Source organism: Lathyrus oleraceus, chromosome 5, assembly GCF_024323335.1.
Source record: "Lathyrus oleraceus cultivar Zhongwan6 chromosome 5, CAAS_Psat_ZW6_1.0, whole genome shotgun sequence".
Lineage (NCBI taxonomy): Eukaryota > Viridiplantae > Streptophyta > Magnoliopsida > Fabales > Fabaceae > Lathyrus > Lathyrus oleraceus.
Window position 1 is genome coordinate 580,586,001 of NC_066583.1, and position 72,089 is coordinate 580,658,089.

Genomic DNA, 72,089 nt, shown 5'->3' on the forward strand with positions numbered 1-72,089 from the left:
TAAATTGCATAAAAGTAAATTGCATAAAGTAAATGTTAATTGTGAATAGTTAGTGTTAGTGGTTAGTGTGCCATAAGGCAAATTTAGCGCTATGTTAAGCAATCGTAATTGGACTTATGTAGAAGTCACAACTATCTGAGGCCGGTCAATAATAATATAGGCAACAAACACAAGTTAGGAGTCTTGATTAGTGAACCAAGTTCCAACAACTTGCCATGCCAAAAAGAAAATGAGAATTGATCTTGTATTGGTTTAAGCCTTTGCAGGATTTAGAAGACAACCTATCCTTAATGCAAAGCCATTCACTTGATCAATTGATCAAGATAAATTAGATTTGAATCAAGGAAGATTAAATCTCCCTAACCAATGCTAACTTATCAACCTTCAACTCATTGATCAAGAAGAAAAGAAGTAGAAGAAGAAGAAGGAGAAGATGGATAAGAGAAATGGAAATGGCAAAATTAAAGTGCATTAAATAAAATGCAATGTACCAATCCTCATATGTTGACCAATAACATTGAAAGTCAAGGTCAAACAATCAAAAACAGAAGTGAGATGAAGATTGGGAGTCAAGAAATGAATAAACTATTTTTGGCATTTTTTAATACTTAAAATTAAACTTGAATTAAAAATAAAGGAAAGGTCAAACTTCAAAATCACTTCAAATCAACCTTGAAAGGTCCAAGTGATTTATCCCAAGTTCAACAAGGTCAAACAAAGTTTGACAAAAAATTTCAGCATTTTTAAAAGTCAGAAACTATTTTTAATCAATTAAAAATAAATAAAAATAACCTAATTGAACTAAAATCTCAAATAAATGTCAAATCAATTTAAAAATTGATGAGAATATTTTTCATAGATCCATCATCATTCAAATAGGTTAGGAAAATATTTTTGTATTTTTTGAATATCAAAAACTATTTAAAATGAATTAAAAAAAACCAGAAAGGAGAAAATTCATGAAAAATATCAAATGACAAAATAAAAAATATTAAAAATCAAAAATAGAAACTAGAAATTATTTGGGAAATAATACAATTCGTCCCATACTTTTTGGATTAAAAATGAAAGAGATATTGATTTTTGAAATAAAATGGAATTTAAGAAAATAAAAACAGAAATTAGAAATTGGAAAAAACGAGAGCCCTTGGATCTGAGCTCATTAATTGAGTTGGCAGATCCAAAGATCCAGAGGCGCGTGCTCATGGTAATCCACGGTCAATGCAATCACATGGAAATCAAAGAAAAGTCATAATAAGCAATGGTCAGGATTCGATCTGGGAAACACATCCAATGGCCAGAATTCAAACTGGCAACAGGCGGCACCGGAGCCACCTTCTTCTCCGGTGAGCCTCCAGATTCCGGTCAGTTTTGCAGGTTTTCAAACCTTAATGAAAATGCACGATCCTTATACCAAAATGAAGCTGGGGTGATGTACATCACCCTGTAACCTTGAATCACACTCAAGATTCCTATAAATTGAGAAATCTGAGGTGGAAGATTCAGGTATGCAAAATGCAGATCAAGGAAAAGCAAAATTGAAGCTACCACTAGCTTGTCTCTCAAGTGAGGACTTCAGAAAACATTTTGGCCAAGCAAATAGATCACATAAATGAGAGATTCGAAGAAAATACCAGTTGAAGAGTAAGCTTGATTTTTGGAGAATTGGACTTGATTCTTCGCTTGCTTTACCAAAACAGAAGTTCAATGAGATGAATGATGAAGGTTTATAAGCATTAAATCTAAGAATTCAACCAGATGAAGTTGAATTTTAGATCTGAAAATTTGAGAAAAATGAAATTTCTTCTTTAATGATGGCTATGGAGAGAATTCTGCAGCATTTCAGGTTGAATCAGGTGTGTGAAATGAATGGAATGAGGTCTCTATTTATAGAGGAAGTGGCAAGGAGAATGTGATAAATCTGTGTGCATGGCATGTGGAGCTTCATTGCATGGGCTTGCATGATCATGCACAAGGCCCAAAAACAATGCCAAATGAATTCTGAGCATCAGCCAAATGAAATTGGACGTGTGACTTGCAAGGAAATTGCTTATGTACCAAGATTTCAAGTGAATTCCTCATTTGTACCTAAACATTCATCTCTTCGAAAGTCCCAATGAAAAAATCCAAACATGATCATGTGAGTAATGGTTGGAAAGGTCTTGATGTAAGGAACAATTATTATGTTGGGCAAAAATCCATTTGAAGTGTGGAAATTTATGAAATTTGAGTTTAAAGTGCAAGGTGCATGACATGTCAAGGCAAGGTTTCTAAAATTGGTCAATTTTCAAGCCCCTCTGTTTTGATGATGCAAGCCTCAAATGGAAAAACCTCCAACATCAAAGTTGTAGATCTTTTCAAGACAATCAAAATGGACTTATATTTTGCATCATTTGGATTTTTGATGAAAGAGTTATGGGCACTTGAAGTTGGACTTTTTTGCCTTTTAATGCCTTTGGTCAAAAAGGACCTATAATGTTTTGCATTATTACATGTATTTCCTTTGCGATTTTGAAAATTTGTTCAACATAACATTTGAAGTAGACATCTTAAGATTTCCAATGAATTTGATCCCACCTCAAAATCATAAAAAATGAATGAGTTGTTTCCTTGGGAAGTTGACCCAAAATTAGGGTTTCAGTCAAAATGACCTATAATGTTTTGGAATGGATGATGACCTTCCAAGCTTCAAATAAAGTTTTGATGAACATGAAAGTTGTTCATATTGTCCTTAAGAACACTTTTTCTTTTGGAATCATCTCCATTTGACCAACACATCAAAAGTTAGGTCTCAGTGTATTTCAAAATAGTCATATGAATTAACTGATCAACTTCTCAAGTCCGCAACCCATATCTTGATGAATTGATGATTGAGGACACTCAAATAAGTTCACATATGCATGAAATAATGAGTTAAATAACTTACCTTGATTATATTTGACCATGGGCTGAGGTTGCTTCATGAGCAAGGCATTATGGTGCACAGATGAATTAGGATTTTCTTGAAGAACAAGACCTCAAGCCCTTTGACTTGCTTTGATCAAAATGATAAATTGAGGTACTAGGGAGGCATATTTGATGGATGAGAGATTTGGGAACCATTACCATGCTTTCTATCATCTCCTCTTGACCATGTCTTTGTACCAATGATCTCCTAGAAGCTTTGGACCTTGTGATTGCTCAAGCTACAAACAAAAGGTGTTAGTGACATATTTTTGTGCTTTTGGTTAGTAAATAAAATGAGAAAATCAATGATATACAATTCAAGCATGCTTGGTGATCTCAAACCACCTCACAGAAGGTTCCACCCAAAGGCAAAGGGAACCAAGATGCTAATGATCCTTGAGGCAATGCCAAATGCAATGTTATGATGTCATGAGGGATCTTAGGGAAAAAATTGGGGTATTACAGATGCCCCTATTTAAGGTCATTCTAGCCGGAGAGGTGAAGGTTAAAGTCTTCGTCTCAACGGGGTAGAATGGGCTTAAATAATAACAAAGAGACGAATTTTGGTCCTTAAGAGACCTCATGATGCAGATGTATGCATGCAAATAGTACAAACTCTGTGGGGATATGTGTCCACAAAGAAGAAAAGAAAACCCGGAGAGGCTAAAAATCCAAAGGAGTAATACACTCACTAGGGAGACAGAGACTCTAGGGGAGTAAAGGGTGAAAACGCGTGAGCAGGTCATGACTCAAAACTTGGGGAACATAATTCCAAAGGGAAGTAAATCCAATGGAAAGACTCGAGCTGACTCGAAGGTGTATGTGTTAGGGAATATGCCAACACATCAACATTATCCACAATGGATACTTCGGATAAAAATCCGGACTCAGGTGAGGATAATCCACTAAGGGACCTCACTGGGGATATCCAAAAAGGACTCTCCTGGGGAAGCAACGGGATGAGGTATTACCGGTTACTGGATAATAAGCTCAAAGAGACGTGTGATCTGAACACCGGTATAAGGGTGAGAGAACAACATGCTCGGGAAGAATGAATATCTAAGACCGATATAAGGGTGAGAGATATCAATCAACCAAATCATCTGAGGAAGACCTAAAAGGTATATTTCAACTCAGGAAAATCTGACTCCACAGGGGACAAAAGTCATAATAGGGAGCAGAAGGAAGGAACACCAGGGATGCCGGTTACTGGGCATATAATAGGTGACCAACCAAAGCGTGAATTGGGGAATATTCCCAAAACACTCATCATCCAAAAAGAGGGCAAAAAGCAAACTCGATTAACGGATGGACATTCGATTCCGAAACAGGGATACGAATCTTACTCAACTAGGGAAGAACATAAGCTTCGACCAAAGAGTGCATGAGATATATTATCTATTACCGTCAAAACGTAGATAATACACTCGCATGGAAGATTATCCACAACTGGTTACTGGGTTAATAAAGGATAAATCGACCGACAAAGAGAAAGACATCAGGATACCAAAACTAGGTATATAATGATGGCCAATCAAGGGGAGCAACAAACATTACCGACAACCGGTATGAAAGAGGGCCTGCCGGGGATAAAATTGCTTAATCAGAGCAATTATCCAAAAGAAGGAGGGAATATCAATACCGAATATTGGATAATGATAACCGTCAAGGAGGGGATTACATCTACCGGATACTAGGTAGAAAACCACGAAAAAGTAACCGTCATCAACTTAGGATGAACAAAAAGGTTAACTCTATAAAGGGGAGAAAATAGGTTTTACAACTACCAGTATAAGGGTAGTAAACCACGGACTCCGCCGGGGATAAGATGAATGATTACCGATTACTGAGCAATTATTCATTTATACCACGGGGAAACACAGGAAACAGTCACAAGAGGCCAATTTAGGATCAAACCAAAGAGGCAAACTGAATCAAGACTCGTCCTAGTGAGGATATAACTCAATAGGGGAACCCATCCCAATATATGTGTTGGGAGGAAGCAAAAACAACCATTGTCCACGAGGATATAACTCAGTGGGGAATGCGGAAGGAAAGATAAACACTTTCTGCTTAAGGGGCTGACTCTACATTGAGGGATCAGACACCGACATCTGCCTGGAAATATATTACCAACTAGCAGAGGATAACAAACAAAAGATATATGGCAAGAAATGCAATATGAATATCCAAATGTTCGAAAATTATATGCACATATGCGTATGGTTAATGTATGATGAATACTGACAAACAGACATTTCTAACACAAACAGGCTTCACAGGAATAAGCATCCGGTACTACATCTCAAGAGAGAAAGCCAGATCACCAGAGAGTATCCAATCTGCCGGGAATCAGAGATACCAGGGAGAAAAGACCTCCGCAGGGGATGAATCATCACTCACAGCTGGGGAAAAGAGTTTATTGCATAGGTAGGATTTGCCACATAAGCAACTCTACTGGGGAATCTATCCGAGGGATAAAGGGATTCTGGGGATCAGCCACCAAGTACCGTACCTACCAAAGAGATCACATCTGCTGAGGAGGAAAGGTTGCTACCCCGCTGAAGGGAAGAATGGTGAACATCTCAACAAGCATACCACTCAGGGCTCCGGAGGAAGAAAATACAGTCATGCCAGGAATATGAACAAATGTGTTACCCTATTGGAGATCATACCTTCCTTGGGAGAGCACTGAGGATCTCCTAAGTATCCTTTTCATCATGGTGAATGTTCACCTTGTTTAAAAACAAGTTATGAAAAATTCATTTTTTCGAAACAATAATATTTTCTCAATTAAAAGCATGCAAAACGTTTGTTGAATAGAAACAAATAAGAGTGCAAATAATTGGATAAAAGGCTCAAATTTATTTGATGGAATGGTAGTCTGCAAATGGCAGGACTCCATAGATCTTTACAAATTTGAAATTGGTGATATATATTGGAAAAGGGATACATTGAACATAATGACCATTTCTCCACCAATTTTGAATTCGATGCATTTGAAGCTTCAGTTGATGACGAATGAGCAAGAATCTCTGACGGATGACAGTTGTAGAACAAAGTCTTGTCATGATGCAGTTACTTGCCAAATCCCTAATTTTTGCCTAGATTTCCCCAGGGTGAGGTACTCAATCTAGCGGGATACAAATATTCATTTTTTTCATGTCTCTAACTTTTGCCTGGACCGCCCTTTCGGGTTTTCAATCCACCAAGACGCTCATTTTTGCCTAAGCCGCCCTTTCGGGTTTTCAACTTAGCTAGCTATTCTGTTTTTAGTTTTAGGCGAAGTATTTCTTGACTGCATCTGAATTCACAGGACGAGTGAAATCCTCCCCATCCATAGTTGTAAGTATCAAAGCACCGCCTGAAAAGGCTCTCTTAACAACATATGGACCTTCATAGTTTGGAGTCCACTTGCCCCTGGAATCGGGCGTGAAAGACAAGACTTTCTTGAGCACAAGGTCACCTTCTCGGAACACACGAGGCTTGACCTTCTTATCAAAAACTTTCTTCATCCTTTGCTGATATAATTGTCCATGGCACATGGCAGTCAATCTCTTCTCTTCTATCTAATTCAGTTGGTCATAACGACTCTGAGCCCATTCAGCATCAGTCAACTTGGCCTCCATCAAGACTCTCATTGATGGGATCTCCACCTCTACTGGGAGTACAACCTTCATGCCATAAACAAGGGAGAAAGGGTTGCCCCTGTTGAAGTGCGGACAGATGTACGATATCCATGCAAAGCAAATGGCAACATCTCATGCCAATCCTTATACGTGACAACCATCTTCTGGATAATCCTCTTGATATTCTTATTAGCAGCTTCAACAGCCCCGTTCATCTTGGGTCTGTAAGGAGAAGAATTATGGTGTGCGAGCTTGAACTCATTACACAACACTTTCATCATTTTGTTATTCAAGTTAGATTTATCTGGCACACCATAACGGCATATAAGCTGATTCTTGATAAACTTCACTACCACCTGTCTGGTCACATTTGCATATGACGCCGCTTCAACCCATTTGGTGAAGTAATCAATTGCTACGAGAATAAATCTGTGTCCGTTGGATGCTTTTGGTTCTATCATGCCAATCATGTCAATTCCCCACATGTAGAAAGGCCATGGTGATGAAATCACATTCAGAAGTGTCGGAGGAATATGAATCTTATCCGCGTAAATCTGACACTTGTGGCATTTCTTCACATATTTGCAGCAGTCAGACTCCATTGTCAGCCAATAGTAGCCTGCTCTCAACATCTTTCTAGCCATGGCAGGTCCATTGGAATGAGTACCAAACGAACCTTCATGGACCTCAGTCATTAGCAGGTCTGCTTCGTGTCTATCCACGCATCTGAGCAGAACCATGTCAAAATTTCTCTTATAAAGCACTTCGCCATTGAGGTAGAAACTGCCTGACAATCTCCTCAAAGTCTTCCTATCTTTCACAGATGCCCCAGGCGGGTAAACCTGGTTCTGAAGGAAACACTTGATGTCATAATACCATGGCTTATCATCTTTCGCTTCTTCTACTGCAAATACATGAGCTGGTCTGTCCAAGCGCATCACAGTGATATTGGGGACTTCATTCCAAAGTTTTACCATAATCATTGAAGCAAGTGTAGCAAGAGCATCTGCCATCCGATTCTCGTCTCGAGGAATATGATGGAAGTCAACCTCAGTAAAGAACGTTGAAATCCTCCTCGCATAATCTCTATATGGAATGAGACCAGGCTGATTCGTTTCCCATTCACCCTTAATCTGATTAACAACGAGGGCCGAATCTCCATATACATCAAGATGCTTGATCCTTAGATCAATACACTCTTCTAAACCCATAATACAGGCCTCATACTCATCCATATTATTCGTGCATTTGAAAGTTAGCCTTACTGTAAAAGGAATATGTGTGCCCTGAGGAGTAATAATCACTGCCCCAATACCATTTCCATACTGATTTACAGCGCCATCAAATACCATACTCCATTTAGAACCAGGCTCTGGCCCTTCATCAAGTGTAGGCTCATCGCAATCTTTCATTTTCAAATACAGAATCTCCTCATCTGGGAAGTCATACTGAACTAACTGGTAATCTTCAATAGGCTGATGTGCCAAGTGGTCAGCCAAGATACTACCTTTAATAGCCTTCTGAGCTCGATACTCAATGTCATACTCAGATAACAACATCTGCCAACGGGCAATCCTCCCAGTTAAAGAAGGCTTCTCGAAGATGTAGTTGATTGGATCCATTCTGGATATCAACCAAGTCGTATGATTCAACATATACTGGCGTAAGCGCTTAGTAGCCCAAGCCAACGCACAGCATGTCTTCTCAAGCATTGAGTATCGAGACTCATAATCAGTGAACTTCTTACTCAGGTAGTAAATAGCATACTCCTTCTTCGCTGATTCGTCTTGCTGACCAAGGACACAACCCATTGAGTCCTCAAGAATAGTTAGATACATGATCAAAGGTCTTCCTTCCACGGGAGGAGACAGGATCGGCGGTTCAGACAGATACTCTTTAATACTATCGAAAGCTTTTTGGCAATCCTCGGCCCAATCATGGGACTAATCTTCCCGGAGGAGCTTGAATATCGGCGCACATGTGGCAGTCATGTGGGATATGAATCTAGAAATATAATTCAAGTGGCCAAGAAAACCTCGGACTTGCTTCTCAGTTTTGGGCGCAGGCATCTCTTGTATTGCTTTGACCTTTGCAGGATCAACCTCAATACCTCTTTCACTAACAATGAAGCCCAATAACTTGCCAGAACGGACTCCAAATGTACACTTGTTGGGATTCAGACGAAGCTTGTACTTCCTGAAACGCTGAAAAAGCTTCAACAAGTGCTCTACATGTTCAACTTCCGTCTTTGACTTAGCAATCATATCGTCAACATATACCTCAATCTCCTTGTGCATCATATCATGAAACAAGGTGGTCATAGCTCGTTGATACGTGGCTCCGGCGTTCTTCAAACCGAAGGGCATCACTCGATAACAGAATGTTCCCCAAGGTGTGATGAATGTTGTCTTCTCCATATCCTCGGGTGCCATCTTGATTTGGTTATATCCGGAAAATCCATCCATAAATGAGAAGACATTGAATTTAGCTGTATTGTCTACCAACATATCAATATATGGTAGAGGGAAATCATCTTTCGGACTAGCTTTATTCAAGTCTCTATAGTCCACACACATCCGGACTTTTCCATCTTTCTTGGGCACGGGTACAATATTGGCCACCCATTGAGGATATGTAGAAGTCACCAGAAACCCTGCATCAATTTGCTTCTGAACTTCTTCTTTGATCTTCACTGCCATATCAGGATGAGTTCTTCTGAGCTTCTGCTTTACAGGCACGCACTCAGGCTTTAAAGGTAAGAAATGTTGCACAATATTTGTATCTAGACCTGACATGTCTTCATATGACCATGCAAAGATATCAACATATTCTCGTAGCAATTCAATCAACCCCTTCTTGACAGATTCTTCCAGGAGTGCCCCAATCTTCACTTCTCGCACACAACCTTCAGACCCCAAGTTAATTGTTTCCAGATTCTCGAGATGCGGCTGAATGATCTTCTCTTCATGCTCAAGTAGATGGGTAATCTCGTCAAGAATCTCTTCAACATTATCTTCTTCTGCCTCAAATACAGGGAACTCAAAATTGGGAGATGGTGTTGGATCATTATGTTCAATGGGTTTGATCAACCTGCATAATGATTTTGGATATGAAAAGCTTTTTAGAAATCAAACAAGGCAAATCATTATGCAGTTGAAAAGATTGATTTTATTTTGTTTTTTAGGGTTTTATGTGATCACCAATTTCATGCAAAAAACGAAAAGGGAAAATAATTGGAAAAATAAACATTTAACATGAATTTATTGAATGAAAATATCATTGTATTTATGCGCCAACAATGTCATTACTCCTCCTTTTGGCATGGGAGAAGGGTTTTTAAACAAAGTGGTCATTACGTTGACTTATGGATAACTATTGGAATATCCACAGCGACCCAATTGTTACAGACCCCTCCAGGCATGATGAAATTGCCAGAATCCTCTGTATCTTCTTCCAAGACAGCAACAGCTTCTTCATCCTGACCGGTGTGGATGAAACCTCCACTCTTGAACAACCCTTCCTCGTTGAACACCCCAGAGGAATAACCTATGCCAGCCCGAGACCTGTTGTCTTCTAGCTCAATCATTTTCCCTAAACCAACAGTTGCACCACACTCAATGGCCAATTTTGCATCTTTATAGGAAACAAATGAAGGAGTTCTCTTCTCAATAGGCTCAGCAATAGACAAAGCTTGGAAAGGAGTTCCAACTTCATCCTCAACATCTATATATGAGAAGGAAGGCAAGTGGCTAACCTAGAGAGCCTTTTCTCCCCCTACCACTACTAGCTTCTTATTCTTCACGAATTTCAGTTTCTGGTGTAGGGTGGATGTCACGGCGCCTGCCTCGTGAATCCATGGTCTGCCTAAGAGACAACTTTACGAAGGGTGGATATCCATAACCTGGAAGGTAATTTGGAAATCACTCGGTCCGATTTTGACTGGGAGATCAACTTCCCCAATCACCGCTTTACGCGACCCATCGAAAGCTTTCACAACAATTCCACTCTGCCTCATGGGAGGCCCTTGATATGACAGCTTCGAGAGAGTGGTTTTTGGCAATCATTCAGTGATGACCCAGTGTCTACCAGCACATTGGACATGGCGTCGTCTATGCAGTTCATAGATATATGTAGAGCCAAGTTGTGGTCTCTTCCCTCCTCAGGGAGATCAGAGTCACAGAAACTCAAATTGTTACAAGCGGTAATGTTTGCAACAATGCTATCGAATTGTTCTATTGTGACATCATGATCTACATATGCCACATCCAATACCTTCTGCGGTGCCTCTCTATGTGGTTCTGAATTCAAGAGCAAAGATAACACCGATATCTTGGATGGTGTTTGTAGAAGCTGGTCTATAACACTGTACTCACTTTTCTTGATGAGCCTCAGCATCTCATCACAGTCTTCTTTCACATTGTCGCTCGGGCCAACAGAAGTAGGAGTTATCAATGTAGAGGAGGGCTTAACAACAGGTGCCGGATTCGGGGTGCTCACAGCATTCCTAATCGGGCGTTCAACAAAATCAGCATTAGTCTGGGGCTTGGGAGGTGCTGAAAACACACGACCGTTGCGGGTCAAACCACTAACATCCGCGATATTAACAACAGAGGAAGATGGTAGGGACACTTCTTTCCCATCTTCTACAGCAACAACGTTGTAACGAAAAGGAATTGCTTTTTCGGAAGAGTATGGTACTGGACCGGCATGCTTAATGATAAGAATAGGAGAAGCCTTCTGCTTGCTACCATCATACTTGATGATAACAGGCTCGGGCATCCGGAATACTGGGGAAATTACGTTGACCTCAGGCTCATCTTCGTCAACATTCCTATTCTGAAGAATCTCAATGACTCCTTCATCCAGCATTTCCTGAATATCCTTGCGCACCTGGCGACAACCCAGTCGGTTAACAGAGCATACTCGACATCTATCATGGTCGTGCTCATAATGACTGTAATCACATAGCAAACGATGCATTTCGACAAGAGACTGTCGAATATGACTGACATATTTGACTTTGTACTTGCCAGGGCAGCCCTGGACCATATTGACAGATTTCCCATTCTCGGGCAATGGGTTCTTCTTCACATTAGGACCTACGTCCTCGAAACACATAATGCCACACCTCACAAGGTCTTGAACCTTGGTCTTCAAAGGGTAACAATTCTCCACGTCGTGGCCGGGAGCACCAGAATGATAAACACAATGTAATTCAGGCTTATACCACCACTGGGGGTTAGCAGGTATAGCCGGTGGGTCTCTCGGAGTAATCAACTTCCTCTCTATCAAAGAGGGATATAATTCTGCATACGTCATCGGAATAGGATCGAAAGTGACCCTTTTCTTCTCGTAACTTGTGTTGGTTTGATTACTGTTTCGAGGCTGGTAGGCCTGCTGCTGCGGACGGTGCTGTTGTTGCTGATATTGCGGATGTGATTGTTGATTGTTGTTATGTTACTGGTACTGCTGATTGTCTATGAAAATAGGTGCTATATGAGCCACTTGGTGTTGGTTACCGGCGGGACGCACGATCTTCCTCCTCACCGAGGGTCTTCTAGGTTTCACATGGGAAGTCACGGCAAGTGCCTCTCCATCTTTATTCTTCGCAAACGCCCCATAACGTTTGGTAGAAGAGCCTTCTTCTCTGGTTAGACGTCCTTCTCTAACCCCTTCTTCTAGACGCATCCCCATATTCACCATCTTGGTGAAGTCAGAAAGAGCGCTAGCAATCATCCGCTCATAATAGAATGAACTCAAGGTCTTCAGAAAGATCTTGGTTATTTCCTTCTCTTCTAGCGGAGGCACGATCTGTGCTGCCAACTCTCGCCACCTCTGGGCGTATTCTTTAAATATTTCCTTATCCTTCTGGGACATGGCCCTCAATTGATCCCTATCGGGAGCCATATCCACATTATACTTGTACTGCTTGACGAAGGCCTCTCCAATATCGTTGAAGGATCGGATGTTCGCACCGTCTAAACCCATATACCAACGCAGGGCGGCACCGGACAGACTGTCCTGAAAGTAGTGGATGAGTAACTGATCGTTGTCGGTCTAAGTTGACATCTTCCTGGCATACATGACCAGGTGGCTGAGAGGACAAGTATTTCCCTTGTACTTTTCAAAGTCAGGGACCTTGAATTTCACAAGGATCTTCACATTGGGAACCAAGCACAGTTCGGCAGCAGACTTGCCAAAAAGATCCTTCCCTCTAAGAGTTTTCAATTCCTTGCGGAGCTCAAGAAATTGATCGTTCATAGCGTCCATCTTCTCATAGACATCTGGGCCCTCAAACGGCTCAGAATGATAGATGGTGTCGTCTACTCTGGGTATAGTATACACGACAGGAGGAGGGACAGCAAGGACCGGGCTAGATGTCGGCATAGAAGAAAAGGTTGGAGCAGGACCCTCAGGCATAAAATTGGGAGGCATCCCCCACGGGAACCCGACTGGCATGGATGTTGGAACAAAGTGTGCATTGGCTGCAGGCGCAGTCGAGGAGGCAATCTCAGAGATGACTTTCCTCTGGGGAGGAGTTAAGGGCGTCGGAGAAAACTGGCTCTGGGCAGCCAAGAATGATTCCATCAAAGCACTTAATCTGGCCACTTCCTCTTTCAGCTCACGGTTCTCTTGTTCTAGGTGATCCATCAGTCTCGAAATGTTGGCTCTGGTGTAGTACCGGTGAGTCAGCTTGTCTTCAAAATAAATGAAGAACACAGAGTTAGACCACAGAAGAAGAAGCCGGGAACAAAACCTGCTTATGCACATGATGCATGCAATGTTTGTGCATATGATTTGTTTTTATTTCAAAGGAACTCTAGGGTTTTATTTGCAAATTTTGGAAATATTAAATAATATCAGCGGAAAGAAGTACAGCATTGTCAAGCATATACAAGAGAAAAGGAAAATAATCATCCTATGGATCCCTAGAAACAATCATCTAAAGCTCGGGACACAGGAAGATAGGATGCACGAAGTCTCTTTACCTCCCTCTCATAGGCTGCCTCCATATCCGCCTTCTCCTTGGCGAGACGATCATACTTCCTCTTCCAAAACTTGGAAGACTGAGGAAGTAGCGAAGTCCATGCATCATCAGGATCATCAATAACCTGATGTTCGAGGAACTCTATCAAAGCATCCTTCTCTCTGATTTGCTGAAGCAACTCTTCCCTTTCACGGATCCAAGCACGTGATCGGTCTTCGTCTCTCAACTCCTCTACTCCTCGGTTAGGAAGGGTTGAAGGCCCAACCATAACCAAAGGTGTAGGTCTCGGATACTCGTAAGGCATGAGATACTCAGAAGCTCTCTTCCTAACCCAAGCAGTGTAAGGCTCCATAGTGACACAATTCTTAGGACCCAACTCTTTCCTTCCTTTCCTATGAATCTTGCGCCAAGCGCGGACCATTCTGCCCTTCAAGTTTTGGGGATCTTTACCCTCTTGAAAGAACACACCCTCTAACAGAATGTTATTAGGTTTATCCTTTATGGGGAACCCAAGCTGACGACCCGCCAAAACAGGGTTGTAGTTAATCCCACCACATGTACCAAGAAGAGGTACATTGGAAAATTCACCACAAGAATCGATAATCTACACACTATCATACACACGGTTATACCAAGAGATATCATCATTAGTGAGAGACATAAGTCTCGTAGACCACCATAGACATCCTTTGTTCTCCTTGAAGGCGACCGTCTGCGGTAAGTGAGAAATAAACCACTTATACAACAGAGGCAAACAGCACACAATGGCACCACCACCCTTTGCATTCCTCATATGCAAAGAGAAATAGGCATCACCCAACAGAGTCGGAACGAGATTAAGAGTAGAGAAAATCCTAATAGCGTTCACATCCACAAACTTGTCGATGTTGGGGAACAACACTAACCCATAGATGAGAAGTACGAATATGGATTCAAAGGCATCCTCACTCATGGCCTTCCCATAGATAGTAGCTTGAGCAATGAGAAACTCAGAAGGGAGACCTTGAATTCCACCTTTGGTAGTCATATTAGCACCAACCAGAGATTCATCTATGTGCAACATGTCAGCTATCTCTTGAGAAGTAGGAATACTCCAAGCCACTGAACGGAAACTGGTCTAGAATAGGTATACCCACAAGATAGGCATACTCCTCAAGCGTAGGCAAAAGCTGGAAATCCGGAAACGTGAAGCAACGGTACAAGGGATCATAAAACTGCACCAATACACTCATCAACCCTTCATCCACCTGAGTAGTCAGAAAAGGAAGAAGCTTCCCAAAACTAGCTTTGAAACCCAAAGGATCTAATACATAGGATGTCAGATTCCTTAACTCTTTCAAATCTGGCTGTCTGAAGCTGTACTTCTTTGTATTCCTTCTTTGTCTTTCCATGTCTGAAAATTTTGCAAATAAACCCCTCAAGTTCCTTGAAAATTTTCTTTGTTATTGATGATATGGATGCAAATGAGTGCATGGATGCATGAATGCAACAATCACACTCAAGGATCAAGCAAAGCACACCAAACAAAGGTCATGGGATGGATCATGTTATCCTTAATATCAATCATCCATTTTGGTGGATTATGGCTTACACCTTATCAACACCCAAGTTCCATTGATATTAAGAACACATGAACGGATCAACCATGAATCAAAGGGTTTGTTGTAAGTCACGAGCATGAAGTTTAGGTTAAGAACCACCCAAAGGGAGTGTACTAGGGTTTAAACCTGCCAAACATGTTCTACAAGAGGTTCCCATAGTCATCATCCCATCTTTTGGATATTATCGGAGGAACGAATACTCGTATTCCAAAAATATTCTCAAGAGAGACTCTTATGAGTGTAGTATCGCGTAACAATCGTATCAAATCCTACATTTGAACGACTTTCGCACTACATCCTAAGAATAGGCCAAGATGGGCTTGGTAAACTAAGGTCCTTGGCTTTTAAGGTCTATATTGGAAAGAGTAATGTCTAACCACAACTTACTTGTGTGACATTATTGATCCCAACATGACCTCCACCAAGTGAATGGACTTGCAAGTCAACTTGCTAAGGAATAACTCCACACAAGTCAACAAGACTACGCCATTCTCCTATCCTAAATGCACTCGAGTCCGAGTATAGAACTCATCTCACAAAGATCACCAAGCATACAAGGAATTAATATCAAGCAAATAAATAATTACATACCATACAATAATCCCAAATTGCACAAAAATATGTCACAAGACAACACAATACAACAAGCATGAAAAGTTGGCAAAACCCACTAGGCACACCTTTTCTCCCCAGCAAAGTCGCCACTTTTCTGTAGCGGGGTATTCGTTACCATTAGTGATATTGACTAAATCCAAGGTAAATCATACAAGTCGAGTCGCCACCGCACTTCTATTTATCCAAAGGAATGGTTAGAAAGCGAACAAAAACCTAATTTTTTTAACAAAAACTAGTAAAAGGAACAGAGATCTGGGTAAGGGGGTTGGTTATGCAATGGGAAGGTGTTAGGAACCCAAAACATCCTAGGTACTCCTAGGGAGCCCTTTTCATACTTGTTGTGAAGGTTGTTATTTTTTTTTTTGTGAAAATTTATTTGTGCAAACATGATTGAAGAGATGAGAGGAGAATATACAAGTTATTTACATTTTGTGTTTGGATGGATAAACCCATTGCCTACGTACCATCTTATAAAAAGATTAGGATCAAAACCTCGTAGTTCGGGGTAAAAATTTCAAAAAAAGGTTGGTGAATTGATTGGTCCAAAAGCCTTAAGGTCTTTTGTTATCAAAGGGAGAAAACTCAACCAAACCACAAATCCACCATGTGAGGATAGCTTCAACATGCTAGTGAGGGGTTAACCCTATAATAAGCATGGAAGACTTATTGTCCATGACTAAGGATATAGGTGAGTATTACATCTATCACAAGGATAACTCAAACCTAATAGCTAAAGGTTATGAAAGATTTTTGATTAAGAAAGTGGTCATTGGAACCACAAAAGGCATTTGAATGGGTTATATTTACCAATTAGGAGTAAAACAAAAAAGAGAAGGGATGAAGAAGCAAAACCACAATGGAGTCCCTCTCTTGAGATCATATTGATGATCCAAGTAGCTCCCATCCTTTGGAATAAGCAACCACAAAGCATAAGCAATCAAATAAGTCTCTTAAGATCCTCAATGTATCTTGTATCTTCCACTTGGATGAACATGGCAATGGTCCTCCAATTAAGCTCAAATGGAAACTCCTAGCACAAAAGCACACACATCAAAAGTTCCATGACGTAAAACAAGAATGGACAAGAGTGAGTTTAGAGATTTGGTCCTTCTAATCCATCTTCATCATTAAGATCCTTTTACTCCAACTTGCATAAGGAAAGTCCTAGAATATAAGTCCAATTCTCCATTTCTTTACATAGGGAAAGTCCTGGAAACTAAGTCCATTTCTTTACATTTGGTCCACAACAATCAAAACAAAACACAAGCATAATAATATATACAAAATTATGTGCTCAAGTGAGCAAAAGGCAAATGACATTAACATAAACATGTGCTCAAGTGAGCAAAGAGAAAAGCAAATGGATAATATGTGCAAGAATATTAAATTGCATAAAGTAAATGTTAATTGTGAATAGTTAGTGTTAGTGGTTAGTGTGCCATAAGGCAAATTTAGCGCTATGTTAAGCAATCGTAATTGGACTTATGTAGAAGTCACAACTATCTGAGGCCGGTCAATAATAATATAGGCAACAAACATAAGTTAGGAGTCTTGATTAGTGAACCAAGTTCCAACAACTTGCCATGCCAAAAAGAAAATGAGAATTGATCTTGTATTGGTTTAAGCCTTTGCAGGATTTAGAAGACAACCTATCCTTAATGCAAAGCCATTCACTTGATCAATTGATCAAGATAAATTAGATTTGAATCAAGGAAGATTAAATCTCCCTAACCAATGCTAACTTATCAACCTTCAACTCATTGATCAAGAAGAAAAGAAGTAGAAGAAGAAGAAGGAGAAGATGGATAAGAGAAATGGAAATGGCAAAATTAAAGTGCATTAAATAAAATGCAATGTACCAATCCTCATATGTTGACCAATAACATTGAAAGTCAAGGTCAAACAATCAAAAACAGAAGTGAGATGAAGATTGGGAGTCAAGAAATGAATAAACTATTTTTGGCATTTTTTAATATTTAAAATTAAACTTGAATTAAAAATAAAGGAAAGGTCAAACTTCAAAATCACTTCAAATCAACCTTGAAAGGTCCAAGTGATTTATCCCAAGTTCAACAAGGTCAAACAAAGTTTGACAAAAAATTTCAGCATTTTTAAAAGTCAGAAACTATTTTTAATCAATTAAAAATGAATAAAAATAACCTAATTGAACTAAAATCTCAAATAAATCTCAAATCAATTTAAAAATTGATGAGAATATTTTTCATAGATCCATCATCATTCAAATAGGTTAGGAAAATATTTTTGTATTTTTTGAATATCAAAAACTATTTAAAATGAATTAAAAAAACCATAAAGGAGAAAATTCATGAAAAATATCAAATGACAAAATAAAAAATATTAAAAATCAGAAATAGAAACTAGAAATTATTTGGGAAATAATGCAATTGGTCCCATAATTTTTGGATTAAAAATGAAAGAGAAATTGATTTTTGAAATAAAATGGAATTTAAGAAAATAAAAATAGAAATTAGAAGTTGGAAAAAACGAGAGCCCTTGGATTTGAGCTCATTAATTGAGCTGGCAGATCCAAAGATCCAGAGGCACGCGCTCATGGTAATCCACGGCCAATGCAATCACATGGAAACCAAAGAAAAGTCATAATAAGCAATGGTCAGGATTCGATCTGGGAAACACATCCAATGGCCAGAATTCAAACTGGCAACAGGCGGCCACCGGAGCCACCTTCTTCTCCGGTGAGCCTCCAGATTCCGGTCAATTTTGCAGGTTTTCAAACCTTAATGAAAATGCACGATTCTTATACCAAAATGAAGATGGGGTGATGTACATCACCCCTGTAACCTTGAATCACACTCAAGATTCCTATAAATGGAGAAATCTGAGGTGGAAGATTCAGGTATGCAAAATGCAGATCAAGGAAAAGCAAAATTGAAGCTACCACTAGCTTGCCTCTCAAGTGAGGACTTCAGAAAACATTTTGGCCAAGAAAATAGATCACAGAAATGAGAGATTCGAAGAAAATACCAGTTGAAGAGTAAGCTTGATTTCTGGAGAATTGGACTTGATTCTTCGCTTGCTTTACCAAAACAGAAGTTCAATGAGATGAATGATGAAGGTTTAGAAGCATTAGATCTAAGAATTCAACCAGATGAAGTTGAATTTTAGATCTGAAAAATTTGAGAAAAATGAAATTGCTTCTTTAGTGATGGCTATGGAGAGAATTCTGCAGCATTTCAGGTTGAATCAGGTGTGTGAAAGGAATGGAATGAGGTCTCTATTTATAGAGGAAGTGGCAAGGAGAATGTGATTAATCCGTGTGCATGGCATGTGGAGCTTCACTGCATGGGCTTGCATGATCATGCACAAGGCCCAAAAACAATGCCAAATGAATTCTGAGCATCAGCCAAATGAAATTGGACGTGTGACTTGCAAGGCAATTGCTTATGTACCAAGATTTCAAGTGAATTCCTCATTTGTACCTAAACATTCATCTCTTCGAAAGTCCCAATGAAAAAATCCAAACATGATCATGTGAGTAATGGTTGGAAAGGTCTTGATGTAAGGAACAATTGTTATGTTGGGCAAAAATCCATTTGAAGTGTGAAAATTTATGAAATTTGAGTTTAAAGTGCAAGGTGCATGACATGTCAAGGCAAGGTTTCTAAAATTGGCCAATTTTCAAGCCCCTCTATTTTGATGATGCAAGCCTCAAACGGAAAAACCTCCAACATCAAAGTTGTAGATATTTTCAAGACAATCAAAATATACTTAAATTTTGCATCATTTGGAGTTTTGATGAAAGCGTTATGGGCACTTGAAGTTGGACTTTTTTGCCTTTTAATGCCTTTGGTCAAAAAGGACCTATAATGTTTTTCATTATCACATGTATTTCCTTTGAGATTTAGAAAATTTGTTCAACATAACATTTGAAGTAGACATCTTAAGCTTTCCAATTCATTTGATCCCACCTCAAAATCATAAAAAATTAATGAGTTGTGTCCTTGGGAAGTTGACCCAAAATTAGGGTTTCAGTCAAAATGACCTATAATGTTTTGGAATGGATGATGACCTTCCAAGCTTCAAATCAAATTTTGATGAACATTAAAGTTGTTCATATTGTCCTTAAGAACACATTTTCATTTAGAATCATCTCCATTTGACCAACACATCAAAAGTTAGGTCTTAGTGTATTTCAAAATAGTTAGATGAATTGACTGATCAACTTCTCAAGTCCACAACCCATATCTTGATGAATTGATGATTGAGGATACTCAAATAAGTTCACATATGCATGAAATAATGAGTTAAAGAACTTCCCTTGATTATATTTGACCATGGGCTAAGGTTGCTTCATGAGCAAGGCATTGTGGTGCGCAGATGAATTAGGATTTTCTTGAAGAACAAGACCTCAAGCCCTTTGACTTGCTTTGATCAAAAGGATGAATTGAGGTACTAGGGAGGCATATTTGATGGATGAGAGCTTTGGGAACCATTACCATGCTTGCTATCATCTCCTCTTGACCATGTCTTTGTACCAATGATCTCCTAGAAGCTTTGGACCTTGTGATTGCTCTAGCTACAAACAAAAGATGTTAGTGACATATTTTTGTGCTTTTGGTTAGTAAATAAAATGAGAAAAGCAATGATATACAATTCAAGCATGCTTGGTGATCTCAAACCACCTCACAGAAGGTCCCACCCAAAGGCAAAGGGAACCAAGATGCTAATGATCCTTGAGGCAATGCCAAATGCAATGTTATGATGCCATGAGGGATCTTAGGGACAAAATTGGGGTCTTACACTCCCTCGGACTTCACCGAAATGGTGAATATGGGAATGAGGCTAGAGGAAGGAGTCCGTGAAGGACGTCTATCTAAGGATGAAGGCTCTTCTACAAAGAGATATGGGGGCTTTGCAAAGAAGAAAGAGGGAGAGGCACACGATGTGTCTTCCCATGTCAAAAGAATACCCTCTGTGAAGAGGAAGATTGTTCTCCCTACCAGTAACCAACATCAGGTGGCTCATATAGCACCTGCCTTCAGGGAAACTCAACAACAATATCAACAACAACATCGTCCACAACAACATGCCTACCAGCCTCGAAACAACAATAACATCAGCACCAGCTACGATAGGAAGAGGGTCACTTTTGATCCAATTCCAATGACTTATGCTGAGCTCTATCCTTCGTTGATAGACAAAAAATTGATTACTCCATGTGATTCTCCTACTGTACCGACCAACCCTCAGTGGTGGTACAAGCCTGAATTACATAGTGTATATCATTCCGGTGCTCCCGGACATGATGTGGAGAATTTCTATCCCCTGAAGACCAAGGTGCAAGACCTTGTTAGAAGTGGGATTTTGTTTTTCGAGGACGTATATCCTAATGTCAAGAAGAACCCATTGCCCGAGCATGGGAAAGCTGCTGTGAACATGGTCCAGGGTTGTCTTGGAAAATATAAAGTCATGTATGTCAATGATATCAGGCAATCTTTGGTCGAGATGCACAGACTGTTGTGTGGATACAGTCACTATGAGCATGACCATGAAAAGTGCCAGGTGTGCACTGTCAATGAAAGAGGATGCCGATAAGTCAGGAAGGACATCCAAGAGATGCTGGATCAGGGTATGATCGAAGTACTTCAGAATCGCAATGAGGATGAAGTGGATGTTATTTCCCCTGTTTTCAGAATACCAGAGCCTGTTGTTGTCAAATATGATGGCAGCAAGAAGAAGGTTTCTCCCACTCTTGTGATCAAGCCAGCGGGCCCTGTCCCGTATTCATCAGATAAGGTTGTTCCCTACAGATATAATGCAGTTGCGTTAGAAGATGGGAAGGAGGTGTCATTGCCCTCCACCTCTATTGTGAGTATCTCGGATGTTAGTGGTGTGACCCGTAGTGGTCATGTTTTCTCGGCGCCACCGAAACCCCACGAAGATGTCGTGAGAAGAACTGTTGTTAATCCTACCGGTCCTGTGGAGACTTCTTCTTCGAATCCGGCACTTGTTGTGAAGGGCGTTGACCCTGCTGTTGTTGATAAACACATAAAAACTCTTGTCCTGGTTGGCCAACATGGCATTTTGAAAGAGGACTGTGATGAGATGCTAAGGCTCATCAAGAGGAGCGAGTATAATGTTGTTGATCAGCTGCTACAAACTCCATCAAAGATATCTGTGTTATCTTTGTTGATGAATTCTGAGCCATACCGTGAAGCTTTGCAGAGGGTGTTGGACGTGGCATACGTGGATCACGATGTCACTATAGAACAGTTTGATAACATTGTTGCAAACATAACCGCTTGTAATAATTTGAGTTTTTGTGATGCTGATCTTCCCGAGGAGGAAAAAGACCACAATTTGGCTCTACACATTTCTATGAACTGCAAGGATGATGCCTTGTCTAATGTGTTGGTAGACACAGGGTCATTTCTTAATGTGTTTCCAAAGTCCACTCTGGCCAAACTTTCTTACCAGGGGCCTCCCATGAGGCAGAGTGGAGTGGTAGTGAAAGCTTTTAATGGATCGCGAAAAACTATGATCGATGAAGTTGAACTCCCGATCAAGATTGGACCTAGTGATTTCCAGATCACTTTCCAGGTCATGGATATCCATCCATCATATATTTGTTTGCTTGGCAGACCATGGATTCACGAGGCAGGCGCCGTGACATCCACCCTACACCAGAAGTTGAAGTTTGTCAAGAACAAGAAGTTAGTGGTGATAGGGGGAGAGAAGGCTCTCTTGGTTAGCCATTTATCTTCCTTTTCCTATATTGATTCCGAGGATGAGGTTGGGACTCCGTTCTAAGCCCTACCTATTGATGAGCCTTCAAGGAAAGGACCTTCTTAATTTGCTTCCTACAATGATGCTAAGTTGGCCATTGAGCATGGTGCAACTACTGGTTTAGGGCAAATGATCAGATTGGAAGATAATAAATCCCGGGCTGGCATAGGGCACTCTTCAGGCATTTCCAATGAGCGTGGGTTGTTCCAGAGTGGTGGTTTCATCCACACTGTTGAAGATCAAGAGACTGCTGCCATAGTGGAAGATGATGAAGAGGAAGATCTGGGCAACTTTGTCATCCCTGGTGGAATCTGCAGTAATTGGGTCGCTGTTGATGTTCCAACAGTTATCCACAAGTCCGCGTAATATGTTCATTTTGTTTAAAAACCCTTCTCCCATGCCAAAAGGAGAAGTGATGACATTGTTGGACATTTTGATTAATATAATGATATTCATTCAATAATCACATGTTAAATGTTTGTTTTTCCAAATTATTTTCCCTTTTTGCTTTTTGCATGAAATTGGTGATCACCATAAAACCCTAAAAAAGAGAATAAAATCAATCTTTTCATCTGCATAATGATTTGCTTTGTTTGAATTCTGAAATCTCTTTTATACTCAAAATCATTATGCAGGTTGATCAAACCCATTAAACATAATGATCCAACACCATCTCCCAACTTTGAGTTCCCTGTATTTGAGGCAGAAGAAGATGATGTTGAAGAGATTCCTGATGAGATTACCCGTCTGCTTGAGCACGAGAAGAATATCATTCAACCGCATCTTGAGAATCTGGAAACAGTCAACTTGGGATCTGAAGACTGTGTTCATGAGGTGAAGATTGGGGCACTCCTTGAAGAGTCTGTCAAGAAGGGGTTGATTGGGTTGCTACGAGAATATGTCGACGTCTTTGACTGGTTGTATGAAGACATGCCTGGTCTAGATACTGATATCGTGCAACATTTCCTGCCTTTGAAGCCTGGGTGTGTTCCTGTGAAGCAGAAGCTCAGAAGAACTCATCCTGATATGGCAGTGAAGATTAAAGAAGAAGTTCAGAAGCAAATTGATGCGGGGTTTCTGGTGACTTCTACATATCCTCAATGGGTGGCCAATATTGTGCCTGTTCCTAAGAAAGATGGAAAAGTCCGAATGTGTGTGGACTATAGAGACTTGAATAAAGCTAGTCCGAAAGATGATTTTCCTCTACCACACATTGATATGTTGGTAGATAATACAACTAAATTCAATGTCTTCTCATTTATGGATGGATTTTTCGGTTATAATCAGATTAAAATGGCACCCGAGGATATGGAGAAGACAACATTCATCACACCTTGGGGAATATTCTGTTATCGAGTGATGCCCTTCGATTTGAAGAACGCCGGATCCACGTATCAACACGCTATGACTACCTTGTTTCATGATATGATGCACAAGGAGATCGAGGTATATGTTGATGATATGATCGCAAAGTCAAGAACGGAAGTTGAACATGTAGAACACTTGTTGAAGCTTTTTCAGCGTTTGAGGAAGTACAAACTCCGCCTGAATCCAAATAAGTGTACATTTGGAGTCCGTTCCGGCAAGTTATTGGGCTTTATCGTTAGTGAAAGAGGTATTAAAGTTGACCTTGCCAAGGTCAAAGCAATACAAGAGATGCCTGCGCCCAAAACTGAGAAGCAAGTCCGAGGTTTTTTTGGCCGCTTGAATTACATTTCCAGATTTATATCCCACATGACTGCCACATTTGCGCCGATATTCAAGCTCCTTCAGAAAGATCAGTGTCATGATTGGACCGAGGATTTCCAGAAGGCCTTTGACAGTATTAAAGAGTATCTGTCTGAGCCTCCGATTCTGTCCCCGCCTGTTGAAGGGAGACCATTGATTATGTATTTGACTGTGGTTGATGACTCTATGGGTTGTGTATTGGGTCAGCAAGATGAATCAGGGAAGAAAGAATATGCTTTATACTACTTAAGTAATAAGTTCACTGATTGTGAGTCTCGGTACTCGATGCTTCAGAAGACATGATGTGATTTGGCTTGGGCTGCCAAGCGTTTACGCCAGTATATGTTGAATCATACGACTTGGTTGATATCTAAAATGGTTCCAATCATGTATATCTTTGAGAAGCCTGCTTTAACTGGGAAGATTGCCCGTTGGCAGATGTTGTTGTCTAAGTATGATATTGAGTATCGAGCTAAAAAAGCTATTAAAGGTAGTATCTTGGCTGACCACTTGGCACATCAACCAATTGAGGATTATCAGTCTGTTCAGTACGACTTCCCCGATGAGGAGATTCTGTATTTGAAGATGAAAGATTGTGATGAGCCTACGCTCGATGAAGGGCCAGAGCCTGGTTCCCGATGGGGTATGGTGTTCGATGCCGCTGTTAATCAGTATGGAAATGGTATTGGGGCAGTGATTATTACTCCCCAGGGAACACATTTTCCTTTTACAACAAGGCTAACTTTCAAATGCACGAATAATATGGCGGAGTATGAGGCCTATATTATGGGTTTGGAAGAGTGTATTGATCTTAAGATCAAGCATCTTGATGTTTATGGTGATTCGACCCTTGTTGTTAATCAGATTAAGTGTGAATGGGAGACAAATCAGCCTGGCCTCATCCCATACAGAGATTATGCGAGGAGGATTTCAACTTTCTTTACTGAGGTTGACTTCCATCATATTCCTCCAGATGAGAATCGAATGGCAGATGCTCTTGCTACACTTGCTTCAATGATTATGGTGAAATATTGGAATGAAGTCCCCAATATTACTGTGATGCGCTTGGATAGACCAGCTCATGTATTTGCAGTTGAAGAAGTGAAAGATGATAAGCCTTGGTATTATGATATCAAGTGTTTCCTTCAAAGTCATATTTACCCGCCTGGGGCATCTGTTAAAGATAAAGAGACTTTGAGGAGATTATCTGGCAGTTTCTACCTCAATGGTGATGTGCTTTATAAGAGAAATTTTGACATGGTTCTGCTCAGATGTGTGGATAGACACGAAGCAGACCTGTTGATGACTGAAGTCCATGAGGGTTCATTTGGTACTCATTCCAATGGACATGCCATGGCAAAGAAGATGTTGAGAGCAGGCTACTATTGGCTGACAATGGAGTCTGACTGCTGCAAGTACGTGAAGAAATGCCATAAATGTCAGATTTATACGGATAAGATTCATATTCCCCCGACACTTCTGAATGTTATTTCATCACCATGGCCTTTCTCCATGTGGGGAATTGACATGATTGGCATGATAGAGCCAAAGGCGTCTAACGGTCACCGTTTTATTCTCGTAGCTATTGATTACTTCACCAAGTGGGTTGAAGCCGTATCGTATGCGAATGTGACCAGGCAGGTGGTTGTGAAGTTTATCAAGAATCAACTCATATGTCGATATGGTGTGCCAGACAAGATCATTACTGATAATGGATCTAACTTGAATAACAAGATGATGAAAGAGTTGTGTAGCGAGTTCAAGATTGCACATCATAATTCTTCTCCTTATAGACCCAAGATGAATAGGGATGTTGAAGCTGCTAATAAGAATATCAAGAAGATTATCCAGAAGATGGTTGTCACGTAGAAAGATTGGCATGAGATGCTGCCATTTGCTTTGCATGGCTATCGTACATCCATCCGCACTTCAACAGGGGCAACCCCTTTCTCTCTTGTATATGGCATGGAGGCTATGCTCCCTGTGGAGGTTGAGATCCTATCAATGAGACTCTTGATGGAAGCCGAGTTGACTGAGGTTGAATGGGTTCAGAGTTGTTATGACCAACTGAACTTAATTGAGGAGAAGAGATTAACTACCATGTGCCATGGTCAGTTGTATAAGCAAAGGATGAAGAAAGCCTTTGATAAGAAGGTCAAGCCTCGTGTGTTCCGAAAAGGTGACCTCGTGCTCAAGAAAGTTTTGTCTTTCGCGCCCGATTCCAAGGGCAAGTGGACTCCAAACTATGAAAGTCCATATGTTGTTAAGAGAGCCTTTTCAGGCGGTGCTTTGATACTTACAACTATGGATGGGGAGGATTTCACTCGTCCTGTGAATTCAAATGCAGTCAAGAAATACTTTGCCTAAAAACAGAATAGCTTGCTAAGTTGAAAACCCAAAAGGGCTGCTTAGACAAAAATGAGCATCTCGGTGGATTGAAAACCCGAAAGGGCAGTCCAGGCAAAAATTATATATATATATATATATATATATATATATATATATATATATATATATATATATATATATATATATATATATATATATATATATATATATATATATATATATATATATATATATATATATATATATATAGATAGATAGATATCCCGCTAGATTGAGTACCTCACCCTGGGGCAATCTAGGTAAAAATTAGGGATTTTGCAAGTAACTACATCCTGACAAGACTTTGTTCTACAACGTCTTCTGTCAAAGATTCTCGCTCAGTCATCGTCAACTAAAGCTTCAAATACATTGGATTCAGAGTTGGTGGAGAAATGGTCATTATGTTCAATGTAGCCATTTTTCCAATATATATCACCAATTTCAAATTTGTAAAGATCCATGGAGTCTCGCCATTTGCAGACTACCATTCTATCAAATAAATTTGAGCCTTTATCCAATTCTTTGCACTCTTATTTGTTTCTTCCTAACAAATGTTTGCATGTTTTAATTGATAAATATCATTGTTTTAAACAAATAAAGTTTTTAAACTGTTTTTTAACAAAGTGAACATTCACAATGACTGAAAGGATAAATGGAATATCTTCAGTGCTCTCCCAAGGATAGTATGATCTCCAAAAGGGTAAGACATTTCTTCACATTCTGGCATATTTGTATCCTCTTCATCATCTTTCAGGTTGTCTCCCCAGCGAGCGCAAAAATAATTGAACATCCTCAGACCCCCAGAGAATCTGAGTCTAGCATTTGTGTTTTATCAATTATATGGTTGTCATCCCTTGTGTGGACTGACCTAAAATCCCTTATAAAATGATAAAAATTGATGTGCTATCTATTCATGAGGAAGTTTGTTTTTCCCCAGTGAGCTGAAATTCCCAACATGAGTAGAAGTCCTCAGCAGGAGTGAGCATGTGTTCCTTGTAAAGCTATCTTTCAGATATCTCCTTAGCAGTAGTTGCTTAGAGCAGTAGGTGAAGGGTTTGTTCCCCTTTTCATCCCTAGCATGGCACGTGCTGACGAAGGATTCATTTTTTGATTCCCTCAGCCAGGACATTTGCTCCAGAGGCACTTGTAGTTATCCCTAGCAGGTTGGCTTATAGCCCATCCCCAACAGGGTTGCTCACAGCAGACTATCCTCAGTATGGATCGCCTACAGTCTATCCCTAGTGGAGTTGCCTGATCGTAACCTGTTAATTTGTTTTCCCTCCTTATTTGAAGGTTTCCTCTAAGTTGAGTTGGTGGTGAAGATGTTATGACCTTCCCCAGCGGAGCAATTGGTTCTCTCTCCTCCTAGCAGAGATGTCTCTCCAGCAGATAGAGGAAATGTTTTGATTATTGAAACTTCGGTTTGGCGGTTGTTCCCCACAGAATTTCATATCATTCCTTGATAAGTTCCCCAGTAGAGTTTTCTTCTATGACAGATCTTATCCGTGTTGAGCTTCCCGGTAGAGTTTCCTCTACGTTGGATCTTTTGTATGTTCAATAGCAAATCCCTGGCAGTGACTCTGTATGTTCCCCAGCTGACTTTGCCTGATCTTGATTTGACATTGGCATCCCCTCCTAGTGGAATACATTTTCCAGTATTGAGGGATTTTGAGGAAGATGTGTTGTTTCCTTCCTCAGCGGAGTAATTTGTTCCTGCTCCCGATAGCAGAGATGTCTCTTCAGCAGTTAGAAGAGAATGCTTGACTGATGTGTGTCTGTTTGGTGGTTGTTCCCCATAGAATTTCATTATCCCCTGATAAGATCCCCAGTAGAGTTCTTCCATGTCAGATCTTATTGATATCTCTGCGTGTTCCCGAGAATTATTGGAAGATCCCCAGCAGTCGGTAGCTGAGACTTTGCCTATCCTCACCAGTGGTCTTTGTCCCCCAGCGGTGATTGGTGTCTCCTGGTATTTGATGCTCCCCACCAGATTTGATTTCCCCTGTGGGCCTGGCTTTTCTCTTTTAGATGTTATACCGGATGTCCGTCCATTGAGTCTTGGACATGTTTGTGTTAGATATGTCTGTCTGTCAGCATTAATCATACATAAACCATGTATATACATGCATAATCATAGCATTCAGATATTCATGTTGCATTCTTTGCCATATATCTTTGCTTGTTATCTCCTGCTATTGGTGAAATGTTCTTCCCCAAGCAGATGTTTGTGTCTGATCTCTCCATATAGAATCAACCCCATAAGCAGAAAGTGTTTATCTTTCCTTCATTATTCCCCACTGAGTTATATCCTCGTGGATGATTATTGTTTCAGTTTCCTCCCTAATTATATATTGGGATGGAATTACTCCCCTGAGTTATATCCTCATTGGGTTGAGTCTTGTTTCATTGTGTCTCTCTAGTTTGTTCCTAGATTGACTCCTTTCTTGTTATTCCCCTGCAGTTTCCTGTGGATTAGTTATTCAATTGCGCAGTAACCAGTAATTGTTCATCTTTCCCCAGTGAATCCTTGTGGCCTTCTACCCAGTAACCGGTAGTTCTAAGTCCTATTTTTGTGGTTTTCTACCCAGTAACCGGTAGATGTAATCCCCTTTTTGTTGGTTATCTTTATTCAATATTCGATATTGGTATTCCTTCATTTTGAGTATACCACCCAGTAATCGGTGATATATCTCTTGGATAATTGCTCTTGTCAAGCAATTTATCCCCCGTGAGTCATCTTTCATTTACCCTTTTGCTTGGTAATGATTGTTTCTCCCTTTTGATTGGTCATCATTTTATACCCAGTAACCGGTATCCCGATGTCTTTTCTTTTCGGTCGATTTATCCTTTATTAACCCAGTAACCGATTGTGGATAATCTTCCATGCGAGTATATTATCTACATTCTGACGGTAAGAGATAATATATCTCATGCACTCTTTAGTCGAAGTCTTTTTCTTCCCCAGTCGAGTAAGATTCGTTTTTCCTTGTGGAATCGAATGCCCATCCTGTAAGTTGAGTTTGCTTTTTCAGCCCTCCTTTTCAGATGATGAGTGTCTTGGATTTGCTCCCAATTCACGCCTGGTTGGTCACCTATTATATGCCCAGTAACCGGTATCCCTGGTGTTCCTTCCTTCTGCTCCCTATTATGACTTTTTGTCCCCTGTGGAGTCAGATTTTCCTGAGTTGAAATATGCCTTCTAGGTTTTCCTCAGATTTTTCGGATGATTGATATCTCTCACCCTTATATCGGTCTTAGATATTCTTTCTCCCTGAGCGTGTTGTTCTCCCACCCTTATACTGGTGTTTTGACAACATGTCTCTTTTTGAGTTTATTACCCAGTAACCGGTAATATCTCGTTGTTTCTTCCTCAGCTGAGTCCTTTGTGGATTTCCCCATCTGAGTCTGGATTCTTTATCCGAAGTATCCTTTATGGATAGTTTGCTGTATTGGCATATTCCCCAATACATGCATCTTTACGTCAGCTCGAGTCTTTCCCTCAATTTATTTTCATGGAATCCCTTCGTGTCTCCCGGCAAGTATTCAAGTTGTGACCTGCTCACGCATTGTACCCTATTTTCCCTAGAGTCTTTGTCTCCTTAGTAAGTGTGCTACTCCTATGGACTTTCAGTCTTTCTCTGATTTCTTTTTTCCTTTGTGGCCATATTTCCCCACATAGTATTAACTTTTGCATGCATACATCTGCATCATGAGGTCTCTTAGGGACCAAAATTCGTCTCTTTGTTATTATTTAAGCCCATTCTACCTCGTCGAGACGAAGATTTTAACCTTCATATCTCCGGCTAGAATGACCTTAAATAGGGGCATCTGTAAGACCCTAGCATGTGTGGCTCCTTAACCCTTGGGTTGGGACTTGTGTGAGTTGGTTTGAGACCACCAAGCATGCTTGAAGTGTACATTCACTACAACAAACAAGACCTTAGACAGCGCTTTTTTTAGCCTTAGACAGCGCTTTAAAGCGCTGTCTAAACCTCCGCTGCTAAAGGTTTAGACAACGCTTTTTTAAATCTTAAAAGCGCTGTCTAAGCCCCCCCTTAGACAGCGCTTTTGAAAAGCGCTGTCTAAGCCCCACCCCCTTAGACAGCGCTTTGGCCAAAAGCGCTTTCTAAGACCCTCCTATTTTAATTTTTTTAGGTATACCTTAGACAGCGCTTTTCAAAAAGCGCTGTCTAAGCCCCCCCCCCCTTAGACAGCGCTTTTTACAAAAGCGCTGTCTAAGGTATACGAAAATTTTTGAAGCTTTTGTTTTAAACCACATTTTTTCCAGGTTTATAAACCAGAATTTCTGTTTTCAACCAGATTTTGACAGACAATTATCACATTTTATATATGCCATTTTGGCCTTTTTTCTACCAATTTTTGGCTAACAAATATATATATATACCAATTCAAAGCAATTGAAAACAAAAATATAACGAAATCATGCATTATCAGATATAACTTATAATCAAAGCAATTGAAAACAATTAATCCAGACAAAAATACATAACTAAGGTAGTATCTTTGAATATCCTAACAATTATAAAGTTCAATTCATTTTAAACTTCAAAAACCTATACATAACCAATGTTAATATAAACTTCAATAACGTATCCAATAGATCAAAAAATGAATTCCATTGACTAAAAACAATACTTTTTTCATCAGAATATTTCTGAATATGTTCTAAGAAATCAAACAGCCTTGAAACTTTTGAAGACTCCGTCAAATTGTTCTCAGTATCAACCTTGAATGGGCTTTCTGATGGAAGTACAATAAGATCATTTTTCTTGAGTGATTGACGACAGATTGGACACTTGCCACCCATTGAGGTACCCCAGCAATTGAATAGGCATTCTCTACAAAACTGATGTGCACATGGTGTAAAAACAGGATCTTCAGGTGATTCCAAACATATAGAGCATTCTACAGTTTCACCCTTTTGAATATGACCCAAAACCTCATCAATGTATCCATGAGATTGGATAGAATGGGAAGAAGAAATAGAATTCTGTAGGAATCTACTAGCAAGTTTGTTCAACGCGCAGGAAAGACAGGAGACTGAATAGATCCTCCAAACTATTCTGAAACAGAGAACATCACAATTTCAGAAAGAGATTCTTGACAATACACTCTTTTGCTTAATAACTATGAGCTCATTATATGGGAGGAGTACTTTTCTACTAGCAATTCTATAAATTACACAAAATGTTTCTCAATAATTAACCTGAAGCGGTGTTCCAGTTAGACACCAGCGGCAGTGTGAGGACAGGGCAATAGTAGCCTGGGCAACCTGACTTTTATGGGCTTTAATATGGTGAGCTTCGTCTAGTACCACTCTGAACCATTGGACCCTGTGGTAGATGCTATTCTCTCCATCCTGGTTTCAAAGAATCAGGGAATCCAAAATGAGGAGGTTCACTATTTAAATTTATGAAAATAAAATACAAATAAACATTTCCTTACACTTTTATATGAAGCTGATAGGACACCATATGTTGTCAAGACAACGTCGTACTCTAACAACAAATCAACATTATCAGTTCTACCCCCACCATAATGAACAAATATGGATATGCTGCCTGATTTTGAATGTGTTTCAAGCTCGTCCTGGATATTATAAACCATTGTAAATTGCCTTTCACATAAATATTGAGATATATATAAAAGAACAACCATGCTTTTTTAATTGGCTTAAATATAAAAGAACAACCATGCTTTTTTAATTGGCTTAATTAGAGAGGAATCTCACCTTCCACTGACCCAATAATGCCATGGGACAAACAATCAGAGTGCCACCCTCTACATTGTTAATATTCCTCCTCTTAGTTGAGAAAATGTTGTCATATAGGCTCTCTGCGTTACTGTCTTCTGACTTCACCCTGCCTGGATTACTTAGAATCAAAGCAATTGTCATAACAGTCTTTCCAAGTCCCATTGCATCCGCCAGAATCTACAATAAACAAACACAACTGCAATAAGACAAACAGTTCAAAGTGCAGATCCACCGCTGCCCATGTAACTGCTACCGCCGCCGGCACCTCTGCCAGAATACATTGACGAATATGAGCTGCCGCCAACCTACATTGCATGGACAATACATAAGAATGTAACAAAACATACACAGAACACTAATTCCTATTGACATTGGGAAAGGACGGGAAAATTACATCACTTCCACGAGAAACGTAATCACCACCATAACTTGACGAGTACATGCCTCCAACATCACTGCCACCATAAGATCCTGATAGACAAAAAATAATAGAATTGTAAGTAAAGAAAACTTCAATGTTGAAAAGAAGAGACCAGACTATTTGCAACGAAATTCACCTCCACCATAACCTGTTCCCTGCCGACTGCTATACATCCCGTGTGATTCTTGACCAGAAATAGAACTTCGGCTGCCACTGCCATATCCAAGATTTGATCTTCCAACTCTACTAGGCATAACAATTGACTCCAATCTTAGAGAACCAAATCAGAAACCATATAATGAAATGCACAGAAGAAGAACAAACAGAAAAAGTCTAACTAACAAATAAACCAAAAAACCAAACATAGCAATCTCTCAAGCTGCAAATTCCATCTACCAATAACTAAGCATAAACCATGAAGGGAGCAGTAAACATAGCACAAATGAAAATCAACGTAAAAGTTGCAATGAGGGAGTTGAAGAATCCAGTAGATGGACTCTTGATACACAAGTAGCATAACATACATGTTAGTATTTAAAAGCAAGGTGATATCAAACTCTCATGGTAGACTTCTGATTCCATCCATTTGTCTATGATTTGAATACCGGGATCCTTAAAAGTACCATCTCTAGAATTGTAAACAACCAACTCTTCTCGCTCAATATCAAATAGCACTTGATCATCGTTAGAAACATAAAGTGCATAAACAAGAGGCCAAGAACCAAGATTTCTGGTGTGAGGAAGACGGAACAATTTAGTCCAAGAATCTTTATTTCCATACTCTTTCATAAGCCAAACATCTGAAAACGTATCAGCATTAGAAAATATGCATAAGCAATCCCTCAACACCCCTATGTTTAAACTAAGCACATTTATCCCTCCATAATCAGGCTGTGGTATCTCTCTGTGAAATTCTTTCTCCAAATCAAGAGACATAATGACCCAACATGAAGAATGCCTCTGTCTATATGCTAACCAATTAATAGCTCCCCTAAGGAATTTTCCTGATTCATTCAAAATGAGAGTATTAGGAGGGAAGTCCTGAATTGTTCTCCAAGAAGTGGTTCCCAGAGTATGAACTTTTACTAGATTTCTGCAATTGCTAACAGGACCCTGAACAAGAGTATGTGGATAACAAACGACAACAACCTTGTAACAGTGACTCAAATCATCATAGCCAAAGGAAAAACATAATGTTGTGGGACATCTCTCTTCCAAAGAGGGCAGTTTCGTAAATTTTCTAATGGAAGGATTCCACAAAAAAGCGACACCTTCATTGGTTGTGAACAGAAGCTGAGGCAGAGGATGCCGTGACAAGAGCCAACAATGGCAGCGGAATCGTCTTTATCTTTTACAGGGTAGTCTACCTGTATGGTTGTGGTGGTCGCTTCTGTGAAAACGGAGGAGAGCGGGTTAGCTATGACGACGAAATCGAGTTCCCCGACGGTTAAGACGAGGCTCTGACTCGCGTGGCGAAGGTGCTTCTTGGCGAATTTGGGATCAGAGATTAGAGATTTCCAGGATTTGCAGACGCATTGTAGTTGCATGAGGATCTTCACAGGAAGCCTAGAGAGAATTTCTACCACAACATCGAATGGAAGAGTGGGAAGTGGCATCGTGTCGGAGGAAGATGGTGACGGTGATGGTGAAGTTAGGGTTTTGGTGGCGCGGTTGTTTCTTCTATCATTCCCTCATTTGCTGATTTTATTTTTAATTTATAAACAATTTAGGATAGTAAGAGAAGCACTTACTTGGATCGATTTAAATATTTGTGAAAAATCAGATGAATTTTTTTTTTAATTGAAAGACTTTAAACAGCGCTTTCTCAAAAGCGCTGACTAAGGTCTATATATAAAAGCGCTTTCTAAAAGCGCTGTCTAAGGGGGGGTCTTAGACAGCGCTTTCTAAAAGCGCTGTCTAAGACCCCCCCTTAGACAGCGCTTTCATTATTTTTTTAGAACATTTTCCGTGTTCTATTTTTATTTTAACCTTAGACAGCGCTTTCTTTTAAAAGCGCTGTCTAAGATGCGCTGTTAAAAAACCTTTTTGGCGTAGTGATTATTGCTTTTATTATTTTGTTTACTAACCAAAATCACAAAAATATGTCACTAACCTTTTTTGTTTTGAAGCTCAAGTGATCACATGTGCCCTTGCTCCTAGGAGGCTCCTATGCTCATTGAAATGGCTAGATGAAGATGAAAGCAAGCATGACAATGGTTAACAAAGCTCTCAATCATCATATATGTCTACCAAATATCTCAATTTTCCAATTTGATCAAGATAACTCAAAGGGCTTGAGGATTGTTTCCCAAGGAAACCCTAATTCAACTGTGCATTGACTGTGCCTTGCTCATGAAGCAACCTCAACCTATGATCAAATTCAATCAAGGTAAGTTCTTTAATTCATTATCTTGTGAATATATGAGCCTATGTGAGTATTCTCAATCATTCATTCATCAAGATTTGAAGTTTGGCTTTGAGAAGTTGACCAGTCAAGTCATCTGACCAATCTGAGATCCACTGAGACCTAACTTTTGATGTATTTGTCAAATGAAGATGACCCCAAGATAAAATATGTTCTTAAGAACCATATGAACAACTTTCATGTTCATCAAAAATTCATTTGAAACTTGTAAGGTCATCATTCATTTCAAAACATTATAGGTCATTTTGACTGAAACCCTAATTTTGGGTCAACTTCCCATGGACCTAACTTCTTCATTTTGTATGATTTTGAGGTGAGACCAATTTAATTGGAACTCTTACGATGTCTACTTCAATTGTTATGTTGGACAAAATTTCATAATCCTAAAAGAAACACATGTGATAATACAAAACATTATAGGTCACTTTGGACCAAAACCATTGAATGTGAAAAATGTCCAACTTCAAGTGCCCATAACTTTCTCATCAAAAATCCAAATGATGAAAAATTTAAGTCCAAATTGATTATATTGAAAAGATATACAACTTTGATGTTGGAGGTTTTCCATTTGATGCTTGCATCATTGAAACAGAAGGGCTTGAAGTTGGTCACTTTTGGGAAAAAATTTCAAAGGAAACTTATACATGTTTTGTACCTCAAGCTTCAAGGCCAGTTTTCACAAATTTCCAAACTCCAAATGGATTTTTTCCCAACATAGATTTTGTTCCTTATGTCAATACCTTTCCAACCATTACTCACATGCCTACGTTTGGATTTTCTATATGGGAGTTTCGAAGAGATGAATGTGTAGGTCCAAATATGCAATTCACATGGAGTCTTCATGCACAAGCAAACACAAGGCAAATTACCCATCCAATTCAACTCATTGTGATATCAGCTTGCAAATCCATCAGGTTTTAGGCCTCACATGCGCCTATACAGGCCCATGCATGGAGGACCCAAAGCTTCATGCACACGAGTATTTCCTCACTTGGCATTAGCTCCAGCTATAAATACAATGCCTTGCACATTCAAATCTCAACCTTAAGGAAATCTGAAGCTCTGCTGAAATCCATACCCAACCATACTCAAAGGAATTCTGATTTTTATTTCTCAATTTCGAACTTGAATTTCAACAAAATCAGTTGATCTTCAAGTTTCAATTCCTAATCCTTGCATCTTCATCATCTCCTGATCAAATTGAAGCAAGAGTTTGAGTGGATCGTGCTGCACAAAGCTGTTCTTCAAAGGTTTATCCTCTAACTATTTTGATCTATATCTTGCTCCATGTTGTGAATTGCTTGTGTTCAAACCATTTTCTGAAGTCCTTGTGCAAGAGGCAGACCATTGGTGGTCTTGATTTCATGTTTTGAAGCTTTTCAGTTTGTATACCTGGATGTTCAAGCTCAGATTTCTCACTTGATAGAGATCTTGAGGACAATCCAAGGTTACAGGGGTGATGTACATCACCCCAGCTTCATTTTGGGACCTGGCTCGTGCATTATGGTTGAGGTTTAAAAACCTGCAACTGGTGGCCGGAGTTGGTTGATCCACCGGAGAAGATGGTGGTTTCCACCACCATTTCCACGTGGATTAGTCTGAGCCATTGGATGATGTTTAAATGATCTAATCATGGCCTTTGGTTCTTTTAACTTTTTTTAATTCGTTTTATTTCGCGCTTGACTCATGACCATGGTACTCCAGCGCTTTTGTGCCATTGGATGCAGCCACGTCATTTAATGAAGTCTATCCAGCGCTCCTTGTTTTTTCATATTTTCTATTTTCTGTTTTATTTTCTTTTAATTCCATTTATTTTCAAAAATTCATAACTATTTTATTTGGAATCACAAAAATATGAGACCAACACTAAAATTTTTCTTGAAAAATCTAGTTTCATAATATGATTTTTAATTATTTTTGTGATTTCATTTAATATTTTTTGTGAATTATTTTGTTTTTAATAGTTTTTAATTTATTTTAAATACTTTTTGACATCCAAAAATTCCAAAAATATTTTCTTAATACATATGAATCATGATAAGTCTATGAAAAATATTTTCATCAATTTCTTAATTGGTTTGAGATTTATTTGAGATTTTAATTCATTTGTGTTATATTTTATTGTTTTTAATTGATTTTAAAATAGTTTCTGTTTTCAAAAAAATGTTGAGAAAATTTGTCAAACCTTGTTTGACCATGTTAGACCTATGATAATTCAATTGGACTTGTTAAAGTTGATTTAAATTGAATTTGAGGTTTGACCATATTTTATCCATTTTAATTTTGCATTTATTTTAATTATAAAAAAATACCAAAAAAATGTATTGACTTTGTTGACTTCTAATCTTTATTTATCTTCTGTTTTACATTGGTTGATGATGATTTGATTCACATTCGATCATTGTGTTTTGATTAAGTCATTTGAATTCTCATTTTGTTCATTTCATCTTCATCTCTTTTCTTCTTCTTTTTATTTTGGCCAATGATTTAATGATTTATGGTTAGTCTTGACATATGAGAGGCTTAACCTTCTTTGATCCAAATCAAACTCAACTTGATCAAAGATCAAGTGAGTTGTTTTGTGTCCAAGATAGGTTGCTTCTTGGTAAAGAAAAAACCTAAAATCCATACAAGGTTTTCCTTCTTTTCTTTTGGCATGGCAAGTTGTAGGAGCTTGGCTTACTAGTCATGATCTCTAACTTGTGTTTATTTTCCTATAGTTTTATTGACCAGCCTCAGATAGGTGTGACTACTACATTAGTCCACTTACGATTGCTTAACATAGCGCTAAATTGTCTTATGACACACTAACATTAACTACTAATTACTAACTTTAATTCAAGCATTTAATTCTTGCAATTTACTTTAATACAATTTACTTTCCTGCTCATTTATTCATATTGCCATTTCCCTTTGCTCACTTGAGCTCATATTTTATGTTTATGTCATTTTTCTTTTGCTCATTTGAGCTCATTATTGTATATAAATATATTGTTGCTTTGTGTTTTTTTGTGATTGTTTGTGTGAACCCAATCCAAAAAGGATAAAGGACTTAGAATTAGGACCTTACCTATGCTTAAAGGAGTTCAAGAGTAACTAGGCCTCATGCCTTTAGAATGCTAAACTTGTTGAAGAGCAACTAGGCCTCATGCTTTTAGAATGCTAAATCTGAAAGTTGACTTCAAAGGACCCCTAATCTAAACTCATTCTTTGTCCATCCCTCTTATTGTGTTGTGACCTTTTTGATGTTTGCTCTTGTGTGATAGGGATTCCATCTTGAGATAGTAAGAAGGACCATTGTCATGAGTAGCCAAGTTATGAGAGACAAGCCAAATGGAAATCCTAGGAGCTTGAATGAATATTTGTTTGATTGCTTGAGTTAATTGCTAAGTCCAAAGGAAAGGAGCATCTTGAATCATCTTAATGATCTCAAGAAAAGGAACTCCAAGGGTTTTATCTCTTCTCTCATCTTTGGATGTTTAGGACTAGCCCTTCTCTTCTTCTCTCCACTCTAACCCAAGCCAAACTCATTTTGTGCAAACTTTGACTTTGTTTTTCAAACTAGAAACCTAGGCCTTATGCCTTTGATTTTCCAAAATCTTTTTATTAATACTCATTGTAAATGAATCTTAATCATACTTTGACTCATTTTGTGAATACTTCTAACTTGTAAATACAACTCACTTCAAGTTGTTTTTGTGGTTCCAATGACCACCTTTGTTAAAACTTTTTTCATAAACATTAGCCATAGGTTTGAGTTATCATAGTGGTTGATGTAAACCTCACCTTATCCTTAGTGATTGGACTATAAGTCTTCCATACTTATTATAGGGTGGATCCCTCACTAGTATGTTGAAGCTCTCCTCACATGGTGGATTGTTGGTTTAGGTTGAGTTTTTTCCCTTTGATAACAAAAGACCTTAAGGCTTTTGACCAAATCAATTCACCAATCTTTGAGATTTTTACCCCGAACTACGTGATCCTACCTTTGTGATGGTATGTAGGCAATGTGTTTATCCATTCAAACAACAAAATTGTAAATAATATGTATACTATTTTCTCATCTCTCCAATCTTTTGCACATATTTTCACAAATACCAACCTACAACACACATTTGCAAAAAGAGGTTCCCTTAGAGTACTAAGGATGTTTTGGGTGCTTAAAACCTTTCCATTTCATAACCAACCCCCTTACCCAGATCTCTGACATTTTTATTAGTTTTTGATTTGATAAAACTTCTTACTTGGTTTTTGTTCGCTTTCTAACCTTTTCTTTGGATAAATAGAAGTGAGGTGGCGACTCGAATTGCATGCTTACTTTTGATTTAGCCAATAAATCTAAAGGTAACGAATACCCCGCTACAGCTTGCAATTTGAAACTTCATCTGATACATCATTGAATATCCATACGAGTTCATCTGCAACATGATCATTGTGAAGTTGTTATTTTGAACCTATAACTTGTGGAATTCATCTGTTACATGGGCAAATTTGAAGATTATGGAGTGGCTAAAGCTTGGATGTGGATATCTTCATTTGATGCCTTGCTCTTCAAGTTAATATGTTATGCATTGTTTGTTGCTTGATCCTAATGTCCAAGGGAATTTGGGTTTCTATATGGCATTCTTGCCTATTGGATTGCAGCCTATTGGTCAGATCTTTTCAACTCTTAACTTTTAAATTTGTGCTTAGGATTAGTCTCTTCATCTCCTCCCCATCTCTTTAATTTCAAAATCTCTCCCTCCTTTTAAAAACTTCTTTGTTTGTACTTGTCTTTTTTTCTAAACTTAGACCATTTTGCAAACTAGAAACTTTGGCCTTATGCCATTGCATTTTAAACTTCTTTTCATAAATCAAACTTGTAAATAAACCTAACTATACTTGACTTGAAATTTTTAAAAGCTAAAAAGAACTAACTCATTCAAACCATTTTTAGGCCTTTGTGCCTTCCAAACTTAATTTTTGTTAAAAGCAATGCATCCACTTTGAAATTTGTATCACGAATTATGAGGTTTTGATCCCCCATTCTTATGTTGGTACGTAGGCACAAGTCCGAAGGTCTTGTCAAACACAAAAATATAATCAATAAATTCTTTTCTCATCCCCCCATTCTATTTGTTTGTAAACATCACTTTGTACAAAATACATATGCATGCAAGAAAGGGCTCCCTAGGAGTACCTAGGACACTTTGGGTGCTAACACCTTCCCTCTGTGTAACCAACCCTCTTACCTGTAATCTCTGGCATTTTATTAGTTTTGATTTGAAAGCTTCTTATTTTTGGGTTTTGTTTGTACTTTTCCCTTTTCCTTTGGAAACAATAAAAGCGCGGTGGCGACTCTTGTTATTTGATGTCTTGCTTATCCATAACTTGATGATCATGAATTTACCGCTACACCTGTTACTGGGAAGAAGACCAAAGAGAGAGTATCCGTCACCGATTAAGATGAACATATCAAGGATAAACTCAAAGGAAGAATATCCGTCACCGGTTAGAGTGAACATAAACTACCGAGAAAAATAAGGTTTACAACTATCCGTGGGGATAGAAGACCAAAGAAAGAGAAAATCTATCACTGGTTAAAGTGAACATATCAAGGATGAATCTGAGGGGATAATATGATTTACATCTACCATTTACTGGGCAGAATATCGCAAAATAGGAATTACAACTATCGGTTACTAGGTAGGAGGCCGAAGAAAAAGAAAATCCATCACCGGTTAAAGTGAACATATCAAGGATGAACTCTTCTGGGGAGATTAGGAATTACAAATACCTTTTTACTTGGTAGAATACCAAAGGAGAAGAATATCCATCATCGATTAAGATGAACATATCAAGGATAAACTTGTCGGGGAAACGAAAACGAATCCGCTGGAAAAAGAATCAAAGAAGTAAATTACCTTTTACCATTTACTAGGTAAATTAACACAGGTAAAGTACTCAACACCAAGAAGAATATTACCAGTTACTGGGTAATAAACTCTCGGGGACCAAAATATCTATTTAGGTAAGAATTAGAAAGAAACGGTAAAACAAGACTCAACCCAATGAGGATTTAACTCAAGGGGAATCGTTTCATCCAGGTAATGAATTGAGGAGGAAACTGAAATAATAATCATCCACAAGGAAATAACTCATTGGGGAAAGGAGAAAAGATAAACTTTTTATGCTTAAGGGGGTTGACACTCTATAATTGAAGGAGGACAGACACACTAAATCTGCATGGGGAAATAATATCACCAAAGTAGGGGATCAGAAGAAAGGTCAATGTGATAAAATGCACAATGGAATATCTGATGTTGTGTTTTATGCATGTATATGCATGAGTATGTATATGATTATGCTGACAAACGAGCACAAAGGATACAAATAACAAAGATTTGAATAATCACAACTAGATGTTTGGCTAATCTCAACAAGATAGAGCACCAACTGGAGAACCCGCTAGGGATGAAAATAAATCATGAAGGATATAAAATCCTAACTACAAGATGAATTCAACTCTGGTTGGGGGGAGGACATGGGGAACATGCATCAGACCCAAAATGCTGAGGATAAAGAGGGATCTGTTGAGGATCTTAACAAGTCAACACTGTGGGGAATTTTAAGTCAACACCATATCAAATAGGAGACAACCTTGCAGGGGACACCAACAATACTGCTCGTAAACCAAACACTGATGGGGATGGGGAAAGAGCTTCTGTCAGAAAATGGAAGTCCGCAAATGGCGGGACTCCATCGAAAACATCTTTGTGGAGCTTTACTGGGGATACAATAATATATCAAAACAAATCAAAGACCATAAAAACTTCTTTAATAATCATCAGATTCTTCTTGGAGATTGAGAAATAAACCAATCCCAAGGCACACAAATATCAACCAGAAATACCGACTTATGCAGGGGAGAAATTGTCAAGGCTATGCAACACAAATAAATGTGTTTGGGATTTGGAGACAAAATAAAGGTTCCAAGATAATCCAGGGTTCATTCATCAAGTCACAAATTGTGAAATGCAAAAGACATGAATCCCTCAGTTGGGGAAGAATGAATTGTAAAGGGAACAAGTCATCAACTCAGCTGGGGATGAAAACCCACCAACCATGTTGGGGATGAACGACGAACTGCTGGGGAGGATAAATTCACCAAACAAATGTTCAGGGAATACTAAAAATTGCTTCGCACATCAAGACTTACCGTCCTTGAGATTTTCGTTGACATTCCTTTTTGAAATCAATTATTCTTAAAGAAAATGCCTTATTATTTTAAGAAAAATGGTTATTCATTGATTTATTTATTTCAAAATTATCATCATAAAATTCAATTTTAAAACATAAACGAATAAGAATACAAAATAATTGAATAAAAGCTCAACTTTATTTAATAAAATGGTAGTCCGCAAATGGCGGGACTCCATGGATCTTTACAAAGTTTGAAAATGGTAATTTACACGGAAAAGGGCTACATTGAGTATAATGACCACTACTCTCCCTACAAACTTCGAAATCCATTGTGCTTACCTTCGGTTGAGAATGATGAATCAGAACCAAATGATTGCTCAAAACTGCTTCAATGATCAGGACCAGCCAGATGGAGTTACTTGCCATAATCCCTAATTTTTGCCTAGATTGCTCCAAGGTGAGGTACTCAATCTACCGAGATAAATTTTCTGTTTTATGTCTCTAACTTTTTCCTCGACCACCTTTTCGGGTTTTCAATCCACTGAGACGCTTATTTTTGCCTAATTCGCCCTTTCGGGTTTTCAACTTAGTGAGCTATTCTTTTCTTTTTTAAGCGAAGCATTTTTTGATTGCATCGGCATTCACAGGACGAGTGAACTCTTCATCATCCATAGTTGTAAGAATCAAAGCAACGCCTAAAAAGGATCTCTTAATAACATATGGGCCTTCATAAAGTATTGTGGTAGTAATTTGAATATGAGGGTTTCCTTGAGGTGGTAAAGGTTTCTCCGCGGTGGCAAGATTGGCAACAGGACGAGTTAGTCTTCTTTAACTTGCTTACCCTTGTCTTCCAAGTCATAGCTTCGTTGCTTGGTGCGGATGAGTTGGACTCGTAATTGAGTGTTCTCCAACTCAAGCTCTCAAATTTTGTTGGTAAGCTTGTCAACATCTTCTTGCAATATGGGTTCCGCTTCAGGAATTAAAGGAAATGATGAAGAATAAAAAAGGAAAGGCATCTTAACGATTCAAGCTCTCTCTTTCACCCATAAGAGGTAGGGTTCCTTGACTAAGATGTTTTTCTTCCCCCACTCTTGTTCAATTCTGACTATATTTGTCCAAACTCTCTTCTCTCTTTTCACGATCGGATTAAGTGGGTACACGTTGTTGATAATGAAGGGTACAAGGTCCCAGTCTTTGAGAGGACTTAACATGGCATGCCCAAGCTGTCTTTTAAGTAGCACGGGGTTGTAGTTGATGCAACCATATAAACTATTAGAGGTACATTTGGAAACCCTTCATATATGGATATGACGTCCTTAGTCTCCCACTCCCTCTTATACTATAGGATAGAACTGGCAGAGAGAGAAGCAAACCTTTGGGGCCATGAGAGATTGCTAAAGGAAAAGGGTCCTCTTTGAGGCATGTGAGTCCTCATCCACAAATGTAAGAGTGGAGCATAACAAAGGAAATATCCTACTCTTTTCTCATGCCTTATATGAAAGGTATGGTAGAAATACGCTAGCAAGAAGAGCACTGGATTATCAGTTAAGAATATCTCCACTATCAAATGATCTACGAAATTATCTATATTCGGGAATAGAATAATTCCATGGATCGATAATGCCAAGGTTGCGCTACAAAATTTTGCCTTTTCTTCTTTGATCATTTTCCAATCATGGTCTTCTAAAAACTTCCTTGTGAGACCCTCGACTGAACCTTTGGGTGTCCATTTAGCCACCATTTCATTTGCATTGATATCCAAAACTAAAGCTAGCTCGGATAAAGCAAAGCCTTCTTCCAAATTGGGGAAAGGATTATAGATTTTGATATAATCTATTGAGAAGTCTCTCATATTCCTCCAATGTTGGGGACAGTTGGAAATCTGGGAAAGTAAAACATCTTAGGGGGACATCATAGTATTAAGCAAAGGTTGTGAGCACTCCAAAGTCAACTTTTTTAGTTAGGAGTTCCAAGATGTTACCATTAGTCTTTCCATGAATACATCAATGACATGTTCATCAATGTCTTCGTGGGGATGAGTAGGTGAGGGGGATATTACATCTGGAAAAGCACGAGCTTCAGGCATGGTTAAGGGAAATGAGGCAGGTATGGAAAAAATAGAATCAGAGGGATGGTTATCTATATCATATGGTTTAGAAATGGGAATGGTTAGATAAGTGGTACATGCATTTAAGGTTGGTGGTGTGAAGGTTGTTATAGTGGTTGATTCAACAAAAGTTGGGGAGGGTATAGGAATTTTGACATAATTTAATGACATAGAAGTGTGATTGATTTAAAGGTACTAAAGGGGTTTGATGATGGGATGGATATGGTTCCAAAGGGAATGTAGGGTGGTGAAAAAGGTTGAGTAGGAATAGATGAAGTAGACAACACAAAACTAACAGAATGAAATGGAGTCTCAATTATAGGTATCTTACCATGATTCCCAGAAGGAGTCACTACAGAGGACCTAGTGGATTCAAAATGAACATGTTCTGCTTCTTGTCCCATTGTGTCCTTCAAAATGCTAAGTCCTAAAGTCCTAGTACTTTGGTAGGAGTTTTGACAAATTCAAAGGGTCGCTCACTAGAAGTTATAGACCTATGTCTTGTTTTTAGAGAATACACATCTTTGTGGGTTTCTGGAAGATCCTCACAGACTAACACCTTATGAGGACGATCCTTTTTAAACATTCAACATTGAAATGTTTCAGAACCTCCTTAGACTCTTCTTGAGATAAAATAGGAAAGTCATCCACTGGCATACTTCTAGAACCAACTGTTGTTCTGTCTAGAAGTTCAGAGCGATAAACAACATTTTTTATTAGAGACATATTCTTCAGAGTGTGTTCAGAAAAATGCTCCCTAATAACAAACTCGACTTCCTTTGTCATTCCAAGTGAGTTCTTGAAATCCTTCGAGAACTTGCTTTTGCTACTATTCTTGACATTGCTGAGCAGATTGTTGAGAATATGCCATTGTTGAAGAGTGAATTTATGCGAAAAATACCCTAGTGCATCATACGCTTAAAGATACAATAGAGTCTCCATCAAAGTTTATTTATTCCCTAATGAAAGGGAAAACATCGATAAAACCTGGGGGAAAGAGAAAAGGTTAAGGAAGTCAGTTATGCAAGGGGAAGGTATTAACACCCCTAACATCTATTATACTCAATGGAAACCATTTTGATTGTTCTTTGCTCGAATGGGTGTTACTATCTAAAGATTACTCACAAAATGATAAGAGAAAAAAGAATGGAATAAACAAAGTGCTCGGTGAGGATTAGGGCCCACATTCCTATGTATCCTTATAGTGCAATCAGGAATTCAGAGCTCCGTAGTTCATAGAACTGAAGATGAGAGATGAAAGAAGTTGCAATGAAAGTATGGTTTGAACTAAAGGATAATGTTTTTTGAACCCATATGATAGGTATATCTAAACCAATGAGAAAAGCTGGAATCAAGCCAAAAATAAAGGGTTTTTCCTATATAAGGTTGCAAAGTAAGTAAGTAAACAAAGGAAAGGCTCTTGATTCAGAGGCAGGTACTGGTTATTTGCCTAAAAGTATGTATGGAACTCAAAGAAATATAGTATTTGTTTTAAAGAGAAATTATATCACTAGGGATGAATGATTGAATGTACTGAATGATGAATTATGAAAGATTTAGATGGTGCCCTAAAGAAGAAGAAGAAATAATAATAAATATGCTCACCAAGAATTTGAATCCTCGTTCCTACGTATTCTCATCATGCAATGAGAAATTCAGAGCTCCGTAGTTCGTGGAACTAAGACGGAAGAAACTGAAAAAGGATATTTGCCTAAGCAACTAGGATTAGTAAAACAAACAAGATAGAGTGAAAGAGTGTGACTGAAGTGATAAGAAGTATAACTTGGCACCAAAAGGCAATGGTATTGCAAGAACCCAATACATGAATTAACTCTGAATCAAAGAGTAAAGTAGGCATATTGGCCAAAACAAATGGAAAGGAAATGTTTTCCTATCAAGACAAACAACTATTGGTTCAAATGTGGGTATTGGTTATTGGCCCAAAAGATATATATGGAATCCAAAGGGAAATGGTATTTGGTCCAAGGAAACAATATATCACTGATGAGTGATCATGATAGATGATGAAATATATAATTAGAAACTGAACGATAATGGTATTGTTTGAATCCATAAAGGGATTAACTTTGAAGCAAAGAGTAAAGCAAGCATATTGGCCAAAAATAAAAGGAAAGGAAATGTTTATATACGAGACAAACAACTCTTGGTTCAAAGGTGGGCATTGGTTATTGGCCTAAAAGGTATATAAGGAATCCAAAGAAGCATGGTATTTGGTTCCAAGAAGACAGAACATTACTGATAAGAAATGAGAATGAAGTTGCACAAGACTTGGAAGTCAGTTAATTTGAACCACACTAGAGTTTATGAGTAAGGATGAATACTCTGAGCAACTGGGTCATTCATCCCATACCCAAATATATTCAGAGTGAGGATAGGAATGCTTCCTCTCACCCCTTATTTACTACTTAAGGCTCATTGCATGTGATACTCATCATAACTGGAAAGCTACCGAAGAAGACTCTCTTTGTTGCTCTTTCTGATGAAGTTTTTTATGAAGAAAGAGGCTTTATAATCATTTGATTCAAATTGTACTAAACTCTATGATTATAGGTGAATACTCTAAGCAACTGGGTCATTTGTCCCATACCCAAAGATATTTAGAATGAGGATAAGAATGCTCCCTCTCACCAATTCACTACTGCTTAGAGATCATGGCACACAACTTGAATCATGATTGACAAGTGTTAACACACCTTTGTTGTGCTTCAACAGTAGTCCACTTTGTCTGCAATGTGAATGACTTGCACTGACTGGAAGTCTTGAACTTGAACTTGAGTTTGAAATTTTGAGCTTCCAATGCACTTTCAACATAAGAGACTTGTCTTATCAAGTGATCAAGGGTCTTTTGATAACTTGTAAAGGCTTAGAGGATGAGTAAAGATCAAAGGATTTGGTTAATCAAAGTGAACTTTGATCAACTCAATCAATGGGAATGAAAACAGTTGAGAATCTATGCACCAGGGGATAAAGAATTGAAAACCCTAGGGATTAAACAACTAAATTTGATACTAAAGTCCTAGATCTAAGGGAACATATCATTAGTTGGAATGAAATTAATCAGAGATTCAATCAAGGTTTAACAAGAAACAATGTGATTAAGGGATCAATTAAATCTACTTAAGAGATTAAATACAAGATTAATTCTAACTAATTGAAATTCTAAAATAAAAGAATTAGAGTTCTAAAATCGAACCAATGTTATTTACAATTATCATGTGAAATAAAATATAAACTAAGTTAATCACATATTTTCTAATACATTTTACAAACAATCAAGCATTAAACCAATTCAGTTAATCTTAATTAACAAACTAATCAAACTAATTTCCCAAACAAAAGAAACCTAATTAAAAACTAAACATTTTTTATTTTTATCAATTTGCATTAAAAGATGAACCAATTGTCATTTAAAAAAAGTGTAACAAAATTAAAAAAGAAAATAGCAAAATAAATGCAAAAACAATGCAAACATGGGGGTTAACTCAGTAAATCATGGTGAAAAAAGAAAACAAAAATGCAAGCCCATGCAAGGCCTATTGTAAGCTTCAGAAAGGGAAAAAGGAGGTGTGGAAGCTTCAGGAAGTGTGGATAGTAGGAATTTTGGGCAAAAATTAATAGCCTAAAGTTCATGGCAATGTGAATGAATGAATCATCCATAAAAAAACATGTGCACTGTAACACCCCGATAATAATATGATAATTATTTAAATTAAGTTAATAATATATTTATTAATTTAATTAGATAATTGGATTATTATTATTATTATGTTGGAATTATTGAATTATTATTATTATTGGAATAATAATATAATTTGGAAAATATATAAGTGGGAATTAAGGAAAAAAAGTTCATTTTGGAAAATAAGGTTTTTACGTGAAAAGCAGAGAAGCGATCGTGAAAGAGGAAAAGGGGCAAAGAGGAAGAACCAGAGAGCAAAGGTTGGAGAAGAGCTTGGAGCTTAGAGATTTTGCCGGATTAACTCAGGTAAGGGGGGTTTATCGTCGATTAATGGGTATTATGGGATAATATGTGATGGGTAGTGATACGCCATTAATTTGACCCTAATTGGGATTATTGATGCTGAAGAATTTTGTTGGATAAATTGTATTTAGACTGTAATTGAATCTGTGTTTGGGTTAGTTGTGAAATTCCGAACGTATAGCTTTTTACGGAATCGGAATCGGAGGTCCGGAAGTCCTCCAACGGCGGAAAATACGGAGAATTTTGCATTCTGCCTTGTGTTAGCGCAGGAACTGCTGTTTTGTCTGCGTTAACCGGTTAACCCAGGGCGTTAACCGGTTAACACTGTTGCGAATTGTGAAATTGGTGCTGTTTTGCCTGCGTTAACCGGTTAACCCAGGGCGTTAACCGGTTAACACTGTTAAGTTTTGGGCAGTGAGCGTGTTTTGCCTGCGTTAACCGGTTAACCCAGGGCGTTAACCGGTTAACACTGTTGCAGAGTGGAAAAATTGGCTTTTTAATGTTGTGTACATAATTGAGAGTTGGCCTATGTTGGTGTATGATGTAATAGGGATTATTTCCCGCTGTTTTGAGCAGTATAGGTATTAGTAGAGTGTGCTAATACTGTGTTTAATTGATTTACATGATAATGATGTGTTGATACATGTGTTGATGATGTATGATGGTATGCATAATGATGTGAATGTATGTATTATGCATGTATGTGTGAATGGACTGTTGTATGGCTTAGAGTGTGAGCATATGTCCGTTGTGAATTGTTGTTGATGCTGCATTGCTAGATGATTAGCGTGCATAGCATAGCCTTTGGGGCTGTAGCTAATTCCCATGGTGAGGAATTAGTGAGTGAATCATTGTGGATTTGTTGTTGATGTTTGCATGCTAGATGATTAGTGTGCATAGTCTAGCCTTCGGGGCTGTAGCTAATTCCCATGGTGAGGAATTAGTGAGTGAGTCACTAGGTCTCAAATGAGTGGGACTAGTGAGCTTAGTAGCCGTATCTGGAGGGATCGGTGAGCTTGAACTATATGTTCAAGAATAGTCGGTACCGCATGTGTGGAGTCTCATTGCATAAATTATGTATGGCGTATAATATGAATGGATGTATTCCAATATTATACGTGTGTGGTGTTGCTATTGAGTATGAATATGAGTTGTATTGGTGTTGAATATGATGTTTGAGTTGGTGTGCCGTTACTGAATGTACGAATACGATTAGGGTGATTAATGTGTTAAATTACTTAACATGACATTATATTCTATAATGCTTATTATATCGATTGAGGAACTCACCCTTACAACTATTTTTCAGGTAACGAGCAATGAGTTGAGTAGAAGCGAATGCTTGGAGTCTAGTGTAGTCTCCTTAGTGGGTCATGCTCTGATAGATGTAACATCGGGAGGGAACCTTTTAATTATGTTGTTAAAGATTGTTGAACCAGTTTACATGTAGTATGTTACATGTTTTGATTGATTTGATTTATATCCGCTGCGATTTATGCAAATGTTTAATTGATTAAATAAAGAGCATGATAGTTATTTTGGAACATGGTGTGAATGATTGTGTGACACCCTTAACTGCATAATTACTCTGATATATGTTTATTATTTTAATTAAATCTTTGGGGTATTTTAGAAGGGTGTTACATTAGTGGTATCAGAGCATAGTTGGTCGAGTCGAGTCGTAATTATTCTGTTTCCCCTGTACGGGATAGGTGTTGTGTAACCCTATCAGTACTCATTGTTTTAGTTTGTTGGGTTTTCAGAATAGAGATGGCTGGAAGAGGTAGAGATGATGCTGCGATTGCTGAGGCTCTGGGTATGCTAGCTGGAGTACTTGGAGGGAACCCGAATGTTGTGGGAATGGGAGCTGCTCGTCAACTGAGTGAGTTCCAGAAGAACAATCCTCCAATGTTCAAGGGAGCATACGATCCAGATGGTGCTCAGAAGTGGTTGAAGGAGATAGAGAGGATCTTCCGAGTGACTGAGTGTGCTGATAACCAGAAGGTCAGGTTCGGTACGCACATGCTGTCAGAGGAAGCAGATGATTGGTGGGTTGCTACCCGCACTGAGTTGGAAACTGCTGGGAATGCTGAGATCTCTTGGGCTGTGTTCAGAGAGAGATTCCTGAGGAAGTATTTTCTAGAGGATGTTAGAGGAAAGAAAGAGATAGAGTTCTTGGAATTGAAGCAGGGTAACAGGTCTGTTACTGAGTATGCTGCTAAGTTCACAGAGTTGTCGAAGTATTACACTCCCTATAATGAGGCTGCTGGAGAATTTTCGAAATGTGTGAAGTTTGAGAACGGGTTGCGTCCTGAGATCAAACAGGCTATTGGATATCAGCGGATCAGAGTGTTTTCTGACTTGGTTGACTGTTGCAGGATTTTTGAACAGGATTCCAAAGCCAGAGCAGAGAGCTATCAGCAACGGGTTGATAGGAAAGGCAAGAATCAGAATGATCGTGGGAAACCGTATGCAGCTGGCAAAGGTTTCCAGAGACAGAGTGGGATGAAGAGGCCTAGTGGGGGAGACTCTAGTGCCCCTGCTAAGTGTTATAGATGTGGTCGGGCTGGACATCGGGTCCATGAGTGTACCAGTGCTGAGATGAAGTGTTTCAAGTGTGGCAAAGGTGGTCATTTGGCTGCAGAGTGTCGGTTGAAGACTGTAACTTGTTTCAACTGTGGAGAGTTGGGTCATATCAGTCCACAGTGTCCTAAGCCGAAGAAGGAGAATCAGTCAGGAGGCAAGGTCTTTGCTTTATCGGGTTCTGAGACTTCTGCAGATGATCGTTTGATCCGAGGTACGTGTTATATTAATGGCTTTCCTCTTGTAGCTATTATTGACACCGGTGCTACTCATTCCTTTATATCTTTGGATTGTGCTGTGAAACTTAAGTTAGAGATATCTGAGATGCATGGTAGTATGGTGATTGATACTCCTGCAAAGGGTTCAGTGACTACTACTTCAGTTTGTTTGAATTGTCCTTTGAGTATTTTTGGTAGAGACTTTGGGATAGACCTTGTGTGTCTTCCCCTAGTGCAGATTGATGTTATCTTGGGTATGAACTGGTTGGTGTTTAACCGAGTTTCTATCAACTGTTTTGATAAGACTGTGATATTTCCTGAGAGTGAGGAAGGAAAGAGTTTGTTTCTATCAGCAAGGCAGGTGAATGAGGAAGTAGCAGATGGGGCAGAGTTGTTTATGCTGTTAGCGACTTTAGAGGCTAAAGATAAACTGGTGATTGGCGATCTAGCCGTGGTGTGTGATTTTCCTGATGTGTTTCCCGAAGAAGTGAATGAATTACCGCCAGAGCGTGAAGTTGAGTTCTCGATTGATTTGGTACCTGGTACTAGACCGATATCGATGGCTCCGTATCGTATGTCTGCTGTTGAGTTAGCTGAATTGAAGAGTCAGCTGGAAGATCTGTTGGATAAGAAATTTATTCGTCCGAGTGTGTCACCGTGGGGTGCACCAGTGTTATTGGTTAAGAAGAAAGAAGGTACTATGAGGTTGTGTGTGGATTACAGGCAACTGAATAAAGTGACGATCAAGAATCGGTATCCTTTGCCGAGGATTGATGATTTGATGGATCAGTTGGTTGGTGCGAGTGTGTTCAGCAAGATAGATTTGAGATCGGGATATCATCAGATACGTGTGAAAACTGAGGATATTCAGAAGACTGCTTTCAGAACAAGGTATGGACATTATGAGTATTCTGTAATTCCTTTTGGTGTGACTAATGCGCCTGGAGTATTCATGGAGTATATGAATAGAATTTTCCATCCGTACCTAGACCAGTTTGTTGTGGTGTTTATTGATGACATTTTGGTGTATTCGAAATCTGAAGAAGAGCATGCTGAGCATTTGAGAGTGGTTTTAGAAGTTCTACGAGAAAAGAAGTTATTTGCTAAATTGTCCAAGTGTGAATTTTGGTTAGAAGAAGTTAGTTTTCTTGGTTTGGCTGGTTATTATAGGAAGTTCATTGAGGGATTTTCTAAGTTGGCGTTACCGTTGACGATGTTGACTAGAAAGGGGCAAGCGTTTGTTTGGGACTCAAAATATGAAGAAGGTTTCCAAGAGTTAAAGAGAAGGTTAACTACTGCTCCTATTCTGATATTACCGAGTTCGTCGGAATCATTTGAGGTTTACTGTGATGCTTCATTGTTGGGTTTGGGTGGTGTGTTGATGCAGAATAAGCAGGTTATAGCTTATGCTTCGAGACAACTGAGGATTCATGAGAGGAACTATCCGACACACGATTTAGAGTTGGCAGCTGTGGTTTTTGTTCTGAAGTTGTGGAGGCATTATTTGTACGGGTCAAGATTTGAGGTTTTCAGTGACCATAAAAGTTTAAAGTATTTGTTTGATCAGAAAGAGCTGAATATGAGACAGAGGAGATGGTTAGAATTTCTGAAGGATTATGACTTTGGTTTGAATTACCATCCGGGTAAAGCAAATGTAGTGGCTGATGCGCTGAGTCGGAAATCATTGCATATGTCTATGTTAATGGTTAAGGAATTGGATTTAATTGAGCAGTTTAGAGACTTGAGTTTGGTGTGTGAGAGTACTCACAATAGTGTTAAATTGGGAATGTTGAAATTAACGAGTAGTATTCTGGATGAGATTAGAGAGGGTCAGAAATCCGATGTGCTTTTGGTTGATAAGTTGACTCTAGTGAATCAAGGTCAAGGTGGTGAATTCAGAGTTGATGAGAATGGTATTTTGAAATTTGGTAGTCGGGTGTGTATTCCGGATGTTACTGAGCTTAAGAAGAGTATTCTTGAGGAAGGACATCGTAGTGGTTTGAGTATTCATCCTGGAGCTACGAAGATGTATCATGATTTGAAAAAGTTATTTTGGTGGCCGGGAATGAAAAGAGAAATTGCAAGTTTTGTTTATTCCTGTTTGACTTGTCAGAAGTCAAAGATTGAGCATCAGAAGCCGTCTGGGCTAATGCAACCGTTGGCTATTCCAGAGTGGAAGTGGGATAGTATCAGTATGGATTTTGTTTCTGGTTTGCCGAGGACAAATAAGAATTTTGAAGCCATTTGGGTGATTGTGGACAGGTTGACAAAATTGGCTCATTTCATTCCGATCAGAATGGATTATCCGTTAGAGAGATTAGCCGAGTTGTATATTGAGAAGATTGTAAGTTTGCATGGTATTCCGTCGAGTATTGTTTCGGACAGAGATCCTAGATTTACATCGAAGTTCTGGGAAGGTTTGCAGAAGGCTTTGGGAACTAAGCTGAGATTGAGTTCTGCATATCATCCGCAGACTGATGGTCAGACTGAGAGGACGATTCAGTCACTAGAGGATCTTTTGAGGGCTTGTGTTTTGGAAAAAGGAGGCGCTTGGGATTGTTATTTGCCTTTGATTGAGTTTACCTACAACAATAGTTTTCATTCGAGCATTGGTATGGCACCGTTTGAAGCTTTGTATGGTAGGAGATGTCGGACGCCTTTATGTTGGTATGAGTCCGGTGAGAGTGCTGTGGTTGGACCGGAGATTGTTCAACAGACTACAGAAAAGATTAAGATGATTCAGGAGAAGATGAGAATTGCTCAGAGTCGTCAGAAGAGTTATCATGATAAGAGGAGGAAGTCACTTGAGTTCCAAGAGGGAGATCATGTGTTTCTTCGCGTTACTCCGATAACTGGTGTTGGTCGAGCTTTGAAGTCGTAAAAGTTGACACCTCGATTTATTGGTCCTTATCAGATTTTGGAGAGGATAGGGGAAGTAGCCTATCGTGTCGCTTTACCGCCGTCGCTTGCGAATTTGCATGAGGTTTTTCATGTGTCTCAGTTGAGGAGGTACATTCATGATCCGTCGCATGTAGTCCAAGTAGATGATGTACAGGTGAGAGATAACCTGACTGTTGAAACATCACCTATGAGGATCGAGGATCGGGAGTTGAAGCAGTTGCGGGGTAAAGAGATTGCCTTGGTGAAGGTAGCTTGGGGAGGACCAGCAGGTGGCAATGTGACTTGGGAACTTGAGAGTCAGATGAAGGAGTCTTATCCGGAGTTATTCGCTTGAGGTATGTTTTCGAGGACGAAAACTCTTTTAGTGGGGGAGAGTTGTAACACCCCGATAATAATATGATAATTATTTAAATTAAGTTAATAATATATTTATTAATTTAATTAGATAATTGGATTATTATTATTATTATTATGTTGGAATTATTGAATTATTATTATTATTGGAATAATAATATAATTTGGAAAATATATAAGTGGGAATTAAGGAAAAAGAGTTCATTTTGGAAAATAAGGTTTTTACGTGAAAAGCAGAGAAGCGATCGTGAAAGAGGAAAAGGGGCAAAGAGGAAGAACCAGAGCGCAAAGGTTGGAGAAGAGCTTGGAGCTTAGAGATTTTGCCGGATTAACTCAGGTAAGGGGGGTTTATCGTCGATTAATGGGTATTATGGGATAATATGTGATGGGTAGTGATAAGCCGTTAATTTGACCCTAATTGGGATTATTGATGCTGAAGAATTTTGTTGGATAAATTGTATTTAGACTGTAATTGAATCTGTGTTTGGGTTAGTTGTGAAATTCCGAACGTATAGCTTTTTACGGAATCGGAATCGGAGGTCCGGAAGTCCTCCAACGGCGGAAAATGCGGAGAATTCTGCATTCTGCCTTGTGTTAGCGCAGGAACTGCTGTTTTGTCTGCGTTAACCGGTTAACCCAGGGCGTTAACCGGTTAACACTGTTGCGAATTGTGAAATTGGTGCTGTTTTGCCTGCGTTAATCGGTTAACCCAGGGCGTTAACCGGTTAACACTGTTAAGTTTTGGGCAGTGAGCGTGTTTTGCCTGCGTTAACCGGTTAACCCAGGGCGTTAACCGGTTAACACTGTTGCAGAGTGGAAAAATTGGCTTTTTAATGTTGTGTACATAATTGAGAGTTGGCCTATGTTGGTGTATGATGTAATAGGGATTATTTCCCGCTGTTTTGAGCAGTATAGGTATTAGTAGAGTGTGCTAATACTGTGTTTAATTGATTTACATGATAATGATGTGTTGATACATGTGTTGATGATGTATGATGGTATGCATAATGATGTGAATGTATGTATTATGCATGTATGTGTGAATGGACTGTTGTATGGCTTAGAGTGTGAGCATATGTCCGTTGTGAATTGTTGTTGATGCTGCATTGCTAGATGATTAGCGTGCATAGCATAGCCTTTGGGGCTGTAGCTAATTCCCATGGTGAGGAATTAGTGAGTGAATCATTGTGGATTTGTTGTTGATGTTTGCATGCTAGATGATTAGTGTGCATAGTCTAGCCTTCGGGGCTGTAGCTAATTCCCATGGTGAGGAATTAGTGAGTGAGTCACTAGGTCTCAAATGAGTGGGACTAGTGAGCTTAGTAGCCGTATCTGGAGGGATCGGTGAGCTTGAACTATATGTTCAAGAATAGTCGGTACCGCATGTGTGGAGTCTCATTGCATAAATTATGTATGGCGTATAATATGAATGGATGTATTCCAATATTATACGTGTGTGGTGTTGCTATTGAGTATGAATATGAGTTGTATTGGTGTTGAATATGATGTTTGAGTTGGTGTGCCGTTACTGAATGTACGAATACGATTAGGGTGATTAATGTGTTAAATTACTTAACATGACATTATATTCTATAATGCTTATTATATCGATTGAGGAACTCACCCTTACAACTATTTTTCAGGTAACGAGCAATGAGTTGAGTAGAAGCGAATGCTTGGAGTCTAGTGTAGTCTCCTTAGTGGGTCATGCTCTGATAGATGTAACATCAGGAGGGAACCTTTTAATTATGTTGTTAAAGATTGTTGAACCAGTTTACATGTAGTATGTTACATGTTTTGATTGATTTGATTTATATCCGCTGCGATTTATGCAAATGTTTAATTGATTAAATAAAGAGCATGACAGTTATTTTGGAACATGGTGTGAATGATTGTGTGACACCCTTAACTGCATAATTACTCTGATATATGTTTATTATTTTAATTAAATCTTTGGGGTATTTTAGAAGGGTGTTACATGCACAATGAGGAACACGTTTTTGCCGTGTTTCCTTCTCCAGTTTAAAAATCAAGTCAGGTATAAACTCCCTTCACCTAGACTCTCTCCTCCACCACACTAGAGGTTGCCTCCGACGACGGAGGAGCTTTAATCTTCACACCAAATACATCATCATATTTCTCTCCCTCCACTGATTTTGAATCTCAAAACCAAATTTTACAAACCTTAACCAAATATCCAAATCGAATAAAACTATCTATGGACCCTAGGAACTAAATGGAAAATTAAACTGTGAATCTTTGGAATCAAAGCCCTAGAGGTTAGGGCTTTGATTCCCCTAACCGTAATCTACATCTTGGTAACAAGCTTGAGGAAAATGGTGAAGGAAATTGAGAACTCACTGGCACGGAGGTCATCGGAGTTTCAGGTATTCCTTATGGATCATTCGAATTTCCTTCCTATTCATCTCGATTCTCTTTTCTTCTTCTTCTTTTGGTCTTTTATGATCTTACTCTCTTCTTCTCTGCTCTTTCTGTTGAGCTTTCTCGAATTCGCATGATGAGTTGAATTGAGAGGTGTGGACGAAAAATGAAGGAGTGTGATGAATCTAGAGTGAAGTGTCCATGCATGAATGGTTTAACTAAATTTATAGGGGAGTGAGTTAACAAAAGGATTTGAGCTCTGTTTAATCATCCAGTTGGAAATGATTCAAAACTGTTAGAAATTATGTAACAATGTTAATTTCAGTTAGTTGGTAATAAAATTTAGTTAGAGATTTCTGTTTCAATTAGTGGTGAAATGTTAAATGATTTTCTATTAATTGGATTTTGTTAGTGGTTGAACTCTCGATTTCTGTTAGTGAAAATGTGCAACGTTAAATGATGCTCAGTTAATTAGTTAAGCTCATTTTTTGTCAGATTGAATAAACTATTAGTTGGTTTGAGTTGTTAGTTGTAAGTGTAAGGTGAGAAACAAAGATTTTGACTGTTAGTAAAAAATAAATTATGTTAGGTTGGAATTGTGGACTGAATTGCTTTGCATTACCCTGTGTGAAATGCTTGAAATTAGTTCAGTTAAGCATTGCCTGGGTGTACAATATTGTTGGATTGTTGATGTATGGTTAATGTCTTGCTATTGATGCTCTGAAATAAATACTATTATGCATGTTGATAATTGTTAACTTCTAGTGTTTTGATGAATAACATTGACTGCAATTTCTTGTTTGCTATTGTTTGAAATGTATTATGTGTTTATGATGAATTATTTGAATTGTTAAATGAGGGCCTATTGGTTGTATGCCTAAGTTTTGCTATGGTTTGGTGAATTGTCATGATGCTTGGTTGTTAAGTATGCATTGCCATGGTTATGGTTTTGTGATGAATTGTTTGAATTGTTGGCATCTAAATGGGTTGAAATATGAATTGGTTGATTGGCAATGATTTATGGTGAAATGTTATGTATTGGTGATGATGAATGGAATTCCTTTCTTGTGCTAGGGATGTTATGATAAGTCGTGTTATGTTGGTTAATTTGGGATATGTTACATGAATGATTGGTGTTTGGATCATATATGCATGTTTGTGTTGGTTAACATGGTTACTTATGCATGTTTGGCTTTGTGTTAGGTGTAGGGTTGTTGGCTTGGAAACTGGTCATTCAATGCAAGTTTCAAGGAAAAGTTCAATGCATGGCAAGTGTTCAAGGCATGACCAAGACTAACTTTGGCACAAATTAAAGTTTCTTGTTCATGAAGCATGTTAATGATGGAACTTCGTGCAAGAATGGAGATGCAATGTACATTAGGGTTTAGGGAATAAAAAGTAGGTCAAATTATCAACTTCGATGAATGACTTCCATGAACAAAACAAGCTTGATGATTGATTATTCATGACATGGTGGTCAAGGACCACACTCCAGTGAATTAGGGTTCCAGTCAATCCCAAGGTCAAAAGTCAAGCCCACATGGCCCACAAGTACCAAGTATCTATGATTAGGGTTTCAAGATGTAAACCATCAAATCAAGTGCCTTAAACCAAGAACCAAGGCTCTATAATCAATTCTTTAATAAAAGGCCCCAAGACTATGGTTTAATGATCAAGTTAGTGCTCATAAGGTCATTCACAAGTCCCATGAGTAGCAAAGCCAAGAATTAGGGTTTTGGTGCACAGGTGAAAACCATGTTTGCAATCTCCATGAATCAAGGTCCCAATCATAAGAAATTTAGGTTTCACCTCCTTGATTAAGATGATGAGCATCACCATAATCCTAGGGCTTGATCTACAAGCAAACCCTAGCCTTCATAACCATACACTTTGAATCTATAATGATTATTAGAAAGTGCTAACATGAATGAACGATGCACATGTATTTGCTATGAATGAGTGCATATAAATCTCAAGGCAAAGGCTAGATGAAAAGTGAAAAGGGAAGGGAAAATTTTGGAGTATGACAACTGCCTCTATTTAATCATGTTGAACCTGAATGCCAGAATTATGACAATTTTTTAGGTATTCAAGGTAGAAGAGGATTAAATACCCAAATATCTGAAATTTTACCTGTTTAAGAACGGTTATAATGAGATACAAACAAATATATATTGAATATGGAATGGCAGGTAGACTTTTATAGGTTCATCTGTTGGGGATTGATTGAAATACTTTGTGGGGAAGTATATCCAACATAAAGGGAAAGCATGATATGCATGCTATATGCAATGTACGATGGATTTATTTATGATGCATGAAGTTATGCACCCTATGTAGAAATGCAGTTTATTTTAGGGTAGACGAATAATATTCACAAAGGTAAGATTCCTGGTGTAACACCTGTTGGAGAAACTATGATTGCATGGTCGAGTGCTGGAAAATGATTTAAACAGATGAGTGTCAGTGGTTAATATGGAAGAGTATTGAAATGGTAGGACCAACATGGACAAATATTGGAGTCAGTACGGATGAGTATTAAAAAAATTTAGAATCAACACAAAGGAGTATTGAAAACCAATGCAGACAAGTACTAAAAAGGGAATGTCAACATGAACGAGTGTTGGAGATCCATACATATGAGATTGAGAAAAGGATGTACCAACACAGACGAGTGTTGGATACCAAAATAGACGAGTATTACAAAAGGTTTAGAATCAACACAGAAAGGTATCAATACAAACAAGTACTAAAAAAGGAATGCCAACACAGAAGAGTGGTTTGGAAAATATGTTAGCAGGGACAAATGTTTAGAAGGAAGAATAAGGTCCTTTATGCAAGGCACCAAGTTTGGCTTATGCTTTGTATGCATGTTTGAATTTCTGTCGCATAATATTCCATCTTGATGGATATATCACACATTTTTAGAGATTCAATGATATGCAATGATGATTATTGTATGCATGATGCAAGTATAGTTGAATTTTGTGGTTTACCAAGCAAAGTTTGGGCTTCGGATGTGCCAATAAGAATTGAGCTTTAGATGTGCCAATAAGAACTGGACTTTGGATTTCTTGTTTGCAATGCTTCATGATATGCTAATGAATGATATGCATGAGTGAAGTGACATGATTAATGCACAGTGATGATTTGTGTACTGGTTAAACCAAATTCTCATGTGGCGGGAGGTGGGAGCTTTAACGATATGATAAGGGTCATAAATATGTGATTCTCCAACACCTACTCCAAGCTCAACAGTTGTTGTCACCCCTCTAGACTTGATTTGAAACATGGAGAGAGCTTGTACCTTTATAGCCTGCCTCTGCCCTAGTTTGTCGGGTTTCTGCTTGAATTTCTCTAGTCACAAGTTATAAAGAAGTCTTGTCACATGATAATCTCAACCTGACTTGCCACAGTGTCTTGAAACTGTATCTCCCTGATTAAACATTTCCGAAAGTGATAAACTTCTTGTGCTCTTGAGGTGGCCTGCCCTACTACGAGCCTTGAAGTAACTTTTCCCCTATCTGGCTGATTCAGAGAGATTTATTGAATCTCGATGTGATTGCCCCATATTAACTGAATCTTGTAGAGACTTTCCCTTTGGAGTGATCAAAAGAATGTCCAATCTTATGATTGTATAAGCTTCCTTGATGTTAAGTGCTTTTCGCAACAAAAATGCTCATTTTGAAAATGATAATTGTAATGTTATGATCATGTCATTTTTGAAATTCAAGTATGTTCACTAAGATTATGACATGTAGTGAATGAATCACTAATTAGAATGACATATCAGTACCATCACAAATGGTAAGTAGGTCTTTAGGAGTCAGATTTGGCGCGATCTTACCGTAGTATGCTTTCGAAATAAACCCTTCTTCAATTAGGTCTTTTGAGGGTTGTAATGTGGACTGGTTCACGGTTTCAAAAATAAAGGATATAAGGCTCGAAACCTATTTTAACCCAACCATTCTCCGTGATGTTCTCAAGTCCTATGTCCAGTCAGCTTGGAATCAGTGTTCACCTTTCAAAAAGGATTTTGAATGGTACCAATGATGGATATGGAACCAATGAGAGTTTGGAGCGACAATCACGCACCTTTTGCTTTTGTTTGCAGTCACACAAATTTATTCTTTCTTAGGATTTTTCTTTTGATCCTCTCTTATTTTGTTTTGTATTCGCTAATATTTCCTGGACCGATCCTTTGGGTTTGCAGCCTACCGTGGTGTCCTAGTTTTTGCCTAAGTCGCTTGTTTTCAAACTTGCTTTGATTTTTTTTAATTTTTTTTATTGGCACAAAACGTATGACATTTGCTTGCTTGATTTATTGCAAGGGTCATGATTGTCTCACTCCTTTTGTTGGTTAGGGATAACCATTGGGAACTTGTGATCCAGTCCTCACACGAGGGATATAATATGGTTGATCCTTAGATGGGATACTCTCCTTTTGAAATTTGAACGCAAGGTCAAAACAACTTAAGACTACCCTGCCCCTGGTTAGAATTGAGGGTTTTATGCATAGAAAGAAACTCCTACTCAAAGGCCTAAAGGGGTTGACTAGGGATTATCTTCCTTATACCTCTAGTGTTTAGGGATTTTAAGTAATGCCTTACATCGTCAGCAAGGGTTTATTCAAGAGCATACGGACAGTGATCTCGCACATTTTATTTCATCATTCTCTTTTGATTTTGCTTGAACAAAAGTTTGATACTGATAAATAAAATATGAGTGAACACAAATGGATTTATTCAAAACATGCACGTTCATTTCATTATTATTATCGTCTCAAACCAGACAATTTTTACAAATGACCAAACACTTAACAAACATGAAAAGATTACAAATGAAAAAAAAATATTGAACAGTATGATGTTGCTGGCATGATTAGCCTTGATATTCATCCTGTAGATGTAACCCCTATGATCACTCTTGTGCATTCTTTATCAATAACTGCATTCATCACCGCCAGTCCTCACATTAGGCCCTTCTTCGATGAAAGCCAAAATTTTCTGGTCTATGAGCCCTCGTACCTTATCTTTGATAGGCCCGCAATCCTAAGTAGAATGTCCTATATACCTAGCATGGTAGGCACATGAGGCATTAAGATTATGCTTTAGGCCAAAGGGGAAAATAGTGGGTGGTATTTTCTTTGGCACAATTGCTCCTTGTTGGACAAGGTAAGGTAGCAACTGAGCATATGACACAGGGATCTGGTCACGCTGAGAAATCTTTTTGTCATTACGTCTATCATGCCCCTAACTTTGGCTTCTACTACATTGCACAGTTTGTTGACGTTGTAGAACCTGAGCCTAAGGAGGCTGTTGATATTGGGTTTCAACAACGTATGGGAATGAGCAGTATGGCATGGGAGCCAGAAGTGCTTGGAACTGAGAATGAACCCAAGGAGTAACAACTTATGGGAATATCTGAGCAGAATGCATCAGGCTAGGATTTCCCATTTGATTAGAAGTTTGACCACATTGAAGCCCAAAGGGAACATAGGGTGCCAAAGGGAAGTATACTAAGGTGCAACAACAGTGGAAGACAATGCCCCAGGATAGGCCAAAGGCATTCCATGGTGACTTCCTTGATACTGATACTGCACATCAGACTGGACCACTGAAAGAGGAATTTGCACATGAATCAGAGGGCCCTTTTATTCAAACTCATCCCTAATAGGTACCTCTATAGTCACAGGCATGAAGCATAACAACTTCTGATCAATGAGCTTTTAGACCTTGTTCTTGAAAGGGTAACAATTCTCTATAGAATGCCCTACGTGTCCTATATGATATCCACATATGGCATTTAGATCATGCTTACAATGGTAGGGAAACTTGACAGGCTCGATCTCTTTGGGAACAATTGCCCTAACATTAATCAGTATAGGCAACAGATACGTATAAGACATTGGAATTGAATCATAGTGACGACATCTCCTTTCTTGATCATTGTTTCCCTTGCCGAATTTTTTCTGCTTCAGTTTTTGATTGCCTTGAGCGAGCCTCTGATGTGGTAGGAGACGTGGTTATTAGGGAGGAAGTGGCAGAATTCCTACAATTGCATTCTCTATGTTATCCCTCTTCAGACTGTTCTCGACTCGTTCATCAATTGCGACCTGATTTGGGAAGTTTATTGTCATGTTGTCCATGAATAGCTCCAAGACCATGTCAGCTTTGTCTTGATTGTAACCCAGACTCCTCTTGCACATGGTGCTCTCATACTTACCTTGTTCCATGATTATTTGATGATTGGCATCGGAGGATCCTTGTCTTTCTGGTTTAGGAAATGACAAGATGAGCTCTTTCTGGTTGACATGCATGAGATGCAAATGAATGAATGCATATTTTGTGGATGAAATGTAAATAATTATGCAACATCTATAAATTCAAAGTCTTACTGGTGTAATAACCCAAGTTCAAAATTTTGGCGTGTATACAATGATGCAAATATGATATGCAATAAGATAAGTTAAGAGTTTAACATATTACGAATAATCTGCGTATATTTTCTGATGCAGGATTAAAGGTACGATGTTACGCGAGAACAAAGGTATGTAGGGTCTTGGTTTTCTGCAAAAAAACCATGTCCCCTTGACAAGTAGGTTCTAGTCTTCAAAAGGTAGTACCTATAAGGTCTCCCAGAGTCGTCAATCCAAATGAAAATACCCTACTATAGTGAATTCTCACAGGAAAAAATTACTTCCAAGTGAATCAAATATGGGTGTGGGTCTCATGCCAACCCAACGCGTGAAACGCAGGTCGACACGACTATCCACGAGTCTATCATATATGTATCCTCAGCTCGGGTGTAGAGCTTCTCTCATGTAGCATCATCTCAACCCAACAAAGAATATATAGCCGATATCTAGCATATAATGAATATATATAACGCAATAGGGAATATGGTAAATGAAATAATGATAAAGAAAGAAAAGTGATAGAGATAAACACCCAAACAAACAAAGAAGTAAACAAAACTAGGCTCGACTCCTACTTGTAAAAGCAAGCACTCCCCAACAGAGTCGCCAGCTGAAGCTACGTGAAAAATACTTGAGCACATCGCAAGCTCGAAGATACAACATAGTCACCATCGAAATCTATTTATTCTCGAAGGAAAGTGAAAACATTGATAAAACTCGGGGAAAGACAAAAGGGTAAGGAAGTCGATTATGCAAGGGGAAGGTGTTAGCACCCTTCACATCCGTTGTACTCAATCGGAACCATTTTGATTTTTATTTTCTTGAATGGGTGTTACTATCTAAATATTACTCGTAAAATTATAAGGGAAAATAGAATGAATAAACAAAGTGCTCGATGAGGGTTAGGGCCCTCATGTCTACATAACCTTATAGTGCAATAAGGAATTCAAAGCTTCGTAGTTCCTAGAACTGAAGGTGAGAGATGAAATAAGTTGTGATGAAAGTATGGTTTAAACCAAAGCATAATGTTGTTTGAACCTATAGGGTAGGTATATCTGAACCAATTAGAAAAGATGGAATCAAGACAAAAATAAAGGGTTTTGCCTATATAAGGTTGTAAAGTAAGTAAACAAAGGAAAGGCTCTTGATTTAGAGGCAGACATTGGTTATTGGCCCAAAAGTATGTATGAAACTCAAAGAAATATAGTATTTAGTTCAAAGAGAAAGTATATCACTAGGGATGAATGATTTCATGTATTGAAGGTATTGAATTATGAATTATGAAAAATCTGGATGGTTCCATAAGGCAGAAAAACAAATGATAATAAATATGGTCTCCAAGGATTCGAATCCTCGTGCCTACATATTCTCATCGTGCAATGAGAAATTCAGAGCTCCGTAGTTCGTAGAACTAAGACGGAAGAAGCTGAAAAAGGATGTTTGCCTAAGCAACTAGGATTAGCAAGACAAACAAGAAAGAGTGAAAGAGTATGACTCAAGTGATGAGAAGTATAACTTTGCACCAAAAGACATCGGTATTGCAGGAACCCAATACATGAATTAACTCTGAACCAAAGAGTAAAGTAGGCATATCGGCCAAAACAAAAGGAAAGGAAATGTTTTCCTATCAAGACAAATATCTATTGGTTCAAATGTGTGTATTGGTTATTGGCCCAAAAGATATATATGGAATCCAAAGGGAAATGGTATTTGGTGCAAGGAAACAGTATATCACTGATGAGTGATCATGATAGATGATGAAAGATATAATTAGAAACTGAACGATAATGGTATTGTTTGGATCCATAAAGGAATTAACTCTGAACCAAAGAGTAAAGCATGCATATTGGCCAAAAAATAAAACGGAAGAAAATGTTTGTCTACGAGACAAACAAATTTTGGTTTAAAGGTGGACATTGGTTATTAGCCCAAAAGGTATATATAGAATCAAAAGAAGCATGATATTTGGTTCCAAAAAGAAAGTATATTACTGATAAGAAATGAGAATGAAATTGCACAAGACTTGGCTGTCATTTGATTTGAACCACACTAGAGTCTATGAGTAAAAATGAATACTCTGAGCAATTGGGTCATTTGTCTCATACCCAAAGATATTCAGAATGAGGATATGAATGCTCCCTTTCACCCCTTATTTACTACTTAAGGCTCATGGCATATGATACTCATCATAACTGGCAAGCTACCGAAGAAAACTCTCTTTGTTGCTCTTTATGATGAAGTGTTGTTTATGAAGAAAGAGACTTGATTCAAATTATACTAAAGTCGATGAATAAAGATGAATACTCTAAGAAACTGGTTCATTTATCCCGTTCCCAAAGATATTCAGAATGAGGATAAGAATTCTCCCTCTCACCCTTTCTCTATTGCTTAAGGCACATGGCACACAACTTGAATAATGATTGACAAGTGTTGACACACATTTGTTGTGCTTGAATAGTAGTCCACTCTGTTTGCAATATGAATGACTTCACTAACTTGAAGTCTCAAACTTGAACTTGAGTTTGAAGTCTTAAGCTTCCAATGCAGTTTCAACATAAGGGACTTGCCTTATCAAGTGATAAAGGGTCTTTTGAAATGAGCACATATCAAAGGATTTGGGTGATCAAAGTGAAATTTGATCAACTTAATCAATGGGAATGAATGCATTTGAGAATCTATGCACAAGGGGATAAATACTTGCAAACCCTAGGGATTAAGCAACTAAACTTGATTTTAAACTCCTAGATCTAAAGGAATATATCATTGGTTAGAATGCAATTAATCAGAGATCTAATCAAGGTTTAACAAGAAACAATATGATTAAGGGATCAATTAAATCTAAATAAGAGATTAAGACCAATATTAATTCTAACTAATTGAAATTCTAAAACAAAAGAACTAGAATTCTAAAATCAAACCAATGTTATTTATAATTATCATGTGAAATAAAATCTAAACTAGGTTAATCACATATTTTCTAATACATTTTTCAAACAATCAAGCATTAAACCACTTCAATTAATCTTAATTAAAAAACTAATCATGCTAATTAACCAAACAAAAGAAACCTAATTAAAAACTAAACATTTTTTATTTCTACCAATTTGCATTAAAATATGAACCAATTGTCACTGAAAAAGTGTAAGGAAATAAAAAAATAAAATAGCAAAATAAATGCAAAAACAATGCAAATAGGGGGTTTAACTCAGTAAATCATGGTGAAAAAAGCAAACAGAAACGCAGGCCCAAACAAGTCTATTGAAAGCTTCAGCAAGGGAAAAAGTTGGTGTGCAAGCTTGAGGAGGTGTGGATAGCAGGAAATTTGGGTCAAAATGAAAATCCTAAAGCTCATACAATATGAATAAATGAATCAACAATAAAAAAACACGTGCAAAATGAGGAGCACGTTTTTCACGTGTTTCCTTCTCAGGTTTAAAAATCAAGTCAGGCCTAAACTCCCTCCATATGGACTCTCTCCTCCGCCGCGTCGGAGGTTGCCTCTAGTGGTGGAGGAGCTTTAATATTGACACCAAATACATTATCATATTCCTCTCCCTCCACTAAGTCTGAATCTCAAAACGAAATTTTACATACCTTAGCCAAATATCCAAATCAAAACAAACTATATATGAACCCTAGGATAGTCTAAATCTCCTTCCTCTTCGTCTCAATTCTCTTTTCTTCTTCTTCTTTTGGTCTTTTATGATCTTGCTCTCTTCTTCTCCGCTCTTTCTGTTGAGCTTTCTTGAATTCACGTGATGAGTTGAATTGAGAGGTGCGGATGAAAAATGAAGAAGTGTGATGAATCTAGAGTGAAGTGTCTATGAATGAATGGTTTAACTGAATTTATAGGGGAGCGAGTTAACAGAAGGATTTGAGCTCTATTTTAATCATCTAGTTGGAAATGATTCAAAATCGTTAGCAGTTATATAACAATGTTAATTTTAGTTAGTTGGTAATGAAAGTTAGTTAGATATTTCTATTTCAATTAGTGGTGAAATGTGAAACAATTTTATGTTAATTGGATTTTGTTAGTGGTTGAACTCTCAATTTCTGTTAGTGAAAATGTGCAATGTTAAATGATGTTCAATCAATTAGTTAAGCTAAATTTTTGTTAGATAGAATAAATTGTTAGTTGGTTTGAGTTGTTAGTTGTAAGGTGAGGAACAAAGGTTTGGACTGTTAATAAAAATCGAATTATGTTAGGTTAGAATTTTGGACTGAACTACTTTGCATTGCCCTGTGTGAAATGCTTAAAATTAGTTCAGTTAAGCATTTCTTGGATGTACAATATAGCTGGCTTGGTGATGCATGGTTAATGTTCTGGAGCCAATGATCTTCCATTTCTGATCACCTCTGAAACCAATGAGGCCTTCGGGCTTAAGTTTCAGGCTTTGGAACATATGTCTTCTTCCCGTCATGTGTCGCGAGCACCCAAAGTCCAAGTACCTTGACTGGTGTCTTAACTCCTCTTCTAAGGATATCTACAACATATATAATTTTATCCTTAGGTACCCATATCTTTCTGGGTCCTCTAGAGTTAGTCTTCCTAGAGTTTTTAACAAACTTGGGCTTCTGTGCATGATATATATACATGTATGCATAATTGAAATGAACATGAGGCTTTGTTTTGTCCCTGGGTTTAGAAATAGTTCTACCTTTAGGCCTAACATGATTTTGTTTCCCAAAAGGAACAAAATGTGACTGAAGAGTATTTGGCTTTTCATCATTTTCAAAATCAGATTCGTCATAAGAATCATAGCCAATATCCCTTGTCCTGTTTCTGCTAACGCCATAAATCATGGAAGCCATCAGACTTCTATTCAAGCTTCTAGCAAGAAATTTATAAAAAGACTTGTCATATTTATTTATAATATTTCCAGAACCTATAGAGGCTTTAGAAATAACCTGTAGAGGCACATAGTAGTTGTTTTCCAAAATCATATTTTCTTCACTCAAACTTGAAAAGTCTTTTTGAAGCTTAAAGTAAGCTTTTGATTCAGATACATGAATCTTTTTAAGATCCTTGTATTTGTCTAGAAGACTCTGATACTTTTCTATGACTTCTGATAAACTAGATTCAAGCTCAGAACGGGATAATTCAAAGATACCTCTTCGGAATCTGACTTAGATTCTGACTCTGATTGAATCCTTTACGCATGAGCTTTTGTGCAAGCCATTAGTGTCATGTTAGCCTACCCTTCTTCAGAATCATCTTCTAAAGACTTTGAATCATCCCATGTAGCCATTAGAACCTTTTTCTTGTCTCTGAAGTTATTTCTAGGCCTTTCTTTCTTTAACTTGGGACATTTATTCTTGAAGTGGTCAGGCTCCTTGCATTCAAAGCACGTGAGTTCTTTGCCAACTCCAGCCTTCTTGGATCCAGAAGTGGACTTAGAATGGCCATTTGTCCTTCTTTGTCCTCTGAATTTTCCTTGCCTTTTCTTCCAGATTTTATTAATGTGTTTGGACAGAAGAGACAATTAATCATCTTCTTATGATTCCTCTTTAGATTCTTCATCAGTTTCAACTTAAAGAGCTTTAGTCTTCTCAGATCTTTCTGAAGACTTCAGAGCAACAAACTTACTCCTTCTCTTGGGCTCATCTTCCTCAAGCTCAATCTCCTGACTTTTTAAAGAACTAACCAGTTCTTCAAGAGAAGTGTTGTTGAGATCCTTTGATAACTTCATCATAGGTATGCAACGCTTAGGTAAACTTCAGATGATCTTTTTAACATGATCCGCAGTAGAATATCCTTTGTCCAGGACCTTAAGTCCTTCAACAAGAGTCTGAAACCTTGAGAACATGTTCTCAATAATTTATTCATCATCCATCTTGAATGCTTCATATTTTTGAATAAAGGCAGGAGCCTTGGTTTCTTTTACTTGATCATTCCCTTCATGCGTCATACTCAGAGAATCAAATATAGATTTAAAACTATCTTTGTTGGTGATTTTTTCATACTCATTGTATGAAATAACATTTAACAAGATTATTCTTGCTTTGTGATGATTGTTATAGTCTTTCTTTTGTTGATCAGTTATCACTCTTCTTTCCACTTTATTTCCACTTGCATCTATTGGGTGTACATAGCCATCAAATACCATATCCCATAGATTAACATCGTGACCTAGAAAGAAACTCTCTATTATATCCTTACAATAGTCAAATCTATCTCCATCAAAAACTAGAGGTTTAGCATTGTAATGATCTATATCATTTGTTTGAGCAGCTGGTGGTGGAATGGCATCCATTGTGTTTCACGCTGGATCTTTATCTGACACTGTTAGGTGTTCCATATCTTATCAAGACCAGAATCAGAGCTTTGATGTCAATTGAAGGTGGCAAGAAACACAAGAAAGGGGGGTTTGAATTGGGTTTCTAAAAACAAAATGTTTTTCAAAACCAACTCAACAAAGCAACAATACGAACAAAAGAAAACAAGGTTATTTTTATACCGGTTCACTAGTCTACCCCACCAAGGTGATTTCGCCTTCTCAAGAAGGACTTAATCCACTATAACCAAAACCTGATTATAGACACCACAAAGACAAACCGCCCTTGTCTTCTTGAGTCTATCTGACTAAAACCTAGTCACTCAAGGAAACCATTATAGTCAAAACCTAATTACAGACACCACAAAGACAAACCATCACTGTCTTCTTGAGTCTATTTGACTAAAACCTAGTCACTCAAGGAAACCACTCAAACGGATTTTAGATTTACAAGTTATGTTTACAAAGAATGCTTCAAAAAAGCATATTAACACAAGTTAATACAATGAATATTTCTCATACAGTAACGAACAAAAACTCGTATGTGTTTACAAAAACAATACACATAAATAATATGTTTTTAGCAAGAGCGTATGTAATAGCATAGTTATGAGCACAGTGAATTGGTAGCTTCTTCCAATCTTCAAGTATCCTTTATATAGGCATATAAAAGAGTTATTGGAGGGTAGAATTGGAATATTGAACTGCAATTGTCTCTTTCATAACGATTTGTGTATGGAAGGAAAAATGGTACAATAGTACTGTCCTTAGCCCACAAAATCAGGGTAGTAGAGGAAAGGGTGATCTTGTACTGTGTACTATTTTCCTGATGCAAAACCTTTTGATCTTATCTTGTAATCTTCAGAGGCTTCTGATAAAATGATATTGAACCATGCTTAGAAGGATCAAGAGACAAGTTGACAGAATCTTCAGAACCTTGGTCTTCAGAGTCTTGACACATTTCCTCAGAACCTAGTCTTCAAAGTCTTCAGATCTTGTTCTTCAGAGTCTTCAGAACTTCAGTGTAGAATCTTGAAGGCAGACAAACCTTCATAGGCTCTAACAATCAGAGTCACAGTCAAAAACTTTAGCACGAACGTTCATCATAACCATTTTTAAGAGCTTTCTAGAACTTGACAACATCTTTTAAAGAACTTGTTTCTCCTTAGAGTCAGAGTATGTTGATTCCAAAATCTGATGATGTCACACGTCATTGGTTTAGAGATAAAACCTGTTAGCAAAAGGTACACACTAGACAACAAAACCATTAATGTACAAAATTGTTCTTTAAGAAACAATGCACTGTTATCATTAAAACTAGAGGCCAGATGCATAACCAAATCTTGTTCTAACATGTTATTCATATAGGCTCTTTTGGTTTCAGTACTAGGACTTTGAAATGAACTCACCTTGAACTGAGGATTAGTCGGTGCTACAAAAGGATTCAAATTCGACATATCAAACTTGTCGAGAATATTATTCAGGTATGTCTCTTGAGATAAGCATAATTTTGACTACTTCCTATCTTTTCGGATGTCAATCCCAAGAATTCTTAAGGAAACTCCCAGATCTTTCATGTCAAACTCCTTATTAAGTTCAACCTTCACGTTCATAACATCTTCAACACTATTGCTTGCTGTGAGAATGTCATCCACAGAAAGCAACAAAATAACAAGTTAATTTCCAAGTCAAAATCTGATGTAAACACAGTGGTCGAACTGGCTCCTAGTGAAACCTATGTGTGTCATGAACTTGTCGAATCTCCTATTCCATTACCGAGAAGATTTTTTCAGGCCATACAAATACCTATTCAGCTTGCACACATAATCTTACTTTCCATTTTATGCATACCTTTCAGGTTGCCTCATCAAGATTGTTTCATCTAAATCAACATACAGGAAAGTTTTCTTCACATTCATCTGCTCAAGTTCTAGGTCAAACTTTTCCACCATGGCTAACAACATTCTAATGGATTTATATTTTACAATAGGTGAGAACACATCATTAAAGTCGACACCTTCTTTCTGATTGAACCCCATAGCAACCAACCTTGCATTAAATTCTTCACATTGATCCTTTGATTCCTTCCTTAACCTTGAAGATCCACTTAAAACCGACTAACTTGGCCCCTGCAGGTTTCCCGATCAACTCCCAAGTGTTATCTGTTAGAAAAATGGGTATGATAATCCTGGATAACTTCGAAGAATCGTGTTCGTACACTTTCCGAACAAAGTATTTCGACCCTATTCTTGCCTGGGTTCACGAAATCTTTGTGGGGATAATTCTTGAAGAACAATTTGTTTCTGGCAAAGAGAGATGTTCAGGAATGTAGAGAGAAAGTTTGATTCGTTATCTCTTTTCAAACTGAGGTCAAATGACTCCTT

At 38.3% G+C, this 72,089-nt stretch overlaps 2 protein-coding genes and 1 long non-coding RNA gene across 3 annotated transcripts; 1 reads left to right on the plus strand and 2 right to left on the minus strand.

Moving 5' to 3' along the window:
- Positions 1-31,875: 31,875 nt before the first annotated feature.
- Positions 31,876-32,629, minus strand: LOC127082193 (DNA repair protein RAD5B). The gene is made up of 3 exons (XM_051022428.1): positions 32,413-32,629; positions 32,127-32,270; positions 31,876-32,040 (listed from the first exon to the last, which is right to left on the minus strand). The coding sequence occupies exons 1-3, from the start codon at positions 32,596-32,598 to the stop codon at positions 31,876-31,878; spliced, it is 495 nt and encodes a 164-aa protein (XP_050878385.1). The 5' UTR covers positions 32,599-32,629.
- Positions 32,630-32,656: 27 nt separating this feature from the next.
- Positions 32,657-34,473, minus strand: LOC127082194 (F-box/kelch-repeat protein At3g23880). The gene is made up of 4 exons (XM_051022429.1): positions 34,129-34,473; positions 32,994-34,006; positions 32,831-32,907; positions 32,657-32,741 (listed from the first exon to the last, which is right to left on the minus strand). Exons 1-2 carry the CDS (start codon positions 34,471-34,473, stop codon positions 33,392-33,394), a joined length of 960 nt encoding a protein of 319 aa, XP_050878386.1. The 3' UTR covers positions 32,657-32,741; positions 32,831-32,907; positions 32,994-33,391.
- A 22,142-nt stretch (positions 34,474-56,615) lies between these two features.
- Positions 56,616-60,726, plus strand: LOC127086636 (uncharacterized). The gene is made up of 2 exons (XR_007789535.1): positions 56,616-57,017; positions 58,216-60,726. It is a non-coding gene; the product is annotated as an uncharacterized LOC127086636 (long non-coding RNA).
- Positions 60,727-72,089: the final 11,363 nt, after the last annotated feature.

Bases quoted from the DNA above. Each gene is read 5' to 3' on its own strand.
- LOC127082193 (XM_051022428.1), bottom strand. From the start codon at position 32,598: ATGGGACTTGGAAAGACTGTTATGACAATTGCTTTGATTCTAAGTAAT. The intron at 32,271-32,412 runs GTGAGATTCCTC...TATAATATCCAG, and splicing joins CATTATTGGGTCAGTGGAAG to GACGAGCTTGAAACACATTC. The intron at 32,041-32,126 runs GTAAGGAAATGT...CTTTGAAACCAG, and splicing joins TATCAGCTTCATATAAAAGT to GATGGAGAGAATAGCATCTA.
- LOC127082194 (XM_051022429.1), bottom strand. From the start codon at position 34,473: ATGCCACTTCCCACTCTTCCATTCGATGTTGTGGTAGAAATTCTCTCT. The intron at 34,007-34,128 runs GTGTCGCTTTTT...CACTGTTACAAG, and splicing joins TCTGTTCACAACCAATGAAG to GTTGTTGTCGTTTGTTATCC.